Here is a 72,089-nt window from a genome sequence, read left to right on the forward strand (position 1 = left end):
AGGGGTGGAGTTTAGCCTGCCAATCAGTTAATCAGGCTTTCTCATGAAGATTCTGGGAACTTCCTCTCTTCCTTCCTGGAGGTGAGGCATAGCCTCTCATTGCTTCACATTCCTGTTGACAAGTCACATGGAGCCACACTGATGGCAGCCAGAGCTCTGGAGATGTGTCCGCTGCCATTGAATCCAGACTGTGCACCCACCAGCCTGTGATCTTCCTACATTTTACATCTTTGCATGTGCTGCGTGAGTCTGAAGAGGAATTTATAGCCTAGTATTGGACATATGGGAAACTGTCAGACGTACGGACTTGGTGTGGACTGGGCTGGGAGGTTTTCTCAATACACCATTGTCCTCTGGTATAAAGCTCTCTCCTACACATATTTGAGTGTCACTGGATTTGCTTCTCTAGTGAATCCTGCCTAACATAGTCCTTGCCTTTGTCTTCAGCTTTCTTAATCTTTCTTTCAACTCACTGAAAAGTGTAATGATTTATAGGAATAGACAGCGTTATCCTTTTCCCATTGAGCAGCTCCTGAATTTGAATCCCTGATCATTTAGAAACAGATGGACACAACCTTTTATGCATGATGGCTACTTAAATAGATGCTCGATCCATAAATACTGAATAATAATGTTCTTGTATGTGGTTACTATATATTTTACTAAATACAGACAAGAAAACGACTAATTTCAAACATTAAGTTTGGTCATTTTTGCTTTTAGTCTTGCTGAAGAAAGAGGACTTTGAATATATTTTTATACATCACAGTACTGTAGAGATGGTGAAATATAAATGAGCTGACACTGTAAAACAAGATCATATTTAATTGTTTTTAAGCACATGCATATCTATAGAGACTACTGACTAGGAAGTTTTATGTGCATATAGCATGGACATGCAATTGAAACTTGTGGTTTTATTAGATAGAATGTAAAGAAGCAACCTTTTTGACATGAACACAGTGTTGTGTCAATAATAGTAACAATTGCTACTGTTTAATCTTTGATCCCTATGTGTCATGCTAGTTATTTTCACATACATTATCTTGTTTAATTCCCACAATGATCATTAAATGAAGCTAGGAAGATATTGCCGTTTGTTTTAAAGTTGACATGACTGTGATTCAGAAATGTCACAAAATGACCAGATTAAGACTGTAGAAAGCTGTGCCCCGCCTTCCCCCCAAAAGAAGCAACCTTTGATGATCATAGCTCTTATTCAATCTTTTTCTTATCTCTGTATCTCTCACTTTAGCAGTTTTTGCTTTTAGTTTAATTCTTTTCCCTTAAACAATGCTTAAGTATTTTTGTATTTTTTAAAGTTATAAATTCTAGGAATTTTTTTTAACTTTTTCTTTCAGGAACCCTAAAATGTTTACCCTTGATCTATGAGTCATATTAATTTTTACTAGAGGCAGATGCAATAACCAAAGAAGGTGTTAGAAAAAATAATTCAGCTTAATCTCTATTTTTAGTCTGAACTGCAGCTGTAATGAAAAATGAAGCAGAAAATAATATGTAACTTTGGAAACATTCATAACTAAGCTGCTGAATCTATTTTATATGTGAAGTGCTTTGAGTTAATGGAGCTCATTTTTTATGGTAACATAATAAATGCTCAAATGAGTGAAGAGATCATTGAAATTATATAATTCAAAACATTCTTTTATTTTTATACTGAATTGCTGTTTCTACTTATGTAAAAAAAATTGAAATGCTACCTACTCTTCCCATGGTTGGTGTTGTGGTTAGATGGCATTCCAATTCACTGGGATTCTGTGTACTTAGTCCAACACAAACATTGTCCAGCCCCGTGTCTGCTTTACAACCTTTGCTATAATTAGCCCATAGTTGTGATCATTGTGTCAAATCAGCTCTTTTCCGGTCTTCCTCTTCTTCTCTTCTGACTTTCTGATTTATAAAGTATGACATTCTTCTCCAGGGTCAGGAATCTCTTAATAACATGTCTAAAGTACATGTTTAAAGTGATAAGAGGTCTACAGCTTCACTTCTAAAAAGCATCCGGGCTGTACTTATGTGGAGACAGATTTGATAACTCTTCTGGCAGTCCATGGTGTATTTAATGTTCTCAGCAAGCACAAAAATACAAATACATTAATTCTTCTTCAGTCTGCCTTATTCATTGTCCAACTTTCACAAGCTTATGAGGTCCTTAAAAACACGTGGCTCTGAGCAGGCCATGGATTAGTTCTCAAATAAATACCCTTGGGAAAATATTACAAACACTGAGGTCAGTGTGCTTTTTCTTTGTGGACTTAGCTGACACCTCATTTAGTTCGCAGCTTGTTTTAAGAGAAGCCTCCAATACCTCAGACATTCTTTTTGATAGCTGAGTAGTATCTGATTTTGTTATAACATTTTGCTAAAGCATTCCTAGCTTCATGATGGAAAGTATTGAGTAGGGCCATGTCTTTTTTTCCCCCCACTCAGACTGCATTCTCCCCCTCTCACTCTGCACAAAGGCAGAGAAGAACGAAGGGCCATGTCTTAAGAACTAATTATTCATAGATTAGGGATTACAAATAAATGCAAGCTCAACATTCATTCATATATCAATAGTTTGTCTATACATGTCCTTGTCACACTTTTGATATGTCATTATCATTTTATTGGGAGATATTATAAATCATACCCAGGAGGCAGATGGTAAATCTATTGGTAGTATAATTCATTTAGCTAATGGTATTGAATTTTAAAATACTGCTTAGAAAACTAAAGTATATATGTTTAGGGCAGGAAGCTTTTTAGACTTAACTACATGTATTGTTGACATGTACAGATTAAGACTCAAGTGAATGGACACTATTTATTCAAGCAACAAAGGTTGGGCTAGGACAAAACTTTCACTAACACTCATTTACTAATGAAGAACTGTGCCTTCTGGACTAGTACATGTCCTAAGAAAGCAAACCGAAGCCACACTCAATAGTCTCGAGTAGATGCAGACTCATAGCCATGCTTAATGACAAGGTCGAACTGTCTTTGTGATTGCCAAGACAGATTCTGTAAGGAGTAGAACCCCCATCTTCTTTCCCCTGTGTAGCACCGAGTGCTTTTGGTCTGCTGACCTTGCAGTTAACAGCCCAAATGTGTAACCATCATGTTACCAGGCTTCCATTAATAAGGTAAAAAGATTACCAAAACAGCAAATATATGGTGGTCTTGAGTTGACAATTATTGGGCACCCTCAAAGAAAGAGATATGAATGAAAGCCAAATAACTTCCAACTTCATAATTTCATCCACCCTAATCTTATTCCATTAGGGAGGATTGGTGGAAATTACATTGAGTTATGTCAAATCATGGGATTTACTAAACCTTAACTGCCATTCTACTGAGAATTCTGGCTCTGGCTGACCCCAAAACATTAACTATCATGATATATATTGGTGAGACCACTCATGTAGAAAGTTAAAAATATATCTACATATATTCACACTAAAAGAACCATTCTTGGATGGTGACTAGCAGTAGCACTGAAATGGAAAGTAAATTACTGGCTAGATCTTAGACACAGGTTAACTGGAGTGAAGGGAAAGGTAATACACAATAAGAGACATGCCAGCCGAACAGTGATGGGGCCAGGAAAAGACAGTAGGAGAAGTGCAAGAGTGAAAACTAACAGAGGGAAATATTGTAGACACAGCCTATGTAAAACAGTGAAATAAGCATGATCTGTAAGTGGATGCATTGGTAGATATTTTGGCTACATGGACATGAAATGTGGAATAGGAGCATAAGCATGAAATATAATATATATATGTATATGTACTTATGTGTGCGTGTGGGTGTGTGTATACTTTGGTATAAGCTGACCCAAATATAAGCCGAGGCACCTAATTTTACCACAAAAACTGGGAAAGCTTATTGACTAGAGTATAAGGTTAGGGTGGGATATGCAGCAGTTACTGGTAAATTTCAAAATAAAAATAGATACCAATAAAAGTACAATAATTGATGCATCAGTAGGTTAAATGTTTTTCCATATTTCAAAGAAAAGCAGCAGTTAACTAAGTGTAAGTGGAAAAGAGTGTCAACAAAAACAATATGGTGTCAGCAATAACTTTAAAAGTACAAAAACAGAACCATAAGCAACCAAGCTAAAACATGAGTTAAAATCCTTCAAAACTGGGTTCCTCCTCATCTGTCTGTCCAAGCAGAGCTTCCGCTTTAGCTGGTGTGAGGTTATCAGACAGACATTGTCGTCCTCACTGAGTCCGCAGTCACCACCATCACTGCTGTCGTTCTCACACACAGCGCCGTCTCACTGCCATCCACGGCATTACTAAGGACACATGTCCTGAAGGCGCGTTGCACCATGGCCTCTGGAATCTCTTCCCAGGCATCACGAACCCACTTTGCTATCAAGTCTATGTTGGGCTTCATCAGAGTTCCAACTTGTGTCAGTCGGGCTCGACCAGATGACATCTCTTCATGCCATGTCTTTCACACACGGTCTTCATCTATTTGATATCAAAAAGGCAATATTTACTCAAAGGAGTAATAATGCAGGGACAGTGAATTATTTAATGTGGCTTTCTAGCCAAAGTCTCTATAACTCCCACTAAGTGACCTTTTCTTGCAAGAGTTTTAATAAGACAGTAGGGGAAGACACAGCTAGGATTGCCTGTAAATAATTGTTAGCAAGATACATTTGGTTACATTTTAGTAGGTATAGAATGAAACCTCTGCAAAGCAGGAGCTGGGCTCTCACTACCAGCAAGAGCCAGAGTGGAGCAAGTCTTCTGACCCTGAAATCTCTACAATGACCTCCTTAATCCAGAAGACAACTGTGGCATAAAGGGGGAAGCCAGCTGAACAAGGAGTCAAAGCAGAAGACAGGCTCACAGACTTGTTCACAGAACAAGTGTAAGTGTACTTTTCACCCTTCATAGAAACGTTGAGTATGATAGGCAGGAGGCTGGATTGTGAGATGAGGTGCCTCTGGGACCATAATTGGGGGAGTTTGGGGAGCTGGATTTTCTGATCCCTAGAGACAGAGCTGAGTGACTTCGGCTCTTAGTTTACTGGAGTGGGGTGCATCTGGGCACTAAATTCAGAGAGCTTGGTACACTGACCTAAGAAGCTAAATGCCTTTTGACACTTATTGTTGTTGCTGTTAGGTGCCATGGAGTCAGTTCAGCCTTACAGTAACGCTATGTGAAACAGAGTGGAACACTGCCCAGTCCTGCACCACCCTCACAATTGTTATGTTTGAGCCCATTGCTGCAGCCGCTGTGTCAGACTGTCTCATCCAATGCCTTCTTCTTAGCTGCCCCTCGACTTTACCAAGCAGCATGTATTTCTCCAGGAAATGGTTTCTCCTGACAGTATGTCCAAGGAAATGAAATCTCACCATCCTTGCCTCTGAGGAGCATTCTAATGTGCTTTTTCCAAGATAGATTTCTTTGTTCTTTCAATATTCTTGCCAGCACCAAAATTGAAGCCCATTAATTCTTCTTTGGTCTTCTTTATTCAATATACAACTTTCACATGCATATGAGGTGATTGAAGTACCATGAGCTGGGTCTGGCTCACCTTAGTCCTCAAACTTTTCAACATTTTAAAGAGGTCTTGTGCAACAAATTTACTAAATGCAATGGGACATTTATTAGCAGTCATGTCCTTATTGAACTGTTCAATAATGCTATATAAAATATTAAAGAAATTTTGTAACATGTCCTGACTGAACATCTGGGTCCTGAGCATTTCTCACCTGCATTGCAACCTGTTAACTTACTTAATAAACTATTTACTAATAATGAACCTTGTCTGTGAGTTTTCTGCAATGAATTATTGAATTCAATCGCTGGAAAAATTGAGAGTCTTGTGAATGGCAACTCAAATAGAAACAAAGAAATGTCAGAAGTGGGATCAGCAGCATTGTCTTGTGAGGATTGTAATCAATGAAATGAAACAAAGTACATATTAATTGTTGAATGAAAAACTGATTTGATCTGTAAACTGTTACCCAGTTCATAACACAAAGTTTTAAAAAATTATGTTTGTAAACACTGTTTAACTATATCTCCCAATGTTTTCCATCTGACTCATATTACACATAGTTTGGAACTGGCCTGACACTGACCCACAAATTTACTCTCTTTTCTTTAGATTTAACAATTATATTGATCAGTATTCATATTTACTTATCATTTCTTCTACCATTTCAAGTCTTTGCTGAAGTAATCTACAGAGTTCATCATTTGTTATTATACGTTTCAATTTTTGATTTTCCATTTGGTCTTTGTAAGGGTTATTTTCTGTGCCAGACCGGGTTCTCTAGAGGAAACAAAATCAGGAACTTATGACTTTATATATATGGATAGATGTATATAACAAAATAAAATAACAGTTAATTAGTCCACAGAGCAGTACAGAGGGCTCGGTTCAACTCACTTCTGTGAAATAGTTAATATACTGGCAGTCCTTCAATTCACGAGGGCTGTTGGATGCAAGTCAATGAAGCCAGACAATGAGTCTTCTGTAGAGCAATACAGGCAGTATGGTCACAGGTAGCAAACAGTAGAGCAGGTCACAAACAGCCAGATGACAGGGTCCGGAAGTCCCCAGATTAAGTGATGTATACACCAGTAGGGTAGTGAAGCAGGTCTCAAAGGAACCTCAACTGTACTGACACAATACACGGGTTGGGTGTCCCACAAGTAGCATAGCTCACAGGTTGAGGCAGAGAATTAGCACACTGGTCCAATCATCAAAGAGCAAAAGGCCAAAAGGCAAGGCTTGCTGAGCTATTTATCTCTTTGCTCTTCAATTAAACTGCAAATTTATTAATCCCACATGTGTTCATTGGCCAGGTTGGCACAATAAACCTACTTATAACAGTTTCTTTGATGAGATTCACTACTTTTGCACTACTGCATATTTTCCAACAAATATGATTATTATTAAAATAGCTTTCTGGAAAAAAAAACTTTCTGATATCTTTGCCAAATCCAACATCTATGGTTACTTAGAAGAAATTTATATTTAGCATGAGGTTGTTTTGGAATTCTTTTCTAACCATTTTCACACTTTTTTTTTTCTTCTTAGCATGGTTAATAATTTTTGAATTATCGTGAACTCTTAATAATATGTTGAGCATTTTGGACTTATGTCTTGTTTTTCTGAAGGTAGCTAGTTTCCTTGATTTGATTTAAACTGCAAAATCTCACTCCCTCAGAACATGTTGCCACTGATGTTTCTGCTCAGCTGTTTACATTTTTATTTTTAAGTCTAATTCCCAAAGGTTAACACTAAATCTGTTTATTTAGAGTCAAACCAATGAGTTATGATTTTTATGACTTCTCATATTTGTCATTTATTAGCATTTCATCTATGTGAAGGTGAAGTAATTTGTTCCAATTGTAATCAGTTCTTAAGTCATTATTGGATCTCAATTTTACCAGAACCTCTTGATAACCCTATGACAATGTGTGGATCGCTTGATTCTGCATTTCTATTGCTTCTAGATCTCAGCTGCTTATTCTACTGCTTGGCCAATCCTCAGACCCAAATATTTGCTTTCTGAGTTGATCCATCTCTCTTTAACAAACACAATTATAAACTACTCATCAATATCAAATCTAGCCCTCAACCTTAGTGTCAAAACTGGTGTTTTATTTTGTTTTCATCAGACATATACTAGTAAAACTACAGTATTCACAGAAAGAACTGAGAATAGTTTTTTGTTCAATGATGCAGCAGTTTTTAAGAGAAGTAATTTGTTGCCAAACTTTCTTGAGTTTCCAGTTCCTTGAAATTGTCATTTAAAAGAATAAACTACAGTCCTGTGCTTATTGAACTGTTCAGTAATGTTATATGAAACCATCAAGTTCACTATGAAGTAATGTGTTGAAATATAAGAGAAGTGACACTAGGGATATTATAGAAGCATTGAAAGAAGTTTTGTATTTTGACTTCTTTTTTATCTTTTTTTTAATCGCTTTATTAGGGGCTCATACAATTCTTATCAAAATCCATACATACATCAATTGTGTAAAGCACATTTGTACATTCATTGCCCTCATCATTCTCAAAACATTTCCTCTCCACTTAAGCTCCTGGCATCAGGTCCTCATTTTTCCCCTCCCTTCCCCCTCCCCCTCCCTCATGAGCCCTTGATAATTTATAAATTATTATTTTGTCATATCTTGCCCTATCCGACGTCTCCCTTCACCCACTTTTCTGTTGTCTGTCCCCCAGAGGTTTTTGACTTCCATGGAAGTTTCCTGAGAACTCTTGATCTTTTGAGAATCTTCTGCTGCAAAAACAATTCTGTTGATAGGTTCTAAGACTTTGGAGTGACATCAAGAATTGCCAATGAAAAAAGAAAAAAAAAAAGAATTGCCAGTGATTTCAGCCAATGAGTAACTTCAGGTAATGTGTGCCAACAAAAAGATGATAATCTAATAACAGTAGAGACTGGATTCAGGTTACTGTAGTACTTATATAGCTTGATTCTGTTATCACCACATAGTTCAATGAAAACCCCCAGGGTTTCTGTTTTCAAATTAGTTCAAAAATGAATAAAAATTCTTCACCTTCTGTCATATAAAGAAAATGAGATGTATATATTCATAATTAAAAAAAATAAAACATATTGTCTTGTGTACAAATATGGGGAAAATATAGAGTTTCAGAATGGATATAGCTAAAGGAAACATTTTAAGATAATTTTGAAATTAAGAAAATGAAAGTGTTTTGTTATTTGTATTAACTTTGCTCTGAGTTACTACAAAGCTGGAAAAAAAAGAGCTAGGAAGGAATGTATGTCTGATGATTGAAAATGTGAAAGTAGATCAGAGGAATGCAAGTTCTTAGATAAATAATGCAAAAGTGAACCAACTAAAAATATTCAACTTGTCCAATGATCAAAACTTAACTGGAATGAACAGTCGGAGTCAGCTTTTTCCATTCTAATGAGAGAGGACTCCCTGGAGTAGTTTGTCTGATCCTTTATCACACTTGTGGAGCTATAAAATAATTATGTAGCCAATTAAAATATAATCAACATAGAAATTAAATTATTATAATTCAGATAAATACAACTTGTTATTATAATTACTTTTTAAACTTTTTATTGTGAATTAGGTGTGAATGTACCTTCCCTTTTCAGCCAAATTAACACCGGTCTAAGCTCTAAACTTTTGCTTCCCCCTCCCTCCATTCCCCTCTCAACTTTTGTAACCATCAAAGTATGTTTCCTTTAGCATAAACATGTTTATCTTTAATTATTTTTAAATAATTGTGGCCACTTATAATATTTGTCCTTTTGTGATGGACTAACTTCTCAACACATCATTCTTGTCATGAGATATTCTCAATGTCATCATTATTCTTTCACCATTTGTGTAGGTAAAAAAGCTTATTTATTCATTCTTCCACTGGTGGCTGTTAGACTGTTTCCATCCTTTTGAAATTGTGAATAGTGCTGCAGTGAACATGGGTGTAGGTATATTACTCATGCTATGTTTTTTTGTTTTGTTTTGTTTTAATACTTTTAGGATATATACCAAGTAGAAGAATTCCTGAGTCATATTTTTTCTCAATAATTTAAGCTACACCATGGTTGTACTGTTTTAAAAACTCACCAGCAGTTCATAAAGATTCCAATCTTTCCACCGATTTATTTTCTATTATTTTTTGTTTTTGTTATTTTCTATTATTTTAGCTTTATTATCAGTGAAATGTTATGTCATTGTTATTTTGGTTTGCATCCTTTAGATGACTATTGAACACCAGCATTTCTTCCTACGTTTGTTGGTTGCATATATGTCTGTCTTCTTTGGTGAACTCTATGTTCATGTCCTCTGCCTAGATTTTAATGAAATTATGAATAGATTTTTTTGTAGCTCTCTTTTGTTTTTTTTTATAGTGGTGTTTTGTACTTTGATTTGTACATCTTTAGTTTATTTGCTTAGATGTATTTATAAATATTGTTTAATCTTTTGCATGATTGTTGTAAATGGTATGTTTCTTTTTATCTTAATTTTTATTATGAATGATGTGAGGTTTTCTTTTCTTGATTTCTTTTTCAGGGTTCTCTTTGTTAGTATACAGGAATCTAATTAATTTTTATATATTGATATTATACCATGCCATGTTGCCAAATCTTCAAATTATTTCCAAAAAAAATCTTTTGTGTCTCTGGGGTCTTCTATGAATAGAATTATATAGTCTGAAAATTTTACAAAGTTTACTTCTTTACCAATTCAGATGCCTTTAATTTATTTCTGTTGTCAGATAACTACTCCAGCCCCCAGATGAATAAGAAATATGATAAAGGGCATCTTTGTCTGATTCCTGTTTACTATGGGAATACTTTCCATTTGTTCACATTGAGTTGGCATTGATTTTAAATATTTACCCTTCACTATGTTGTGGAATTTCTCTTCTATTTCTATTTTGTTGAATGTCTTTCCCCCCCCTCTAGAATGGGTGTTGGATTTGTCTAATGTCTTTTCTGTATCCGTTGATATGATCATATAGGTTTTCCCCGGTTGCTTTATTTATATGTCAAATGACATTGATTGTTTTCCTAATGTTGAATCATCATTGCATACATGTTGCATTAAAAAAATGGGGGGGTGATTTTTTATTAGTTGCGATTTAATCCATATATCTTATCATTCCGTATTTCAATCATGTCAAGTAGAACTTGTAGAACAAGTAGTACAATTGTTACTACAATCAATTTCCATACAATCTTTTTCTACACGGACTCCTTGACATTGTCTCCCTTTTACCCCGCCCTCCCCACCCACCACCACTATTACCCACCACCACCATCAAACCCCTTATTCTACTTGCTGTTCCTGTAGGTTCAGCAATCCTGGGTTTCATATGCTGAACAGTGGAAAAGCATAGAACAGCTTCACGACGGTGAAACTCCATTTAATAACAACTCTGAGATACACTCAATATGAACAACCAAAAACAAAACAAAGCAATACAGATCAAAATACAGAAAATGTTGGAAACCCAGTCAGGTCCAGGCTGCATCATAGGTGGGATCTGCTGACAAAGTCACCACTGTTCAGGTCAGATTTATGCCTTTGGTCTTCTATATTCCTTCCTCCCAAGCACTCTGTGGAGTGACCGCTTTATTCCCACCTTCAGTTTTAGATAGGGGGAGTTCTACAAAGGCATTTCCAAGGTAGTTCCACCAATGAATTTTGGGCTCCCACTGCCATCCTTCACCTTCTGCACACTGGATTCTAGCAGTTTAGGCTCGTACTGATCCCTCCTTCGATTTCAGGTTTTATGGGTTCTAATCCTTCGATGACTGATGATGGAGTGCTTCTTCCATGTGGACTTTGATCTTACCCTGTATATAAAATTCTCTCTTATACATATATGAGTGTCTGTGGATTTGTTTCTCTAGTTTACCAAAGACTAACACATTATGAGCCCACTCCTGGTACCATGAGGGAGAGGTCAAACAAACATCTACTCTCCATCTTATGATTTGTTTCTCCAGTACCACAACTCCTGGTACCATAATGTGTTAGTCTTTGGTAAACAAGAGAAACAAATCCACAAAAACTCATATATGTATAAGAGAGAGTTTTATATAAAGGGTAAGTGTACATTCAGAAAGTATCCCAACCCAGCCCAGTCTAAACCCATAAGTCTGACTTAGTCCATATGTCCGACACCAATCTACAAAGTCCTCCTCAAATTCATGCTGGTCTGTGAGGCAGGAAACACAGGGGATAGCAGCACGTGTGTGAGGGTGTTGTCTCAGGGAAACAAGGTGCACAGGGGTCTCTGCGGCCAGGGAGAGCTGAGGATCCCTGGGTGTGTATCGTGAGCACTGGGAAACTCTCAAACAATGGGAACCCAGGGGACCCGTGTCAGGGTGAACACAGGTGAGCCGTCTGTGACAAAACCACCAAAAGGCCCCGGGGTGCTGTGAGACTAGGGATACGTCTGAAGCCCCTCATTGGCCCTTTCACTCACTGATCTGGTGACCTCACAGGGAACTGCAGGTGGGTGTCTCTGTGTCATTTTCCTGGACCTGCTTCTTTAAAAGATTTTTTTACTATTATTTGGATTCTATTGGATAATATTTTTGGGGTTTTTTTGAGACTTTATGCATCTATGTTCATAGGGAACATTGGTCTAAATTTTCTATTCAGTTAATGTCTTTGCTTATTTTTGGTACAAATGTTATATTTGCTTCTTAAAGTGAGTAAGGGCATTTGACACCCATTTCTAATTCTAGAACAGTTTGAGCAGAATTGATGTCAACTCTCCTATAAATGTTTGATAGAATCCCCTGTGAAATTGTATGACCCTGGGCTTTTTTTTTTTTTTTTTGCGGGCTAAGTTTTTTAATTACCTTTTCTATTTTTCTTTTATTATGGCTTTGTGGAATTTTTCTCCATCAAACTGTGTTAGTTAAGTATGTAGTGTGTTTTTACAAATATATTTTTATTTTCAGGTTTATTGGAGTACATTCTTTCACAGCATTGTTATTATCTTTTATTATTTTGGTTGGTTATTTTATGATGTTGCCCATTTCATTTCTTATTCATGATCTTTGCATCTTGTTCTTTTCCTTTGTTATATTTTCCAGCATTTTGGCAATTTTACTAATCCTTTCAAAAAACAACTTCTTCTGTTAAATTTCTATCACCTTTGTGTTGTTTGTTTTTTCAAACAGGGGAGAGCACAAATGCAGTCCCCCACTACCACAAATTATGCAGTGGAGTTTCCCGCATTTGGGGAAATCGCAGGGGTCAGCACATCCGGAGTGCAATGGATAAGCCCCACCCTGGGAAACCACCTTCATGATCATGGTATCTCCCCTGCCAGGTAAGTATCACCTTTGTGTTTTTTGATTCATGTAATATTGCTCTAATCTGTCATTTCTTATCTTCTGGCGGCTGAAGGTTTATTTTGCTGCTCTTTTTCTACTTGTTGAAAATTTTGGGTTAAAGTGTTAATTAGCATTCTTCTTGGTTTCTTTATTAAAATGTATGTTTATTGTTATAAATTTCCCTCTGAGTGCTATTCTTGCTGTGCCCTAGAGGTTTGGGTATGTTGTCTTTATCTTCTGATATGTTTTGAGAAACTTTTAAATTCAACCTTTTTTATTTATTTTTTGAAAAACTCAGTAGCTTTTAAACAAACTTTTGTTCAATTACCACATATTTGATTCTTTTACCTTGAACTTCCTATTGCTGATTGCTGTTTTTATAATACCGTTATCTGTGGAAACATTTTCAATATTTTAGTGTTTTAAATTTATTAAGGCTTGCTGTGGGGCATAATAGACACATAGTCTATTCTGAAGAATGTTTCACGTTCCCAGAAGAAGAATGCATACTGAGTAGTTGGGGGGTGTAGTGTTCTATCTATCTATGTCTAAGAGGTAAGGTTGATTCATTCTATTTTTAGTTCTTCTGAATGTTTACTTTGTTTTGTTTTAGTTGTTCAGTCCTCCTTTCGGCGTGATGATTTGAAGTCTCATGCTATAATTGTAGTGCTGTCTCGTTCTCTCTTCAGCTCCACAAGGGTTCGATAATGCATTTTGAAGACCTGCATTGGTCATAGTTATTTCTTACGGCTTGCCTCCCTGTTCTATTGTCCCTTTAATTATCATGTAATGCTCTTTGTCTCTCAAAATACATTTCTTTGTTAGGTTTATTTTATCAGAGATTAATATTGCCACCCCAGTTTTATTTTATTGCTATTGTCTTGATATAATTATCCATTATTTGACTCTTATTTGTTGTTTCTAATGTGAATGTCTTGTAAGCAGCATATTTATGTGGTATATTTTTCTTTTCTCTTTTGTTTCTCTCTATATATATACTGTTGCATTTATTTCATTTATATTGAGTATCACTATTTTTTAAAGGTTTAAACAGAAAGAGTAAATTTATTAAAGTGGAATATTTGGAATAGAAATCCAGTGGGCCCTTAACTAGTCTAAAAGGGCCAGAAACACATAAAGCCAAATCTTTTACTCTAGCAATAGTGACCTCACATCATAGGTTGGCTTTCTGTTGGGTCAGTGTTATTATTGAGAAGTATGAGTTTATTGCAGTTAATTTGCTGTGTGCTTTTAAATTTTGTTGTTTGTTTCTTCTGTGAAATATTCTATGCTTAGTTCATTTTGTTTGAGGATTTGGGGGGGGTTAGTTATGAGTCATTACTGACAGGGTTAATTGTGATTGCAAAAATGTGGAACTCTACCATGGGTAATGGTCAGTTTTACCATGCTGCTGGTTTTATTGAATGAACCATATCAGAAACTAGAAGATTTTCTAAAAATTAAGAAAAAAGAGTATGCTGATCTGTTTTCAAAAATTTCTTTAATGTTTTTGTTTTCTTTTATTTGTCCATGTTAGGGTTTATCTCAGATGTTATGTCATTGGGCATCCAAAAATGTGATTATATATATATGTATATATAACATTACATATATCTCTATCTATCTATCTATCATCTATCTATCTATCTATTTATATATATATCCCAGGTTTGCAAACCTAAGGATTTTTTTTTTTAGGGGGGTGATGCAGTCACAGGAGGGTGGTAAAAGGGAGAGGATGCCAAAGAGTCCATGTGGAAAAGAATGTTTGGAAACTGATTTTGGTAAGAAATGTACAATACTGCTTGATGTGATTGAACTATTGAATGACATGATTTATGTATTAACTCACAATTTAACAAAGAAAGAATGAAGAGCTAAGGTGGGAGCGTGTCCATTGACTCCCATGACCTCTATATACGGAATCTCCTATGTCCAGGAAAAAGAAAGTGTAATACCAAAAAATGGCATAGATGTGGCAGTAGTAAAACCAGAGCATGAAGCAATGTTATAGGTCTCCAGTTCATGGAGTGCGTAAAGTTGAGAAAGTAGGTTAATTTGTAGAGTTAATAAGGAAAGCTGGGTTTGCTGACTCATGGACTTAGCGCAAAACACATTTAAGCTGAAGCTTATGGTTAAGTGGAGAGCTTTGGAGGTATTTATTGACAATGCTAAAAGAACTTTAAAGTGTTGTCAGAGCAGCAGCCAAGCAGAGGGGCTGACGGCAAGAGAGATGCCTGCTTGTGGACAATGGAAAGAAAAGGGTGTCTTGACCAAATAATTGTATCCTGGATATGTCTGATACTGAGTTGTAACCCTTTGACTTTCCTAATAAACCCATAATGGTGAGTATAGTTTATGAGTTGTGTGTGGTCATCACAAAGCACTTTTTAGCTTAGCAGAGAAGTTGAGAGTACCATAGGAGGTACAGCTTGTTTCAAAATTGCTAAGAAGATTGAAGGGTGGTGACATGCCTGAACCGTGGCTCATAGGAATCAGTCTTGTAGAGTTCAATTGTTCTTTCCTTTTTGAAGTCAAATTAATTCAGATGGCTTCCCCACACTATTTTTACATGATCTTAATGATATAGGCATGAATATCTAAGGCTTGTTTAAAGGGAATATATTTTTTGTAAGTAAGAAAATTGCATAGAACAAAAGTAATTCAAATTCAATGCACTTCAGTAATTTTAGATTCTTTAGGGAACTATACAAAATGCCTAGACCATTCTTTTCTCATGAAAATGTGAAGTGTGCTAGGAAACAGCTTAATTTCCCCAAAATAACACGCAGAAACTTCAATTACAAATTTACTCTAATATAATCTCTGTCTTCTCATAGTCTCAATATAAAATGTACTTGATGTCTCACTGTAAGTGTAAAAAATTACACATAGACACAACGTGCACATGCAAACATACACATGTAACAGGTAGCATTTTATGGTATAATTTTTTTCTGAAAAAATGTTTAGACATATGTAGATCAGATTAAGTTTGTCTACAAAATGAAATAGAGAGTTGTTAATTTTACTGTTAACCTGATAAACACTGTAAACAAAGCTTAATAACCTAACAATGTAGGAAGATAAAATATTTGAGCTGTGGAGTTGAAATATCTATATTTCTAAATGGCAGGATGAAATAGTGTCATACAGGATTCTCTACACAGAATGAGAAATAGTCACTGAATGCAATTTTCTCATAACAGTGTTTGATTATTCATCAGTATATATGAATATTCAAAGATTTTGGAAATGAGTTGCTAAGTGTAATTTTCTAAAATGGACAATTTTTCTACAGGCATAAATGTTATAGCCTTAAGAATGTTTAATGCAATATTAAATAATCAGACACATAGTTTAGACCTGATGGATAAATTATGCTATTCTGCAGTTACAGAAGATACTGTACTTTGACTCAAACTGAGAATATTCTATTTTAGAACATTATAGTAGGTAAAAGCATTGGGTAAAGTTTGAGTAGTCATATATTACATGAAACAAAATCTTTATCTTTTATTCTTTCATACACAATTTGCTTAGGGACTGAAAGTAGTATTTATTCAAATCATGAGAGATTTAATTAACATAGGGCTATGGTTCTTTGTAAAGAAAATTAATCTTAATAAAAGGTTTAAAGAATAAACACCAATATTTGATTCAATATTGTGGTTTAGTGGGGTTTGTTCTTATTAATTGCTTTTCATTTGGCATTTAGGTAATCTTTCATTATGTGTTCTGTGTATTGTCCATTTATTTATTTTTATTTCTTATTCAATCATATTACCTATAGAACCCATTCCCCTAAATACGTCTCATTACCACTTTAGTCACCTTGGACAAAGATCATAGTCCAGAGGCACTCTTTATTAGCATAACAGAGATAAAGCTGGTGAAGCAATAGAGCCAAGTGAATAGTTGCTCCCATTTATCCCCCAGAAACTATACCCCACTAACAAATAAATAAATAAATAAAGACTGAGATCTTAGCTCTCGGGATGGCAGTCAAGGTGAGTCCAAAAGTAGAAGAAAGGGGCATCCTGGGCATTACTGGAGCCAGTACAACCTACACATTAGCATCTGCAGAACTTTTTCACTGCAGCCATTTTGGAATGTTGTTGGGCACCACCCTAAACAGGAAGAGAGAATGCAAATTAAACTGAAGGATCTGTAGACCAGGTCCTAAGTCTGAACTAATTGCATATTAGAGCTTGCAAACTATGCACCTGGGAGATGGAATAGGGAGACTGGTTCTGTGAGAGAGGGAGATGGTGTGTCTTGTCAAGATGAATGGACACTCAGACTGGGAGAAGATGAAAAGGTGTCAGAATGAGAGGGATAGTGCCCAACTTCTGACTCCTTGCGCAGAGTGTAGCATGATGGGAAAACATGTACAGGAGTGTGCATGAGACATAGAAATCACTGCCCGACTTTGCCATGGGAAAGATGAATGCTGACCCTTGTATCAATATCTGTTACCTGCTGAAATTCACCACATATGTGTATTGAACTCCAGAACCCAAATACTCAGAATTCCTAAATTATTGCTAACTAAAAAAGATTTAGAGATCTTTCTAGTGGTTCTTAGGAGAACACAACTCAATGAGATTGAGTAGAAGGAACATGGGTGGTTTATGCTTTGAGCTGATAACTTCATATCAGCAGTTCAAAACCACTAGCCTTTCTGAGGGCAGAGGATGGGGCTTGCTGTGCCATTAAAATGCAGTCTTGGAAACCTAAGGGGACAGGTCTACTCTGGCCTACAGGGTTGTTCATAGTCAGAATCTACTTCATGGTAATGAATTTTTGTTTGCTTACCATTGAGGAAATACATGAAAAATAGATAATGTACCATATGTCACAGGGAGTGACATATGTAATTATTAAATCAAAATAATTACCAAAATAATAAAAAAATTTTAAACCAAATCTTTTTACCCAGTAAAGTTATAATTCAAAAGTGAGGAAAAAGTAGACATTTCCAAAATAAGCAGAACCTCTGGAGTTGGGTCACCACCAGACCAGCTCTGCAAGTATTACTCAAAGACTTTACCAAATAGAAAGGCAAGAATTCTAAAGCAACATATGAATCTATATGTGGGGTGAAGGTGATGGGATAATAAGAGAAAAGTACCTAAATGAAAGAAAACAGCACAACAACTTTAGCATAAGAAGCAAATGTATGATCTTTTCAGTTAATACCTGCAATAATATACTTCTACAAACAATGCAGCATCAAGATTTTAAGAAGAGGTCAGAAGCAAATCCATTGGACGTAGGATGGACAATGATGCTGTCAATTCACCACCAGAAATTGAGGACAGGATTTATCAGACATAGATTTAATAATTAAGGTGGTATGTTATTGCTTGTTTGTATGGTAAACATTGTTGCAGTTGTAATTATTTAATGTACATAGTAAACAGTAAGAACTTACCAAGAACATAAGTACACAGTTGAAATGAGTGAAGAAAGTAAGAAGATGTGCCACCGGAAAGCAAATATAAACAAGGATGAGAACATGAAACATTCTTAAAATACATGAAACACTCAAAAAACAGTTTGAAAATTAATGATTTTAACATTTTACTTAATTACCTTAAATGTAAATTATCTTTTTTTAAATCATTTTATTAGGGGCTCATACAACTCTTATCACAATCCATACACACATCAATTGTGTAAAGTGCATTTGTACATTCAGTGCCCTCATCATTCTCAAAACATTTCCTCTCCACTTAAGCCCCCGGCATCAGCTCCTCATTTTTTCCCTCCCTCCCTGCTCCCCCCTCCCTCTTGAGCCCTTGATAATTTATAAATTATTATTTTGTCATATCTTGCCCTGTCCGACGTCTCCCTTCACCCACTTTTCGGTTGTCCGTCCCCTAGGGAGGAGGTCACATATAGTTCCTTGTAATCAGTTCCCTCTTTCCAACCTACTCTCCCTCCATCCTCCCAGTATCGCCACTCACACCACTGGTCCTGTAGGGATCACCCGTCCTAGATTCCCTGTATTTTCAGTTCCTATCTGTACCACTGTACATCCTCTGGTCTAGCCAGACTTGCAAGGTAGAATTCAGATCATGATAATGGGAGCGGAAATGTAAGTTATCTTAATTTCTCATGCAATCACCAGAAAATGACAATATGAATTTTTTAATTTGTCAACAAGAAATACACCTTAGACATAAAGGCTTAAAGAAAAATAAAATGATGGAAATAAATATTTCATGCAACTAACAGTAGGATCATGGATGGAAATAATTATCTCAAATAAAATATATTACAAGTGATAAAGAGAAGGACACTAGAAAATAATAAAATGATCAATACATCAATAAGACATAACAATTATAAATATTTGTAACTAAGCAATGCTCCAAACACATGAAATAAATATTGACTAATATCAAAGGAGAAATAGATAACTCCACAATAATAGCAGGAGATTTCAATACACCAATTTTAATATAGACAGAATATCTAATATGAAGAACACTCAAAGCACTGAGAACTTATAAGCAGAAGCCTATAGGATCTAACAGACATATGTAGAGCAGTCTGCCAAGCATCAGTGCGATAAACATTCTCCTCTTGTGTACATAAATTATTCTCCAGAAAATAATATATGCTAGAATACAAAGTAAATGCCCTCACATTTAGAAAAAGAGAAAAGTGTACAGACCATCTTCTCATCTGTCTTGATGGCACCAAGCAGGAAACACACAATGGGAGAAAAAGTAGAATTTGGAAGTGGAATGATACAGTGATGAAAAACTATTTGGTTCTTAAAAAGAAGAAATCAAACATGAAATTAAAACAAAATTATAAATAAAGTTAGAAAAGTTAGCTTAGTAAAGTATTTAAGGCACAACAAAATAGTACTCAGAAACTCATAGTAAAAAATGACTACATTAAAAAATAAGAATGATCCAATATTGTTAATATATAACTTAAACAAGTAAAAAATCAAAAGCAAAAGAGATCAAAAACTAGCAAACAAAAGAAAATAATACAGCTCAGGCCAGAAATCAATGAAATAGAAAATTTGGAAACATATTTAAAAACCAGCTAAAGCAGACCAAGAAAATAAATAAGCCACTTGCTAGACTAATAAAAAAAATAACAGGAAAGACAAGTAAAACAATTAAATAAGAGAAATTTTCTGAGTAACTACTGAGCATTGGCAGTTATAGTGCTGGAAGTTGAGCAACTCAGGTTAGAAGTAACCAAAAATATAAGTGGGGAAGGGCTGCTTTCTCAAAATGGAGTCCAACTTAATGATGTGGAGAGAGCGAGGATTCTATGCCCTTTTAAATTTTATTCTTGTGCCGATGGGGCACAACACAAAACGAGGAGAATAGCTGCCAACATCTGCTAACATTTGGAACACGAGATGGATCAGGCATGAATCTAGGACACTTGGAAGTCATCAAAATGAAATGAAACACAAAAGGTCAATATTCTGGTTATTAGGGAACTGAAATGAGCTTCTATTGGTCATTATGAATCAACAATGGTTTACTTGCAGGGAAAGGTAAAATCGAATGCTATGCATTCATTCTTGATCTCTCTTGAAACACAATGCTTTCTGTGATAGGACAATATTTGGACTTTTAAAAGGGCCTTCCAGAACCAAGGGCACAAAAGGAAGCATCCCAAGCTCCACTGAAACCATTAGCTATAAACAAGGGTCTAGGAACTGATGGAATGCAAAGGGAATTGTTTCAAAAAGCTGATGCAGCGCAGGAAGTGTGCATTCCTCTATGCCAGGAAATGTGGAAGCTAGCCACTTGGTCAACTGACTGGAAGACATAAATAGTTGTGTCCATTCCGAACAAAGGGGACATAACAAAATTTTCAAATTATAAAACAATATCATTGAAATCGCATGTAAGTAAAATGTGATGAAGATCATCTGAAAATGATTGAAGCAGTACATTTACAGGGAGCTGCCAGGGGTTCAGGCTGGATACAGAAGAAGTTATGATGGAACTAGATGGAACTAGGCTCAAAGCAGAGAATACCAGGGAGATGCTTGCTTGTTTGTTTATTTGTTTTATACTGACTATGAGAGGCATTCGATGGTCTTGCTCATAATACATTATAGGTAGCCTTGGGAAGAATGGGAATTTCAGAGCACTTTATTGTGCTCATGTAGAACCTGCACACAGCTCAACATTTTTAATATAATAAATAAAAAATAAACAGTTGTGACCAGAATAAGGGTTAATACAAAGCTACATGATCTGAGCTGCATGATTTAAGATCAGGAAAGGTATGCATCAGAGTTGCATCCTATCACCAAGTATATTCAATCTGTATGGGGAGAAAATAATCAGAGAAGCTGAATTATATGAAGAAAAATGCACCATCAGGATTGGAGAGAGGCTTATTAACAATCTGTGATATGCAGGTGACATACCCCTGCTTGTTGAAAGTGAGGAAGACTTGAAGCACTTGCTGATAAAGATCAAGGATAACAGCTCTCAGAATGGATTACAACTCAAAATGAAGACAATAAAAATCCTCACTATTTCACCTTTAAGTAATATCACAATAAATGGAGAAAAGATTGAAGTTTTCAGGGATTTCATTGTGCTTGGTTCTACAATCAATGCTCTTGGAAGCAGCAGCCAAGAAATCAAATAATGCATTTCATAAGGTATATCCGCTGCACAAGATCTCTCTAAAATGTTGAAAATCAAGGATGTTACTTTTGAGGACTAACATGATCCTGAACCAAGTTTTGGTATTTTCAGTTGCCTCATATATATCCTCATATATGTGTGAAAGTTGGACATTGAATTAGAAAGACTGGAGAAACAGTTTTGAATTTGAATTGCAGTGCTGACAAAGCTTATTCAAAATACCACAGACTACCGAAAGAAGAAACAAATTTGACTTAGAAGCAATGCAGCCAGAATGCTCCTATGATGCCAGGATGGCAAAACTTTGTCTCATGTACTTTGGACCAATCCCTAGGGAAGAACATCATGCTTGATAAAGCAGAGGGGCAGGAAAAAAGAGGAGACTCTCAACAACTTGGATTGACACAGGGGCTGCAACAACTGGCTCAAACTTATGAATAATGAATAATTGTGAGGATGGCACAGGACTGGTGTTGTTCATTCTGATTTACCTAGTGTTAGGAGTCAGAGCACACTCAGTGGCACCTACCAACAACAACAACAGCAACAACAAGAAAGACTGATGAATTCTAATATTATTCAAATTTATGCACATATCATTAAAGCCAGTAATTAAAAAGTTGAATTTTTTATGCCTTTCAATCTAAAATTAATTTGAAAAAAATTGAAGATGCATAGAAAATTTCTAATGTTTAAAATGTGAACATTTGAATCAAAGAGGAAGGTTCAGTAACTGGGAAATATGACTTTGGAGATAAACATGAAGCTGAGTATCTCATGAAAGAATTTTTTAAGTTGAAAACTTCATTACAAATACTTTTTTCCAACAACATAAATGCTGATTATACATGTGGACAAGGTCAGATGGGATAAACAGTGTTCAAACTGAATACGTATGTGGGAAGAGATAATGGAGACACGTAATATCATCACCCAAAACAAGAGGGGGCAATTGTGGAAGAGGCCATCAGTTTTTCATGTGCAAGTTCAGGTTGAAGCCAAAGCAATTAAAACAAGCACACTAGAGCCAGAAGGTGAGAGGACACATCTGAATTTAGAGACCATTTCTAGAATAGATTTGATGCTTTAAACACTAATTACCAAAAATAGATGCGTTGTGAGATGACATCTAGAACATCATACATGAAAAAAGTTCATTATACATCAAAAGCTCATTAAAAAGACAGTTAAAGAAATACCAAAGTAGATGTCAGAAGGTACTCTGAAACTTGCTATTGACTGTACAGCAGCTAAAGTAAATGGGAAAAAAATTAAGTGAAAAATGTTTTAAGGAATAAAGTGAAAGAACTGAACAGAAAATTTATAAAGCTGCTGGAGAAGAAAAGTGAAGCATTGTATTAAAGCGTGCAACGATCTGGACCTAGGAAACCAAAAGAGAAAGACACTGAGTTTCTCAAACTGATATAACTGAAGGAAAAATTCAAGATTCCAGTTGCAAGATTGGAGAATTCTATGGGCAAAATATTGAATGATGCAGGAAACCTGAAAAGGCAATAGAAAAAATAAACAAAATCACTATATCAAAAAGATTTGTCAATATTGAACCAACTTATGGTTTTGAAAGTTACCTTCAAAGCTAACTGAAGGTATTAGGGAAAAACAAGGCTTTAGGAACTGATGAAAGACCAGTAGAAATGTTTCAACAAACTGATAAAGCACTGGAGACACTCATTAATCTATACAACTCTTTGTAAGACAGCTATTTTGTCAACATACTGGAAGAGATCAATTATTTATGATCTTTCCAAAGAAAAGTAACTTAACAGAAGGTAGAAATTATCAAGCATTATTAATAATGTTGCATGCAGATAAAATTTTGCTGAAGACAATTCAAAATGGTTGCAGGAGCATATTAATAAGGGGTTGCTAGAAATTCCTGCCAGCTTTAGAAGAGAAAGTGGAATAAGGGTTATTGTTGCTGACTTCAAATGAATGTTGGATGAAAACAGAGAATATGAGAATAAAAAGTTTACTTTTGTTTCATTGACTATGTAAACAGAGGTATTTGCCTGGGAGGCTCATAACAAACTATGGATAACATTGCAAAGAATGCAAATCCCGGAACACGTAATTGTACTCCTGCAGAACATAGAACAAGAGTCAGTAATTGACAAAACAAAGGAAAAAGCATGTTTTAAACTAGGGATGGTATGCATCAGGGTTGTATCTTTCCCCATTCTTATTCAATATGTATACTGAGCAAATAATTGGATAAGCTGGGTTATACGAAGAAGAATGGGGAATCAGGACTGGAGGAAGGCTCTTTAACAACAGGAGATGCAGAGATTATGCAAGCTTGTTTTCTGATTTAAAGCACTTTTTTTTTTCTTTTTTAACATTTTATTAGGGGCTCATACAACTGTTATCCCAATCCATACACACATCAATTGTGTAAAGCGCATTTGTACATCGTTTCTCAAAACATTTTCTCTCCATTTAAACCCCCGACATTAGGTCCTCATTTTTCCCCTCCCTCCCCGCTCCCCCCTCCCGCATGAGCCCTTGATAGTTTATAAATGGGTATTTTGTCATATCTTGCCCTGTCCGACGTCTCCCTTCATCCACTTTTCGGTTGTCTGTCCCCCAGGGAGGAGGTCACACACAGTTCCATGTAATCGGTTCCCTCTTTCCTACCCATTCTCCCTTTACCCTCCCTGTTTTGCCACTCACACACTGGTCCTATAGGGCTCATCCGTCCTGGATTCCCTGTATTTTCAGTTCTTATCTGTACCAGTGTACCTCCTCTGGTCTAACCAGTCTTGCAAGATAGAATTCGAGTCATGGTAGTGGGAGCGGGGAGGAAACCTTTAGGAACTAGAAGAAGATTGTATTTCTCATCATTGTTACATCGCACCCTGACTGGCTCATCTCCTCCCCAAGACCCCTCTGCAAGGGGATCTCCAGTGGCCTACTAATGGGCTTTGGATCTCCACTCCGCACTCCCCCAATCATTCACTATGGTAAGATTTTTTGTTCTGATGATGCCTTACACCTGATCCCTTCAACACCTCATGGTTGCATAGGCTGGTGTGCTTCTTCCATGTGGGCTTTGTTGCTTCTGAGCTTGATGGCCGCTTGATTACCTTCAAGCCTTTAAGACCCCAGACGCTATACTTTTTGATAGCCGGGCACCATTTCTTATGAGGATCAAAGAGAATAAAAATTACAGCCTTCAATATGGATTACAGCTCAATGTAAAGAAAAGAGAAATCCTCCCTACTGTGTCAATGACAGCATCATTAACACACACACAGAAAGAAAAGAGAAATTGTGAAAGATTAAATTTAACTTGGAACCACAATCAATGTTCCTAGAAGGAAACAGCAGCCTAGAAATCAAATGACATTTGACAAAACTAATGTATGAGATCTGTTTACTATCCAAATATCTCTTTGAGGAATAAGAAGTTCCTAACCCAAATTGTAGAGTTTTCAATGGCCTCATATGCATGGGCAAGCTGGACAGTGAACTAGGAAGGCAGGCGATGCCTCTTAATGATGGTGTTGGCCAAGAAGATTGAAAGTCCTATGGACTGTCCGAAGAACATACACATTTGTCTTGGAGAAAATACACCTAGACTACTGTTTAGAAGCAAGGGTGTCAAGATCATCTCTTACACTTTGGACATGTTATCAGGAAATGCCAGCTAATCAAAGAGGACATCGTGCTAAATAAAGTAGAGGGTCGGTGAAAAAAGAGAAGCGCTCAATGAGATGAATTGTCACAGTCGCTGCAAAGATGATCTCAAACAACAATAGACTGAGAATGGCACAGGACCAGAGTTTTGCCTTCTGCGGTACACAGCAAGTCACTATTGGTAATCACGTAATCAATGGCGCCCAACAACAACACCATATTCACTGCAGTGGATGAAGAGATAAGCAAAATGTGATGCGTGTAGACAAAGGAAATCACATAATCATCAGGAGCCCCATCATGTTCTGCTCCCCAGAAGGCTGTCACCTCGAGATCACGAGGTGACACCCAAACCAAACCCATTGCCATTGAGTCAAGGCTGACTTACAGTGACTGCCCTGTGGGTTTTTGAGACTGTGTCTGTGTGTGAGAGAGAAAGCCCAGGCTTTCTCCCAAGGAGCTGCTACCGGTTTCTAACTGCCGGCCATGCAGATCAAAGCATAGCACGTAACGACCATGCCACCAGACAGCATGACCTAAGCACGACTGACTGTAAGGATGAAAGAATCTGAGTCCCTCGTGGCTGAGGCCCTGTCATGCCAGTTTTGGATTATGTTCTTCTGAAGTTCTAATTTTGTGAGAAAAACAAATCTCCAAATTTGCTTTAAGACACTTTCTTGGATGACTGCAACTCAATTCCAAATCGATAGGCATTCTTTTATAGAATAACACAGTGTAAGCTCTAGTGCTTCAGAATAAAATCATGAAAAGGAAGATACAAGACAATGGTGACTGAAGAGATAGAAGATTCTCAGTGCCATCTACTCGATGGCCGCCTCCTAATGAGCCCACAGAACAGAGCACAACCACCCGAGAGTCTCTGAGACTGGATCTCTTTCTGGGAGTACAAAGGCTCAGCTTCTCCTGCAGAGTGACTGATGTTTTTGAATTGTTGACCTTACAGTTATCAGCCCCACTCATAACCCATAATGCCACAAATAGTCATCACTAAATGAGAAATGGCTATTGTTAGTTCTGTACTGTTTCTAATATCATATTTGGATATATGATGCTTCAAAGAACAATTTTTAAAAAAATCAATATATCCCTAAATAAGACAAAATACTACCCTTATTCTGGTGCTTACTTGTGATCTTTACATATTGCTTTCTTTCACAATCCACAAATAATATTGATACCTCTAAAATGTGACATAGGAACCAATAGAAGATAATTTTGTCTTAAATGAAATGTAATGTACATATTAATCTGTTCAGATTTTTAGCACTTATTTCCAATTGTCTTCCAAAATAGTGTGTTCAGAACACATTTTTCTAAGTATTTTATTGGGGGCTCTTACATCTCATCACAATCCATACCTTCATCCATTGTGTCAAGTACATTTGTACATATGTTGCCATCATCGTTTTCAAAGCATTTTCTTTCTACTTGAGCTCCTGATATCAACTCCTCATTTTCCCCCTCCCTTCCCTGTCCACCCTCCCTCATGAACCCTTGATATGTTATAGATTATTATTTTCATATCTTACATCATTCTGTCACCCTTCACCCACTTTTCTATTGTTCATCTCCCTGGGCGGGGGTTATATGTTGATTCTTGTGATCCACTCCCCCTTTCTGCCCCCACCTTCCTCTTATCCTCTTGGTATCTCTATTCTCATTGTTGGCCTTGAGGGGTTTATCTATCCTGGATTCCCTGTATTGTGGGCTCTTATCTGTGGCAGTGTGCATGCTCTGGTCTAATCCAATTTGTAAGGTAGAATTGAGGTCATGATAGTGGGGGGAAGGAAGCATTAAAGAACTAGAGGAAAGTTGTGTGTTTCATCGGTGCTATACTTCACCCTGAGTTGCTCATCTCTTCCCTGTGACCCTTCTGTGAGTGGTTGCTCAATTATCTACAAATGGGCTTTGGGTCTCCACTCCACATCCCACCCCCACCCCCATTCACTTTGGGAATGCTTTTGTTCTGGGTCTTTGATGCCTGAAACCTGAACCCATCGGCACCTCATGATCACACAGGCTGGTGTGCTGCTTCCATGGTTTGTGCACTTATTAATATCTCTTCATGTCTGAGATGACATGAAGAGATATTAATAAGTGCAAAAACCAGGGAAAGCCAAACAAAACACAAAGGAAGTCAAAACCAATAAAACAAAACAACAACAACAACAACAAATAAAACAAAAACAAAATAACAACAAAAAGAAAGCCACTGACAAAATGGAAACGCCTATAAATAGTTCAAGATCTGTTTGTTGGCTTTTACATATGTTTTCCAGTCGAATCTGATGGGGTGCCACGCTCTGTCTCCAAAATCTATTTTTAGTATTCCGTGTGGATTTCATCACTTTGCTCCCCTTGCTGCTCTGTTGCATACCCTTAGTGCTTCGTCCCAGTGTGATGGGGCAAGATTGGGCACAATTCCCTCACTGTTTCTCCAGTGTTGTCCCCCATAGTGATATGGGTCAGTGAGCAATGTCATTCATGTCTCATGGTGGGGCCGGCCCTATGGTCCTCTCTGTGCGTTGTCTGCTCTGAGCAGGAATATCGTCCTCAGGGCTTGGTGGCCAGGATGTGCTCCACTCTCTCTCCATCCCTCTTCCTTTCTCCCGTGTGCTCTGATCAGATGTGCTCCTCTTGCCAAGCTGTAGCTTCAGTGCTGTCCTCTGAGGTGCATTCTTCTCGGGAGAAGGGGAGTGTCCACATAGTTGAGATTGGGGCCGACTCAGCAGACATCTCTATTGCTTCCCTGGTACATGCCAGTATGTTGTATTCACGCCTTGGTGCATTGGGTTAAAGCATGGTCTCTCTTTCCCTCTCCTGTGGAGATATAAACTATATCCACCCTTTGGGTGGGTTAGTGCCCTGCTCCCGACTCCACCTATATCTTTTTTTTTTTCTCTCTTTCTTTCTGCTCCTATTTAGTTGGATGCCATATGTATCCCTCAATTGTGTTTGGCCCCTGTCATAGTACCTGGACCTCACCCCAGAAAAATACATATATAGTAGCTTTTCCCTTATGCCCCATTTTTAAGCTTACCTAAGGGGACTCATATTGCACTTGTCCTTTTGTGCTTGGCTAACTTCACTTAGCATTATTTCCTCAAGTTCGTTCCATGTGGCAATGTACTTCATGCATTCATCGGTTCTTTTTAGGGATGCGTAGTACTCCATTGTATGTATGTACCACAGTTTCTTTAATCCATTCATCTGTTGATGGAAATTTGGGTTGTTTCCAACTCCTTGCAATTGTGAACTGTGCGCAATGAACATTGGAGCACAGATGTCTGGCCGTGGTTTCTTTCTTGCCTCTTCTGGGTAGATGCCCAGTAGGGGGATTGCTGGGTCATATGGTAACTCAATTTCCATCCATTTTAGATATTGCTAAATCAATTTCCATAGTGGCTGTATATACCTACAGGTCCACCAGGAGTGGATGAGAGTTCCTATCTCATCACAGCCCCTCCAAAACTTGTTGCTTTCTGATTTTTTTAAATCATTTTATTAGGGGTGGATACAACTCTTATCACCATCCATACATACATCAATTGTGTAAAGCACATTTGTATATTCATTGCCCTCATAATTCTCAAAACATTTGCTCTCCACTTAAGCCCCTGGCATCAGCTCCTAATTTTCCCCTCCCTCCCCGGTCTGCCCTCACTCATGAATCTTTGGTAATTTATAAATTATTATTTTATCATATCTTGCCCTGTCCGACATCTCCCTTCACCCACTTTTCTGTTGTCCATCCCCCAGGGAGGAGGTTACATGTAGATCCCTGTAATCGGTTCCCCCTTTCCAACCTACCCTCCCTCCACCCTCCCAGCATCACCACTCACACCACTGGTACTGAAGAGATCATCCACCCTGGATTCTCTGTGTTTCTGTTTCCTATCTGTACCAGTGTACATCCTCTGGTCTAGCCAGACTTGCAAGGTAAAATTGGAATCATGCTAGTGGGGGGTGGGAGTGGTGGTGGGAGAAAGCATTTAGGAACCAGGGGGAGTTGTATTTTTCATTGTTGCTACATCACACCCTGACTGGCTCATCTCCTCCTCGATACCCTTCTGTAAGGGTATGTCCAGTGGCCTAAAAATGGGCTTTGGGTCTCCACCCCACACTCCCCTCACCCTCATTCACTCTGATAAGATTTTTTGTTCTGATGATGCCTTATACCTGATCCCTTCAACACCTTGTGATCGCACAGGCTGGTGTGCTTCTTCCATGTGGGCTCCATTGCTTCTGAGCTAGATGACTGCCCGTTTACTCCCAAACCTTTAAGACCCCAGATGCTGTATCTTTTGATAGCCAGGCAGCATTAGCTTTCTTCACCACATTTGCGTATTCACCCACTTTGTCTTCAGCGGTTGCATCAGGAAGGTGAGCATCATGGAATGCCAATTTGATAGAAGAAAGTATTCTTGCATTGAGGGAGTACTTGAGTGAAGGCCCAATGTCCTTCTGCTTCCTTAATACTAAACCTATAAATATATGCACATAGATCTATTTCCCCATCCTCATATATAAATATATTTGCATATGTACATGCCTTTATCTAGACTTCTTGAATCGGGCTATCTTTGAGGGTGTTAGGTGGTATTTCATTGTTGTTTTAACTTACATTTCTCTTATGGCTAATGATCGCGAACATTTTTTGATATGTTTATTGGCTATTCGGATTTTTGCCCTTGTGAAACTTTCATTCAGGTCCTTTCCCCACCTCTACAGTGGACAATTAGATTTTTTCTTTTTTGGAAGCTAGCAGAGTATTGTAGATATTAGTAATAAGGCCTTGGTCTGATGTGTCATTGCTAAAGACGTTTTCCTAGTCCGTGGGTTCTCTTATTACTGTCTTGGTGAATTCTTTCAATGTACACAGGTGTTTTATTTTCAGTATATCCCACTTGTCATTTTTGTATTCCTCTGTATTGGTATCCTTCCCTATTTCCAATAGCCTATGTAATCCCTGTGCCAAGGTTCTCAGGTTTGTTCCAATTTCCTCATTAATGGCCCTAATAGTTTGGGGTTTTACTTCAAGGTCTGTGACTACCTTGAGTTTATTCTTGTGCGTGGAGTGAGGTAAGAGTCTTGCTTCATTTTTCTGCAGGTAGATATCCATTTTTTCCATCACCACTTATTGAAGAGGGCATCCGCTTACCATTTGATATTTTGGGGGCCCTTATCAAAAGTCAGTTGCCTGTATGCCGATGTTTTTATTTCTGGGTTTTCAGCTCTTTTCCATTGGTCTGAATATTTATCATTATACCAGTACCACACTGTTTTGACCACTGTGGCTGTATAATAGGTGCTAAAGTCAGCTGGAGCTAGCCCTCCCACTTTGTCCTTCTTCTTAAGGAGTTTTCTGCTAATTCTGGGCTTCTTCCTTCTCCATATGAAGTTGGTAATCAGTTTTTTCAGTTCTTTGAAGAAGGATCATGGTATTCATAGCGTGATAGCATTAAACTTATATAGTGCCTTGGGCAGAACTGACATTTTTACTGTATTGAATCTTTCAATCCATGAGCATGGGATGTTCTCCCATTTGTTGAGGTCACTCTTGGTTTCTTGTAATAGTGTCCTGTCGTTTTCCTTGTACAAATCTTTTGTTTTTTTAGTCTGGTATATCCCTAGAAATTTCAGTTTGTACATGGCTTTTGCAAAGGGTACTACCTTTTTAATCACCTCTTCTGTGATCTTGTCTGATGTGTATAGCAGTCCAATAGGCTTCTGTTTGTTGACCTTGTGCCCTGCCACTCTGCCATATTCCTCTACCGCTTCCAACACTCCACTTGTTGAGTTTTGGGGATTTTCAATATATAAAATCATAACATCTGCAAACAATAATAGTGTTGCCTCTTCCTTCCCCAGATAAATACATTTGATGTCTTTTCTTTGCCTTATGTTAACTAAAACCTCCAGTATGATGTTAAATAGGAGTGGGGACAAGGGCCATCCTGGGCTGGTCCCTTTTTTCAGTGGAATTATTTTCATCTTTTCTCTATTGATTACCACATTGGCTATTGGTTTTTCATACCTACATATAGCTTGTGTATATAGCTTTCTTATATTTTTCATATTTACCATATATACTCGTGTTTAAGCCGAGTTTTTCAGCACATTTTTAATGCAGTTGTGTGGTAAAATTAGGTGCCTCGACTGATATTTGGGTCAGCTTATACTCGAGTATATATGGTATATAGCTTGTATAATATTGAAGAATTTTCCTTCTATTCCTATCTTCTTGAGTGTCTTAAACAGGAATGGGTGTTGGATGTTGTCGAATGCTTTTTCCACATCTATTAATATTATCAGGTGGTTCCTTTAATTGTTCATTTCAATGTGGTGACTGATACTAATGGTTTTTCCTTTGTTGAACCAGCCCTGCATCCTTGGTATGAATCCCACTTGGTAATGATGAATTATTTGTTTTATATGCTTTTGTATTCTATTGGCCAGTATGTTGTTAAGGATTTTTGCATCGATGTTCATTAGGGATATTGGTCTGTAATTCTCAATTCTTGTGAGATCCTTGCCCGCTTTAGGTATCAGAGTTATACTAGCTTCATAGAAAAAGTTGGGGAGTTTTCTGTCTTTTTCTATGTTCTGGAAGAGTTTGTCTAGGATTTGGTGTCAGTTCTTCCCTGAAAGCTTGGTAGAATTCTCCAGTGAAGCCATCTGGCCCTGGAGATTTTTTTTGGTGGTAATCCCTTGATAACCTTGTCTATGTCTTCAATTGCTATGGGTCTGGTGAGATTCTTGACGTCCATCTGGGATAATCTAGGGAGGGATTGTTTTTCCAAATGTTTGTCCATGTCTTCCAACTTGTTGAATTCATTAGAGTACAGGCCTTCATAGTACTGTGTAATTATCCTTTTGATTTCATTAGGGTTCACTGTAATATACTCTGTTTCGACATTCATCTTTGCTATTGACATTTGTTCCATTTTTCTTTGATTAGGGTTACCAGTGGTCTACCAAGTCAGTTAATCCTTTCAAAGAATCAACTTAGCTGCATTATTTTTTTCCCATAGTTTTTTTTGTTTTTGCTCTCCTGTATCTCAGCCCTGATTTTTATTATTTCTTTCCTTTTGCTATTAGTAGGATTGCCCTATTGACTTCTGCTCTAATTGGTATAAGTTTTGTGCCAGCATATCAATCATAAGTCTCTCTTCCTTTTTTCATGTGTGCATGTATTGCTATCAAACTTCTTTTGATGGCTGCTTTTGCTATGCCCCAAAGGTTTTGGTACATCATATTTTCATTCTCCTTGGTTTCTAGTACTTCCTGATTTCATCTCTGAAATCAGGGCCAATACCCACTCCTTTTGCAATAGAGAGTTATTCATCCTCCAATTGTTTGCCCTTGCTTTCTTAATCATCCTTTTGTTGATTTCTAGCCTTATGGCATAGTGGTCAGAGAGAGAAATCTGTATAATCTCTATGTGCTTGAATTTACACGAGCAGAACATGTTTTATAAAGATTTATAACCCTTTTGGACTAATGAATACCTCTGTCAAGTCATGTCACAATGAATTATATTAGAATGAGTAAGAAGCATAAAGATTGAGTTGTCTTGTGAAATTAAAGGGTTTAACACTATTAGAAAAGTTGTATGGTAATAAAAATACACTTGAAAAATAGTTAGTGACATTTTGCCACATTTAAGCTGTTAGCTTTTCCCTTTCCTGGGGAGAATTGTCATTAAGAACTTAGTACTCTCTATTATTAATGGAGGATTGATTGACTGTGCTTGGCAGAAATGGATTGCTTAAAAAATGGATTATTTGCATATATATACATTTGCTAGTATGTATATAATATATCCATATGCATATACACATACATATTTATACATGCATATAGATTAGATTAAATTATTTAAATCCAGTGAAAACTAACTACAGTCTACTTGCTTGTTTCCTGCTTTGTTTTATTATTAAATTGCAAATATCTATTTGTATTTATTTTATACTAGATGGAAACCTTTTACTGAAGCTCATACAGCAGTGATTGCAACAATATATTGACAGGGAACTGTTAGACATTTAGGCCAGACTCAGAAGAAGACTTGGTACAAGAAAATAATTGCTGATGTCAGATGGTTCTTAAAGCAGAGAATACCAGAAATATGCTTACTGGTGTTTTATTGACTCTGCTGAGGCATTAGACTGTGTGTATCATAAAAAAATTATGAATATCCATGAGAAGATTAGAAATTCTAGGATACTTTTTTGTGCTCATGTAGAACTTGTGCATGGATCAAAAGGCAGGAAACAGAATAAGGGTATACTGCATGACTAAGAATCAGGAAGGTTTGTGTGTCAGGGGTATAACTCTTAACATATTTACTCAATCTCTATGTTGAACAAATCTTCAGAGACACTGGATTATATGAAGAATAAGGCATCAGTATTTGTTTATTAACAAGCTATGATATGCACTTGTCGAAAGTGAGGACTATTGAAGCACTTGCTGATGAAGATCAAGGATCACAGCTTTCAGTACTGGAATAAATCTCAATATAAAGAAGGCCAAAATCATTACAACTGGACCAGTATGTAACTTCATGATAAATGGAGAAACATTTGAAGTTGTCAAGGATTTCATCTTGCTGTTGTGGATTTAGCACAATCAATTCTCATGGAAACAGATGTCAAGAGATCACATTTGCACTGGGTAAATGTAGTACTGCTGAATATCTCCTTAAATGTTGAAACCCAACGATTACTTTAAGGACTAAGGTGCACCTGACCCAAGCCATGGTGTTTTTAGGTGCCTCCAATAAATGTGAAAATTGGATATTACTTGTGAAAGATTGAGGAAGAATCAATGCATTTGAATTATGTTGCTGGAAAAGGATATTGAAGTACCATTGACTGCCAAAAGAATAAACAAATTTGTCTTGGAAGATGTGTGCCCAAAAGGTTCCTTAGAGGCAAGGCTGGCAAAACTTTATGCCACATAATTTAGACATGTTGTCAGAGGAGACCAATTCCTGGAGAAACACGTCCTGCTTGGTAAAGTAGAGGGGCAGAGAAAAAGAGGAAGGCTCTCTATGAGATGGACTGACACAGTGGCTGCATCAATGGGCTGACACACGAGTAATTTTGAGGTTGGCCAAGCCTGATTAGTACTTCTGCTGTGCATAGGGTTGCTATGGGTCAGAACTGACCCCTGGCACCTAACCCTAACAACAAAAAGAAAAATAAGGCATGTATTGGCATTTTGTTCTTAAACTGATTAGGAGCTAAGAATTTTAGACAGGTAGGACTTTGAAAACTTATGCTTTATTCTTGTAATAGAAGTGGATTGTCATTATTGAATTATTCCCACATAAATATGAGTAGAGATATTGACTCTACTTGTAACTATGCCCTATTTTGAAATAGAGACTTTGTTTTGTTATGTTAGCCAGGTTAGAGCAGATAATTTTTGCTTTGTGAAAAAAGCAAACTAGACACAGAGACACAACATGGGATAGATAGACCCTAAGAAATATTAAGGAACATTAAGAAACACCTGGGCTCCTGACAAAACCATGTCATGAATTCAAACTTCTAGTCTCTTGAACAGTGAAAACATACATATAAACTAAGCACTTGTAATAGTGTTTTGTCATAGCATTGCCAGGTAACTAAGACAATACATCACAAATTTTCTATTTCAAAAATGAGAGGATTTCCTGCATGTCCTCGCAGCCACAGTGTACATTCTTCCAATCTTCCAAGGCAGCTTGATTATTTTAATTATTTCAGAGTATCATAACCAAAGTCTGTATCTATGCTATTCTAATCTTGTATATTTGAATTATCTTGAAAGCTTCTCTCAAATTGAGTGACGTGAATTCAAGATATATGGTTACACACACACACACACACTAAATTCACCCCCATTGAGTCGGTTCTTACTTACAGCAACCCTGTAGGATAGGAATTGTTCCAGTGGGCATCCTAAACTGTAACTTGTGAGCCAAGCTGAGGCCACAGAGGCTAAGGCAAGGAGATTATGCAGCAGGACAGATGAGCAGTGCTCAGACTATGAGACTGTGAGACAGAGCAACAGGGTGCTTCTGGCCCAATGAGAAGCAGAGGCCGCGAGACCAAGTTACTGAGAGGCTAAGGATAAGGGGTTTGACTGCTGTCTGAGGAAAAGTGTTGTTGTAGACCAATGACTGCATCCTGACTGTTTACTAATATTGGCTTGTGGCTACCTGTTAACCCTCCTCAATACTGATAATAAACCCCTTAGCCTTGAGGATTATCTGTGAGTTGTGCATGACCACTGCAACAAATGATCAAACCTAGCCATGAGAGGTATGGTTGGTCAGAACGGAGTCGAGAAGGCTGCAGAGTGAAGGCACACTGAACCCTGGCTTGTGGCAATAGCGAAGCTGAGTAGAGCAGATTCATAACTCTCTCTGTTAGGAAAAGAAAATTCAGTGGCAATTAACTTACTAAAATAAAAGTAACATTTATTCCTTATTAATTTGGATCTGCCCTTATTATTTGTATCTGTCTGATACAAACCTTATTTTATTTTCTCAAACTAGAGATTTCTTTTGAAATAAATTTTTGACTCCTTTAAGGTTGGGTTGGTAAATAATTTGTATTTTACATGGAAATGTTAATTAGTACCAGGCATGTTACGTTGAGAAAGAGCCTGAGGCCACAGCCATAATCATTGGGGAACAATACTGTGTTTATTAATGAGGTCTGTTGTGAGCTCAGAATCAATAGTAGTGAATAAATACAGTATTGATCACTCCTGTTCAATAACTTATAATCATTTCCATTTATGATAACCTAAAACATTCTCAAAAATTTACATTTTATATAAATGTTGCTGCATTAGGAAATAGGCTCCATCAAGGTAGGTATGTTTGTTTTCTTTCCTTACATACCAAACATCTAGACTACTGCTTAACAGATATCAGGCACCCGGTAACTATTATAACCCAAACCAAACTCACTGTCGTCGTGTTGACCCAAACTCACAACAACCTCACAAGACAGTGTAGAACAGCCTCAGTGGGTTTTCTCTTTCTCCTTGGAGCAGCTGGTGGTCCCCAACTGCTGACCTTGTGGATCACAGCCCAAAAGATAACCACTATGCCACCAGGGATCCAATAACTATTACAGAATACATTAATTACTACTCAAATAGATCATAGTAAATATAGAAATTATTCCTTTGTTGTTATTTAGAATTTGAAGAGTTTTAAAGGAAAAGTAGTTATGAATGATATTAGTTGCATTTTAGAAAGTGGACCGTGACAATAACTCCTTTCCCACAAACTCTTACTAAAATGTTATGTTGACACTTTTCCCATCAAATAGGAAGCTATATATATAATCCTACATAATTTTAAACTCCTGCTTCTGGATTCCTGACTAATATGTAGGAAGTAAGTCCAAGATGAACCATGCTTTTAGGGAGCTCAGTCTGCATACATTGAGAGACAATGTGTAGCTATCCCATATACTATTCCAATCAGCAGTAATGGTGTTAAATTCAAATGGAACATCTATTTCAGTTAATATAGTAGGTTTCAATAGATTACAATTGTACTTCATTTTGAAAAATGAAAATAGCAGAGAGTATAACAGGACTATATATAAATAGCATAACAGTTGCCAGGTACAAATATTGATCATCCAAATGCCTCTGTGTTCAGGACATTTGAAGAGACTGGGTGAGCAGAGTCCATCACAATTAGGAAATCAAAGGATCTCTGAATCATCTCTGTTATACATTTTTTACAGTCCTCACGGAGATCTTTCTCATTCTCGTATGTAGTTCTATTTCAACAATGGCAGTAACCTGATACTATGAGTTTGACAGGAAAGTATGGATATCTGGTCTGGTCTGGTACATTATATTATAGATATAATTCTCATGTATCTTGGATCTAACATAGGGATACTAGAATGAATTATTTGAGTTAATACCATAAGGTTCAACTAAAGATCAATACAGGAACCATGTGTTAATATTCTTTTTTGCAGATAACAATTTTCCAAGTGGTCTACAGTGTCTATTTTTCAAATAATGATTCCTCTGTCTGGTGTGTTTTGGGATTTAATGATTACAGTTTTATACTCTATCTCTTTTTCTATATATATCACAGTAAACAATAATATTAGTAGCTATTTCGCAGCAAGTTCAATGCATTGCATAATTTAAGAAACATTAATATTTCAAGACTATGTGTACTTTGTGAATGAGTGAAAGTTTTCATATTTTCTATAGAAATATCTGTTTATCACATGTACTTTATAATAGTTTAAAAACACTTTGTAACATTTGAATAATGCCAAAAATCTTAAGAGAAAGCATATTAAAACAATCTTTTATTACTTTTTCCTTATCTTGATACTTACTCTTAATAGAATCTTAAAATGTTTTCAGATAAGGTCAACACCTGTACTTTCTAACCAAAATATGCACAGTTTGTAACTTATTACTTCTTGGTGACACTTTATAGCAATTTTTATTTTATTATGCATTTTCCCACATGCCTCATTTATATCAAAACAAAAATCCACTGCTATTGAGTCCATGATGACTTAGAGTGACCCTAAAGAGTAGACTAAAGCTTGGCCAAGGTTCCTGAGGCTGTTCATCTTTCCCAAAGCAGACAGCTCTGTGACCCTGAAGCTAGCAGCTCAATACATAGCCCACTACATCACCACGGCTCCCTGGTGTTTGCAAGTAAAACTTACAAAAAATACTTTAAAAAATGTTTAGTATACAAATTAAACATTTTGATATATCAATTTTGCAAATAATTTTCTTTCTGTTTATTTTAAATTAAAAGTGGTATAGGGAGATGCTAGACCCATGTATTATACAATCAAAGATTTTTTTTTCATTTTTATTAAATACTTTTATTGGGGGTTCTTACATCCCTTATCACAATCCATACATTCAACCCATGTGTCGAGCACATTTGCATATATGCTGCCATCATCATTTTCAAAGAATTCTTTTCGCACTTGAGCCCCTAATATCAGCTCCCCATATTTTCTCCCCTTCCCCCACCCACCCTCCCTCACGGACGCTTGATAAGTTATAGATTATTATTTTCATACATCGTCCTCCATCACCCCTCACCCACTTTTCCGTTGTTTGTCATCCTGAGAGGGCTGTATAGGTTGATCCTTGTGACCACATCCCCATTCCTTCCCCCACCCTCCCCTAATCCTCCTGGTATTCCTACTCTCATTGTTGGGCCTGGGGATTTATCTATCCTGGATTCCCTGTGTTGTGGGCTCTTGTCTGTTAACAGTGTGCATATTCTGGTCTAATCCAATCTGTAAGGTAGAATTGAGGTCATGGTAATGGAGGGAAGGAAGCACCAAAGAACTAAAAGAAAGTTGTGTTTAATCGATGCTATACTGTACCCTGACTAGCTCATTTCTTCCCTGTAACCCCTCTGGTGGGGTGTCTAATTGTCTACAGATGGGCTTTGGGTCTTCACTCCATGAACCTCCATTCTGCCCCCCCCCCCTCGATTCATGTAGGGTATGATTTTGTTCTGGGTCTTAGATCCCTGATACCTGATCCCATCGACACCTCATGATCACACAGGCTGGTGTGCTTCTTCCATGTGGGCTTTCTTGCTTCTCAGCTAGATGGCTACTTGTTTACTCTGAAGCCATTAAGACCCACTTTATCTTTCAATAGCTGGGCACCATCAGCTTTCTTCACATTTGCTTATGCACTCATTTTGTCTTCAGTGATTGTGTCAGGTAGTTTAGCATCACAGAACGCCAGATTGTTAGAACAAAGTGTTCTTGTGTTGAGGGCGTACTTGAGTTGAGGCCCAATGTCCTTCTGCAACCTTAATTCTTAACATATAGATATGAATACATAGTTCTATTCCCCTCTCATTATATATATTTACATATGTACATGCTTGTATTTAGATCTCTATAAATGTCCTTTGCCTCCTGGTTCTTTCCTCTATTTCTTTTTACTTTCCTCTTGTCTCACCATCATGTTCGGCCTTCATTTGGGTTTAGTAATTCCTCGCTGCTACATTGCCTTTGATTAAGCCCCACAGGGATCCTACGCCCTTCTCTCCATTGATTTCAGTTCACTTGTTGTTCCCTTGGCCCTGGGTTGATCACCCCGCCCCCCTTTCCTTTCTCCCAACTCCCCTTCTCCTGTATCCCCCCGGAATTATTGGTCCTGTTCTTTTCTTCTCCGAATTATTTATCCTGCCTATTTTATCTAGATAGACATGTAGATACATTAATAAGTGCAAAACATGGCAAAGCCAAATAAAACAACAAAGGAAGTTGAGATTAACAAAACAATAACAACAACAAAAAGAAAGCAACTGACAAAAATGGAAAGACCTATAAATCATTCAAGGTCTGTTTCTTGGCCTTTACGAGCGTTTTCCAGTTGAGTCTGATGGGGTGCCATACTCTGTCTCCAAAGTCTACTTTTGGTATTCCCCATGGAGTTCATCACTTTGCTCATCCTTGCTGCTCTGTTGCATGCCCTTAGTGTTTCGCCTCAGTGTGATGGGGTCAGATTGCGCACCATTCCCACACTGTCTACAGTATTGTCCCCTGCAGTGCTATGGTTTAGTGAGGGACATCGTGCCTAATGGTGGGGCCGGACCTATTGTCCTCTCTGTGCATTGTCTGCTTCAAACAGAAATATCATCCTCAGCGCTTGGTGGGCCAGGATGTCCTCCCGTCCCTCTCCTTCCCTTTTCATTTCTCGTGTGTGCTCTAATCAGACTCACCTTCCTCCCCACACTGTAGCCCCAGTGTTGTCCTCTGAAGTGCATTCTTCTGAAGCAGTGGTGGGGGTGGTCTGCATAGTTGGGTTTGGGGTCAGCCCCACAATCAAAGCATTTTAAGTGTTTTCCCATCACATAGTGAACTGAATAGTGTGCTGTTGCCAGCCTGAATATACATATAGAAAATAAAACAAATTATTATGTCCAGCACAAGAGGAAGAGAGCCTAATGTTCTAATTAATCCAAAAGTTAATATTTATTTTACAGACAAGATAGCCTAGTATTTAACTATATGCATATTTTCATATGTGAAGATATCAAGACTACCTTTAGAATGTGTGTAAATAGTACATTAGTTTCTATAACTTTCTTTTTCTGATTTATTTAGTGTTTCATTAATTCACAAATTGTTCATTTGTTAGACACTTCAAGGAGTACAAGTATGTGTATGTGTGCATGTTTGTGATTTTTAAAATAAGATTGTGTTAGTCTGGATACATTAGAGAAACAAACCCACAGAAATTCATATGTATAAGAGAGTTTTGTATAAAGGTTAAGTGCACATCAAGAAAACATCCCAACCCAGTGCTGCCCAAGCCCACAAGTCCATTAGCCCATATGTCCAACACCAATCCACAAAGTCCTTCTCCATCTCACAAAACACACGCAATGATGCCGACTGCAGGAGGAAAGCCGAATCAGTGGTGTAAACTTCTCAGTGCTGGCAGGGGTCTCCACACAGCTGCTCCAGCACTCAGTGCTGCATCAGGGTAGGTCCATGTGGCTTCTCCTCAGGGATGTCTCGCAGGAAGTGAGCCATGCCAGCTGAAGCAGGGAACTGGCTAAGGCAGCTGTACCCTGATCCGACCATCACCAAGCAAAAGACCCGAGAACTAGAAAGGCGAGGCTCACTGAGCCATTTATCCCTCCACCCTTCAATTAACCCCACATGTGTTTATCAGCCAGGTTGGCAAAATTAACTTTAACTATCTCAAAGATCAATCTTAACTGTAGTTAAGTTCACATTAGACAGAATCAAATTTAAATTCATGTCAATAAAAATTAAATGTGAAACAGCATCTAAAACTCTAGACACTACTAAAGCTAAGAAAAGCAAGGGATTTTACTCAAGCCTAAAGCCTTGCACCAGGTCCTGTGCAGATTTGGAAAAGCATTGGGATGCTTTCAATTTCCAGATCTGTATTATCAACTGAAATGTAATGGTATTGGACTAAATAATAACTGAGTTTTTGTTTAAATTTAAGGTCCTGTTTTTATGTAGTTCCTTTTGTACTGCCCACATTGAACTTTTATTAATCATAACATTCACTCATTCTTGGATTGTTTTATTTTTAACCAGATTTGAAGTCTGAAAATTAACTTAGAATCACTTCAAAATTTTAGAATACATCTGTTTAACAACCCACGATGGTTGTTTATTCATTATTTCTCCATCATTATTAACTCTATTACAAGTGATATATTGATACTACTAAATATTTACTATTCTTTGCAGAAAACACAACAATTTTCACAAACAACAGAGCGGCTCCCAGATGGAGTTTCACGTGGATGTCCACATAAAGAGTCTGAGACTCTGATGTTACATGAATATTAGCGAGATGAGGCAGTGAATATAAAGTTTTGGGTTTTGCTGCTAATAGTTGGGCAGATTTCCACTGGTTTTTGTACTAACCCAGACATTATACTTTTATGTTCTATATTGAATTTTCTACCAAGACATCTCTCAATCTTAGTAATCATGATTATGAACAGTTACTAATTTTTATCCTGATTTTTATTTTCTTGAAATAATATTGTTGCAATGATTTGCATGTTAAACAAAAGAAATCATCTTTAAAACCACCCAATAGGCCTAGTGCACTAAGAAAAATGATAAAATTATAAAGGTATGAATATTGTAATTTTTGGAGAATTTGAAAATATTAAAACTATAGCAGCAAGTTGTGTATTTACATGAATGTGTACATATACAAGTATCTTTGCATGCACAGTAATTTTTCCCCTATAGTAAATAACTGAGCAGAATTTGTGCAAAAGGATAATAACCTTTTATAGACTTCGGAAAGAAACTGTTAAATGAACATGTGAAATTTATAAGCTTTGTCTTGTACATAAATAGGTATTTACAAAGGTGATAATGTAACTTTTCTCAGATTCCCGTGATCTCGAGTAGGAATTAGTATTTTCAAGTAACTAAGTTTCATTGCTTTGACTTTCACTGACTCAACAGCCCCAACAGCAGCAAGCCTCCTTGGAATGACTTAGATGATTCTAATTTCTTTTAGCTATTTCTCTTTATAAAATCTCCACCTCAAAGTTCAGAGATGCTCCATCCTAGAAGTGCTGGAAGCACTTTGTTTCTGGATGAATTTCAATGAATAGCAGCGAGCTTGCAGCCGTTGCTGTTGTTCGTTGTTAGGTGCCCTCGAGTCAGTTCTGCCTCAGTGGCCCTGTGTGCCGCAGAACCAAATAAAACCATCCAGTCCAGCACCGGCCTCCCAATTGTTGCTGCAGCTCAGCCCCTCGTTGCAGCTACTATACTGATTCATCTTGGCCAAGGTTTCCTCTTCCTTGCTGCCCTTCTACTTTACCAAGTATCAGGGACTAGTTTCTCCTGTGAACATGTCCAAAGTACATGAGACTCATCAGCCTTGCTGCTGCTAAGGAGCATTCTGGCTTTACTTCTTGCAAGACAGGTTTGTTTGTTCTCTTGGCAGTCTGCACTACTTTCCATATTTTTCTCTAGCACCATAATTCAGTTGCTAGGATTCTTCTTCTGCTTTCCTTACTCAATGTCCAACTTTCACCATTCATGTGAAGTGATGTAAAATACCATAGCTTGGCTCATCTTAGTCCTCAAAATAACATCATTGCTTTTCAACCCTTTCAGGAGGCCTTGTGTAGCAGATTTACCCAATGCAATGCATCATTTGTTCTCTTGACTGCTGCTTCCGTGAGCATTTGGACCCAAGCAAGACAAAATCCTTAACAACTTCAACTTTTTCTCCATTATCATGATGGTACCTTTTGGTACCATTGTGAGGATTTGGGTTTTCTTGGCATTGAGTTGTAATCCGCACTGAAAGCTGACATCGTTGATCTTCACCAGCAAGTGCTTCAAGTCCTTCCCTTTTCAGAGAGCAAGGTTTTGTCATATGCACATCCAAGTTGTTAATGAAGTGGTTGCTGAGGATCCTGGGTGGCTTAAGGTTACCAGTTGGGATGTTAACTGCAAGGTTAGCCGATTAAAACTACCAGCCCCTGCAAAGGAGGAAAATAAAGGTTTCCACTCCCCCAAAGGTGGATAGTCTCATAAACTCACAAGGGCAAATCTCCCTTGTTCTCTCAGGTCCTTAGGCACTGGAAATGACTTGAAAGCAATAGGACAAGTCAGAATCGATTTCATGGCAGTCAGTTCACTTTGAACTTGTGGTTAAATCTTTAATACTATTTTTGACATTTTCACCATTTCATAGTCATATGATTTTATTACCACTTATGTATGTTTTGCTCAAATAATGAGTGCAAGTCCTCTTTGCTTTTAGCAATAAACTATGTCACCTTCATATCACAAGTTGTTACTAAACCATCTTCAAGTCCTGATACCACCTTTTCATGTAATCCAGTTTCTCAAATTATCATATATACTCGTGTATAAGCCAAGTTTTTCAGCACATTTATTATGCTGAAAAATCCCCCCTCAACTTATACTAGAGGGAGGGTCCCACACTCCTGTTCTCCGGTGCGGTGCAGGTGTTCTCCGGTCTCTCCCGCTCATCTGCAGGTGCCTGCAGCCTCTGTGGGTGGTCCGATGACTGCTGATATCACCGCTCTTCTTTTCTCTGGCACGTCGTCGGCATCTGTGTTGTCCGTGCCATACTGGGCAAGAACCTGCCTGCTTCTGTGTGCTGGTACCTGGGGCGCACCGCATCCTTGTCAGATGAACATCAGATCGGTCGCTCTTCTCCAGGGCTGTGACCAATGACATAGCCTTTACAGCAGCAGTTCTCAACCTGTGGGTCATGGTCCCTTTGGAGATCAAACGACCCTTCACAGGGGTCACCCGATTCATACCAGTAGCAAAATTACAGATATGAAGTAGCAACAAAAATAATTTTATTGTTGGGGGGGGTCACCACAACATGAGGAACTGTATTCAAGGGTTGCAGGGTTGCAGCATTAGGAAGCTTGAGAACCATTGCTTTATAGTCTGACCCATGCTTAGTCACACCCCTTGCTCCGCCCAAGCATCACTGAATACAAGTACCGGTAGATCTCTGGTCTTGGATATACAGTACGCTTATTTACAGTACTTAGTCTGCTTTGTTTCATTTTCTATTTTCTTATTAACTCCTATCTGGGCCCAGTGTTGACTATGCTTATGACTTTGGCCATTATTCCAGGTGGGCTTACATCTGTATCGCAGCCCCTAAAATAGATGTGTGTTTAAATAAACCTTTCGAAGACCATGTGTGAAGATGTGGCATGAATGGATGTCATCTGGTCGAGACCAACTGACAAAAGTTGGAAATCTGATGAAGCCCAACATAGACTTGATAGCAAAGTGGGTTCGTGATGCCTGGGAAGAGATTCCAGAGGACGGGGTGCAGCTCGCCTTCAGGACATGTGTCCTTAGTAATGCTGTGGATGGCAGTGAGACGGCGCTGTGTGTGAGAACGACAGCAGTGATGGTGGTGACTGCGGACTCAGTGAGGACGACAATGTCTGTCTGATAACCTCACACCAGCTAAAGTGGAAGCTCTGTTTGGACAGACAGAAGATGAGGAGGAACCCAGTTTTGAAGGATTTTAAATCTTGTGTTTTAGCTTACTTGCTGACTGAGCTAAGTTTTTGTGCTTTTTAAAAGTCATTTAATTATTATTTTTAATCGTTTTATTGGGTGCTCATACAACTCTTATCACAATCCATACATGCATCAGTTGTGTAAAGCACATTTGTACATTCGTTGCCCTCATCATTCTCAAAACATTTGCTCTCCACTTAAACCCTTAGCATCAGGTCCTCATTTCTCCTCCTCCCTTTCTGCTCTCTCGTCCCTCATGAACCCTTGATAATTTATAAATTATTATTTTTTCATATCTTGTTCTGTCCGACGTTTCCCTTCACCCATTTTTCTGTTGTCCGCCCCCCAGGGAGGAGGTTAAATGTAGATCCTGTTTTTGTTGACCCTCTTTTCCACTTACAGAGCTAGTTTATACTGTTTTTCTTTGAAATAAATATTCAAAAACATTTAACCTACTGATGCCTCAATTAATGTAATTTTATTGGTATCTATTTTATTTTGAAATTTACCGGTAGCTGCTGCACTTCTCATCCTAAACTTATACTCTAGTCAATACGTTTTCCCAGTTTTTGTGGTAAAATTAGGTGCCTCGGCTGATATTTGGGTCAGCTTATATGTGAGTATATGCTATGCGCTCAGTATTCAGAGTGAATTACAACGGTAAAAGGATACAACTCTGATGTACATCTTTCCTGGTTTTAAAACATACCGTAACCTTTGTTCTGTGTGTATGACTGTCTCTTGGTCTATGTACAGGTTCTGCAGAAGCACAATGAAGTGTTTTGGAATTCTCGTTATTCTCAAAGTTATCAATAGCTTGTTATGATCCACATAATTGAATGTATTTTCAGATTCAGTGACATACAGGTAAATATCTTTCTGCTATTCCCTGTTTTCAACTGAGATCCATGTGAAGTCAGTGATGATATCCCTTATTCCACGTCCTCTTCTGAATTTGTCTTGAGTATTTGGCAGGCAGCTCTCTACTAATGAACTGCTACATCAGTTCTGAAAAACTTACTTCAAAAAAATTGTACTTGGTATTGAGTTTCACCAAGGTCTCTTCCCAAAATAGATTTTGAAATGCTGTATTTGATCATGCATGCAATACAATTCCTCTTGAATTTGTTATTCCTGGGATAAAAAACTCAAGTGTCAGACTCAAATGGCTAATACCGACTTATCTCCGCTCACTAGTGGCTACATGAGCTGTTGTCAATTTGAGAGGATTGAGAGTGAAGGGGTGGAGTTTAGCCTGTCAATCAGATGGCAGCTTGATGACCTCATTTGGAGGTGCTAAGGAGTTACTTAAAATAGCTTGCTTGAAGTGGGACACATGCTCACTCCCTGTGAGACATTGCTGTTGACAAACCACATGGAGACAGGCTGATGGCAGCCAGAGCCTCAGAGCTGTAGAATCTACATAGAGACTCCTGCCAGCACTGAGATGCTTACAGTGCTACTGGATACACAAGACTTCCTACCCACTCACCTGTGATCTCCCTGCCTTCGACATCATTACATCTGTTTTGTGAGTCTGAAGAGGACTTTATAGATTGGTATCAGACATCTGGGCTAATATTGGTCTTATGGACTTGATCTGGACTGGGCTGGGAGGTTTTCTTAATATACAATTACTCTTGGATATAAAGCTCTGTCTTACACACATATGAGTGTCTATGAACTTGTTTCTCTGAGCTACTCCAACTAACACAGTGTGTATTTTGAATATTCCACGTTGTGATTTTTAATAGATGTTTCCAATTCTTTATTCTCTTTTTGAGTCATGTTCCATCAGTAAGTGAAAGTGCCCAAAGCATCATTCAAACACGCTAGTTAGGCAGCTCCGCCATGAGGAGGCTGCTCTTCTCCAGTGGCATTTTGACTGTCCTCTAATCTGAAGGGCCTACCTTCTGGCACGACATCTGACAATGTTTCACTGATAGTAATATGGTTTTCAGACAGTCTATTCCTTCTTCCAAGTCTTTTGTTAGTTTGAAGCAGTGCTTTGAAGCTCCGCTGAACTCTGTCCGCCCTGCATCCATCTACTAGGAATTGACAGAACCGTGGCATTGCTTCAGCATTACAGCAATAGGAAAACCATCACAATATGGAAAACCATAAGTCTTAGTGAAAAGCGCAAATGGGAAGAAATTAAATAACTTAAGGAATAAAACAGATCATCCAAAATAAGTTGATATGATTTTATGGAATGTTTCAATTTTAATAAGAAAACACTTGTAATGGATTACATATGTGTGTGTGTTATCCAACGAAACAAACTATGAAGCAATTTATTCTGTGTATACTGATTAAAAATTATTCGGTGTCATTTTTCCAACAGTATCAAATTTATCACTTTATTATCTAAAAGGTTCTCTTCTAAGAAAGGAACTATAAATCATGACTTTATTGAACTTGGGTACAAAAGTACTTCCCATGGTATCTTACATTAATTACTGAATCCATAAAAATAAATTAGTTAGAGACTAACAACATTTTTGGCATTTACTTTCTGAGAGCACATAAAATAGTAAAATTGATCAGTTTATCTTGAGGCAGAATGCTAATGGATATTTGGGGAAAATACATATAAAAAGAGAAAGGTATAACCGTATATAACTATATTAGTACATGGAGCATTTAAAGTTTATGATGAATGTAAAAAGAAATCTATAGGTGAAGTCCATAAGGATTGGTCTTAGGTAGCTATGCAGAAAGGAATAAACTTCATGAAGCTGTGAATCTCTAATGGATGTTATTTTTCTATTATACCAGGACATCTTTGCAAAATTCTTCCTGGTTTTCCCTCTTCTTGACGCTTTGTTACTTGGCTATGAGGATCCTCAGCCTGCAAAACAATTTATTTAAGTTCTTCCAAGTAGGTATAAAAATTGGACAAAAGCTCGATGCAGAAAATAAGTATTTATTACTTAGTATTAAATTAATGATAATATTTTCTCATAATTTATTCCCTTAATGCTCAATTAATACATGAAATTAATTAATCCAATCTTTATTTTAAAATGTGTCACCACTACTCTTTGGAATGAATCCCATCAACAACAGGTCCCCCAATATTTACTATAACTTTTATATAGTTTCAACACTTTTATGCACTTATAACTTATTTTAAAAAGAACTTTATACTTCATAGTTGGACAAAATACATTTTGAGAATGATTTAAAATACTGTGTAAAAGTCAGGATGATAGATACTAGATTATATAGTTGTATATAATGACATGTTCAATAAATGTATGACTTCTAAAGATATCTAGTTCCCAGCAAAAAATAAGCAATGCACTTATAAGTTTTAGAACTGGATTGTTTTCCTGTGATTCATTCCTGTATACTAAATTGGTCATGCAAGTATCAGCGGCATTGGCACCTAAAACTCTGAATTATGTCTCTCCAGCTAGAAAACGCTGAGGCGCCTCTTTGTAATTGACTTGCCTCCCAAAACATTTCATTGAAAATGTCCACGAAGTCTTGAAGTACTCCTTCAACACAAGAACACTTTATTCTAAAAATCCGGCATTCTGTGACGCTTACCTTCCTTACACAATTGCTGAACACAAAATGGGTGCATAAGCAAAGGTGGTGAAGAAAGCTGATAGTACCCAGATATCAAAACATATAGCATCTGGAATCTTGAAGGCTTGAAGATAAACAAGCAGCCATCTAGCTGAGAAGCAACAAAGCCCACATGGAAGAAACACACCACAGTGAGTGATCCTGAGGTGTCAATGGGATCAGTTATCAGGCATCTAAGATTCAGAATAAAACTATACCCAAGGTGAATGTGGGGGAGGGCAGGGCATGGAGTGGAGACCCAATGCCCATCTATAGACAGTTGGACATCCCTTCACAGAGGAGTCACAGGGGAGAGATGAGCCAGTCAGGGGGCAGTATAGCACTGATGAAAGACACAACTTTCCTCTAGTTCTTTGATGCTTCCTTTCCCCCATTATCATGACATCAATTCTACCTTACAGGTTGGATTAGACCAGAACATGCACACTGCTACAGATAAGAGCCCGAAACACAGGGAATCCAGGTTAGGTAAACCCCTCAGGGCCAACAAGGAGAGTAGAGATACCAGGAGGAATAGGGAAGGGTGCGGGGAGAAAGGAGGAATTGATCACAAGGATCAATCTATAACCCCCTCCCAGGGAGACAAATAATGGAAAAGTGGGGAAGGAGTGATGGAGGACGATGTAAGAGATGAAAATAATAATCTATGACTTATCAAGGGCTCGTGCAGGAGGGCAGTTGGGGGAGGGAGGGTGAAGAAATGGGGCACTGTTATCGGGCTCAAGTGGGAAGAGAATGCATTGGAAATGATGATGGCGGCATATGTGGAAATGTGCTTGACACACTGGATGAATGTATGAACTGTGATGAGATGGAACAGCCCCCAATAAAAGTATTTTAAAAAAACAAGCAAAAAGGAAATGTCCAATGAGACAAAATCAGAGATAAAATTGGGTCACCTTCAGGTGCTTCCCATTCCTTTAGGAGATTGGTGAGTCCATTCCTGACCATTGTTTTCCCTAGCACTTTCAAACAGATGTTTTGTTTATTTGCTTGGCTGTTTAACTACAATTTGCCGTTATTTATTAAGATTTTCTATAAAGTAGAACCCCGGTACTTGACTGCCGCGGTACTTGACCTAATCAGATTTCGATGCTAAATATCATGAAAATTTTGCATTGGCGCTTGAACAAAGCATCAGAATCTGACCTGACACACGTGATTTTTGTAAACAAAAACAGTTCATGTTTGGTCACTCGGCGTTAGTGGGTGTTGTTAGTACGAGTTGTTTAAACCTTTTGCAGCTGTGTGCCAAGTGTTTTGCTGTAATTTTCTTAGTTTTTGTGGCTTTTTGTCCTGCTTTCAGATAAAATATATGGGCCCTAAGAAAGAGGTTTTTGAAAAGACTCATCATGATAAGAAACTGGTTAACCATGTTATCCATGTTGTTGATGATAATTTGGTCAAGCCTTTTAGAAAACAGTTAAGGAAACGCAAACAGCAGACCACATTTGACAGATTTTTTTTTTTTAAAGAGAAAGCCAGCCAGTCTCCAGGTATCGGCCATACTATAGTTGTTAAAAACATTTTTAATATTGTGTTTCCTATTTAAATTATATTATTGAACTCTTAACTGAATTGCTTTGAAATTTCTGTGTAATGTTTTGTATAAAAAGGCAAGATAGGGTAATATCTTGGTGGTCGAGAACAGATTCATCCATTTTCAGCTATTTCTTATGGGAAAAATTTGATCCAGAACTCGATTGCATCGCATCTTGACGCTCCTTCTGGAACAGATTAGCGTCGAGGTCATGGGTTCTACTGTATTTTATTTATTGTGTATATTTAATGGAGACTGTTGTTACTTCTAGGAAGATTGGTCTGATACAAGATAACTCTATTGTTTTTCTTTAAAAAAAATCATTTTATTGGGAGCTCATAAACTCTTATCACAATCCATAAATACATCCATTGTGTCAAGCACATCTGTACATTTTGTTGCCATCATCATTCTCAAAACATTTGCTTTCTACTTGAGCCCTTGGTATCAGCTCCTCATTTTTTCCCCCTCCGTCACTGTTCCCCCTCCCTCTTGAATCCTTGATAATTTATAAATTATTATTATTTTGTCATATCTTACATTGTCCTACGTCTCCTTTCACCCACTTTTCTATTGTCCATAGCCCATGGAGGAGGTTATATGTAGATTCTGTTCTTACAGAGCAAGATCTCTTATTTATAATTGTTTTCTAAATAGATAATTTAGAAATTTCCATTCCATTTTTTCCCCAGAGAAATACCCAATTGTGGTGTGATGCAATTTTGCTTAAAAAGATTCTTATATACCTAATCATAAATATTCTTTCAAATATTGACTCATATTTTTCTAAATAACACATAACATTAATTTATGTTGTTAAATTGATGATAACAGTATTTTTGTTAGAATACCAGGAAAATTAAGTTCACAGAATGACTGTCCTGAACAAAATTAAAATTTTCTTAACTTATTTTCATTAATATTTTGAGATTCTGTGGACCCACTCTTTCCCAAAGCACATTGCTTTCATGTAACTTTTTATATCCATAGCCATATCTATATGTTTCTCCTCATTTCAGTGATTCAATGTCTTCATAGAATTTATGGACAGAACTCTAAGGCTCATCAAGTTATTTCAACTATATACTTACCTTGATTAAGAAGGCCATCTCTTATTTTGGAATGAAGGCCAAGTTGAGGACTAACAGTAATATTTAGGATGGTTTTCTCTCGGCATGGTGACCAAGCTGCTGGCGAGGACAAAAGGAGATGGACGAAGCAGGTCCATGGCACTGGATAAGAAGAAAACCTCTCTCCACACTCCCTGGACAATCAGATGCCGTGTCTGGATTACCTTGATACCTGATAAAGGAGAAAATTATTGAAGTGAACTTTCCACATACAATTTTTTATCATCTGAGTTCACTTTTTCCTCTAAAAACAAAACGAAACAAAAAACTAGAACAGAATTTGCATTAGATTTCTTGAATCACTGAGAAAAAAATGAGTCAAAGAAAATAAATAAATATTAATTAGGAACAGTATTGATGATGAATAGCCGGCTTTCAGATCATATTGTGACTAAATCTAGATCCTCCAATTGTAACTTGCTAACTGTGATCAATTTAGTCAATTATTTTTCTAATTATTAGAATACTTTTTCTCTAAATAGCTATAATGATATCATATACACTTGTGATTTCCTGTACATTCCATATATGAAGTCCCAAACAAAATACCTGACACAGAGAATCTGAAACATAGAATCTCAGTAAATGTTTGATACCATTTTAATTATCTACCACTATCCTAAAGTTTCCCTGGTAATGTTTTCGGGAAACATGGGACTGCTAACCTCAAGGTCAGTAGTTCAAACTCACCAGCCAATCTGTGGAGGTTTAAACTAGCTGCTCTAGTAAAGATTTACAGACTCTAAAACCCCTATAGTGTCACTGTGAGTTAGAATAAACTCGATGGTAGTGTCTTTGATTTGATTTTTTAGTTTCCCTATATTAGGTATTGCAAGGCGTGCATGTGTATAATAAATTCCTTATTACCAAACATGTTACAGATGCTTCTTACAGCTTTTGTCCTTTTTTCCATTCTATTTTCCAATTAAGAGTTGAGTTAGAATTAATTTACATCTTCTCTCCTCATTTTAAGACAAATCAGTAGATGTAACATTTGATTTTGATGAAAGATGCTGTCTGTTAAAACCTTGTTTTCTCTTTGGTGATGCATTGATCATAATTATCTTGTCAGATGTCACTAAAAGCAATGACAAGGTGGTAAGAAAGCTTTGCAAATTTAAAATAAACTCAGTTTTTTAATTTTCAAAAATTTTAGAACAGTGAACTCCAGAGCTTTTTGTTGAGCACAAATACTACTTTATAAAGTAGCTGAAATACATAAAATCTTGTGTTAACAATATGAAAGCCAAACCACTTTGCTTTGCAGCTTATGAAGCTTGTGTGTGTGTGTGTGTTTACATAAGCGTGAATTATACCTCCTCACGTAAACGTAAAGTGCAGCATTTAAACTCAAACTCACAGCCATCAAGTTCATCCCTGTTCATAGCAACCCTCTACAGGCTTTCCGTAAATCAATTGGAAGCAGGTAGCCTCATCTTTCTCCCATGGTGTGACTACTGAATTTGAACTTCTGACCTGGTGGTTAGCAGACTAATGTATCCAACAGTGCTATCAAGAAGCAAAAGGCCAACCTTTTCTCCCTTGTAACCAATGGATGGGTTCAAACCACTAACCGTTTTTTATGAGCGGCTGCCACTCAATAGCACACATCACCAGGGCTCCTTTTTAGGTCAAAATGCATGTTCCTTAACAATGTAGGCAACTAGAGCAAAGGGGAGCAGAACAGATATAGTCTGCACAGGTAAGGAAATTTAAGAAGTAGTCATCGTAGCAGTCATTTGAGCAGTTATTTATTCTGCTCTTATTTTGTATTGCTAATGAATAGGCAAAGGGCTACATTTATAATGATTGAACTTATACAAACATAAAAAGTGTCTAAAGATTAATGTTGACTTTGAGGTAGTACAAATAGGCTATACTTTACAAATTGAAGCTTGTCTATTAAGTATTTTCAATTAATTTTCATACAAACCTGGAATCTTATTGTATCAATTATTATCCAAACACATGTAATTAAGAACTTTCTGATATTTATTTGTTCAATATTACTTTAACATAGAATAAGGACATTGATAAACGTAGTCAAACTCTAAAATATTTTTTACAGAATTTAATTTAGAAAAAAAAATCAGTTTCAGGAAATATATAACAGTATATTAAGAATTATGCTAAAAAACTCAAATTTCTTAATTTCTTTAATAGCATTGATTATATAACTATACTTCTCCTAGAAAATAACCCGCCATGATATGTACTTTATATATTCCTCTTTTTGTTTTTTCTGAAGTAAAACAGTTTATTGGAAATCTCTTTGCATACATTTTAAATGGGAGCTCAGTATTTCCAAACAGGGTGGGCTGGGGAAGGAGTGCTACCACCTGGGACAGGTGTCTGGCCCAGCTGCTGCAGGAGCTGGTCTGTGCCCGTTCCAGACTCAGCTGGGGTCAGGACGCTGCTTCCCTGGGCTCCTGTCAGAGGGCTGTTGCCTGCACAGGCCTTTCCATGCAAGAGCTCTGAGAGCGGGGGCCATCAGTAACTTGTCGGGTGAATGTGGGCTGGTCTAGCAGGAAGCCCTGGCCCTAGGACAGTCGGACAGCGTAGCTGGGGTGTTTCTTTGCGGCAGCAGAGCGCCTGTGCTGGGCCTGGCTCCGCCCTACTGACCTGGAGGTCAGCCCCACAGGTGGGAGCAGCATCACATGTCACGTGCAGGTTCCTAACAAGCAGTTGAGAGAGAGCCACCTGTGCCATGGAAGGGCAGTTGCTGCCCAAGAACAGGGGCAGGCCGGAGGGAGGAGACAGGCCCAGGGCTCCAGTTAGGCTGTGAGGGGGACAGATGGCAGGTGGCCAAGGCTAGGCCCTTGTTGACATTATCAAGTAACAACAGCTGAAGTATTCCTCAGGGGCCCAGCTTTGGTTTCTCAACAGGAACCAATCCAACCAATGGGCCCAGGGCAGTGTGAGGAGCCTGGGGCTAGAGGGCGGCCGGCCAGGCCCTGCAGGACAGGAAGGTCCACAGCGGAGGCCCCGGGCTCGGCTAGCGCCCCAAGCAGCAGAGCCATCTCCACACGGAGTCCCTGAGACGACGGAGCTGCCAGAAGCGGTGAAGAAGAGAGGCGCCACAGGAAAACGAGGCGTCCAAGGTACAGCTGGCTCACTGTCAGTTCAGGTGCAGCGGCCCCTGGAGCTGCTCTCCCCTGGGGGCAGCGAGAGGAAGTCCAGCTCCAGGGAGAGACCCTCTGCCTTCCCCAAGGGACAACTGCTAACCTCAAACAGGTTTCTCTAGAAAAAGAGCTGACTTCTTGAAAAGTAACAAATATTTAGTTTCTACAACCAAAGAGCAGCAAGGGGGAGGGGGAGGGGGTAAAGGGCCTCTGTGGTGGCCCACAGGGTCAGCATTCTAGGGCAGTGGGCTTTCACTGTGGGGGTCGGGAGCTGGGCCCAGGCAGGCGCCAGGACGACGAGGAGGCTGGGCGGCATTCCCTGCGACAGGGGCGGGCTGGCTGAGCATGCCGGGGTGGGCGGGCAGGCCTGGGGGTGGAGAGGACTGGAAGAGGGGTCAATGCCCAGGGACTACAAGGCCCCTCCCTCCTTCCCCTTCGCTATCTCCTTCCTCCTTCTGCCTCCTCGCCAGGCTCTGGGTCACCCGCAGGAAAGTCCAGTGGTTGGTGCTCTCGGCAGGGGAGAGACAGGAGGCTGGCTGCTGGTGCCCTTTGCTACAGGGTTTTTTCCACCTTAAGGCCAGCGGGGGTGATGACTGGCCTTGGCTGCTGCCAGGGAGTCTCTCTAGGACTGGCAGGAGCAGGACTCTGTCCCTATGCACCAGCTGGGAGCGGCAGCAGCTGAAGAGGCAGCCACTCTGTTCCCTGGGGCCACAAAACGGGGGATGCTGAGGGTGTTCAGGGCACCAACGCTAACTGCAGGGTTTCTAAGAAGGCATCAAACTGTCTCGGACGCTCCTCTCATGCACTGCCAGCTTCTCTGGTGTCGAGTCCAAATCCTCAGCCATGGACTGAGCCCCAGTGTCTATGGAAAGGCTGCTCAGCTGAGGGGGGTTCTGAAATTCACCATAGAAGGTCCCCAGGTCCGTAGGGAGAATGTCGTCTTTTGAAAAAGCGGGTTTGAAGTCGATCATCACGAAGTCGTCTGGGTGTTAGCGCTGCTGCTGGAACCCTCGGAGTGCAGGCTGCCTTGGAGAGGAGACCCCTTCTCGGGGATATATTCCTCTTATGTAGCTACAATTTCCTATATTTCTTACTGAAACCTTTATTGTTCAACTAAATTATAGTTCTCAAAGTCCATGATGTGAATAAATGTATAAGCTTATTCAACATAAAATTTATTACGGTATACACATATTATATGTAAATGAGTTAATGTACTTGGTAACCTGGACCCTCAGTGTCCCTGGGGCAGCAGTTTACCTCCATGTAATGCAGAGGCTTGGCTCACACTCATCCTGGTTCTGATGTAAATTGTGTGGGAAAATATATGATTTTCTTAAAATTTCAAGTTGATCCAAATGTCCTTTACTAGAGACTGATAAGAATTAATAGGCCTTGGAAAAATGGAAGAGGAAAAAGTACACTAAGTATTAACAGAAACTTAATTTTATAAGCCTTAAAGGGCAAAATGAATAACAGAGTTACAGATGACTAGAGTTATAGATTCTCTCAGCAGCAAGAAAATGTCTCTTCCATTGAGTAGAGAGGGGATTGCTCCTAATAGAAAAAATGTTTGCCATATTATTTCTGGTTTGTTTTTTTTTTAGAAAGTGAGTTAATAATGCCTTCGTATATGGGAAGACAACTGTCTAAAACACATATGAACACAAATCTTTAGAGGGTTGAAGCATGTGTCTTCAAATAATTTTATATAAATCTCCTAATGACAAGAACAAGATTTATGGACTCATGATACAAGGAAATGTTCAGTTAATTGTGAAATGGAAATTGAATTATGGTCAGTGAATATGACCCTTATGGCCATGGTTCTTTATACAATAGATTATAGTTCTGGGCTCTTTATACCTGTGGCCAAGGTCCCATTTTTGAGGCCGTTCTCTCCTATGCTGATGGACGGACAGGAGTGGAGTGGTGTACACTGGTACAGATAGGAACTGAAAATACAGGGAATCCAGGGCGGATGAGCCCTGCAGGACCAGTGGTGTGAGTGGTGAAACAGGGAGGGTAAAGGGAGAGTGGGTAGGAAAGAGGGAACCGATTACAAGGAACTATATGTGACCTCCTCCCTGGGGGACAGACAACCAAAAAGTGGGTGAAGGGAGCCGTCGGATAGGGCAAGATATGACAAAATACCAATTTATAAGCTATCAAGGGCTCATGAGGGAAGGGGGAGCGGGGAGGGAGGGGAAAAATGAGGACCTAATGTCGGGGGTTTAAGTGGAGAGAAAATGTTTTGAGAATGATGTACAAATGCGCTTTACACAGTTGATGTGTGTATGGATTGCGATAACCAGTTGTATGAGCCCCTAATAAAAGGTTTAAAAAAACAAAACAAAAACCTGACATTGGTGGCGGGTGTGGGCTGAGTCACATCTTTTGTTCCCTGGGAGCATCTTTAAGATCCTTCTTTAGTGCAGGGTGTGAACCAAGCAATACCTTCTCTTTCTTTGGGGCATCTCTGATTTTACCTTAGTGGAGGGTGTGTGACTTAAGACACCTTCTTTTGGGGTCTATAAATGCTCGTTCATGTACACATTGCCTTGCCTGGAAAGCTAAATCTGTATGCTTTGACTGAGCTTTGGTAGAAGCAAGAAGACCTGCTGTGGTTTTTGGACAATTTTGTTTTCTGTCTCTGGACTTTGCTTTTGGCTTGCCTCTTCATGACCTTTGGATTTTGGACTGAATGGCTATTTATCAGCATGTGTTTCGTGAGTCTCTGGAGGACACTGCAGAGAGTTGTAGAGCCCAGGGGTATGAGGGAATAAATGCAAGGGAAACGTGAGGGGGAAATGGAGCAGGGTAACTAACATCTCAGAAGAACTGTGCGTGGGAACATCTTCAATCTCCAACCTTTAAGACTTGTCTGGTATTAATTCTTACAAAAGAAATATTTACAACATAAACAATTAACAAAATATAGTATTTGTAATATTAAAATGATAACCAGTAAGATAAGATAGAGGAACAAATTCAAATTGCCTTTTTCTTAAGACTGTGTTAGTGAAAATTCATTTAATAAAATGTAAAGTCTATGTATTTGTTTAGAAAATTAAAATAAAGAAGACTATATAGTCAATGACAAATTCTGAATCTACAGTACAAATTGATTTTCACTTCCAAAGGTGGTTTTATCATGTTGAAGCAAATTACTCTAATCAAGAGAAAATTAAGTTGAAAAGCAGCTGTAATATAATATAAAGACCATTTTTTGCAAACCATTAGACTTTAGAATAAAACGTCATTTGTTGCTTGATTTCTCATTTGTCATACATCCTTTGAAAGAAGCAAAATTATTATTTCAGTGGATGAGATAAGTAATTCCAAATTCAAAATCAAAGAATTCCAAATCCAAAGTCAAACATTTATAAATAGTTTTGTGCCGTGTCTTCATTTTGATTTAATTACTTTGAAAATACTAATTAAAAATATTTCAAAATACTTTTATTTGCAATATGCTATAAAGTCTGAAAATGATGTTAGGAGGAAAAGGCAACTCAGCAGCAAATCTGAATCTTGAGAGAATCCAGCATTTTTAAGACTACTAAGTAGTTTTATCATTTAATATTTCTACAGAATGCAGCACACAAGCAAGGCAACAATTGGAGATAAATGACTTTCAATGATAAGATAACTGGTATGCTTTTTCAAGTATGATTTCCTAAAAGTGGTAAAGATATATACATAAGTAATGTCTACTAGACCACTGTGGGGGAAAAATAATTTGTCTACCTTAAAAAGACTTATAGGGTCGCTTTGACAATAATCTACTCAATGACAGGGGGGCTTGGGTATTTTATCTCAACATAAACCAAACTTCTCACAACTAGACCAGTAAACAACATAAGGATAAACAGAGAAGATTGAAATTGTCAATGATTTCAGTTTACTTGAATCAATGCCCATAGAAGCAGCTGCTGGAAAATTCAAACAACATGTTGCATTGGGCAGATTTTCTGTGAAAGATCTATTTATATCACTTTGATGATTTACATGTTCCTGGCCCAAATGATGGTATTTTCAAATGCCTCTTACGTATGTGAAAACCGGACAATTAATAAGGAAGACTGATGAAGAATTGGTGCATTTGAATTATCATACTGATCAAGAATGTTGAATATATTTTGAACTTCCAAAAGAATGAACCAATCTCTGTTGGCAGGACTACAACCCCAAAATGCTCCTTAGAAATAAGGTTGACAATTTTGACTCAAACATTTTGAACATGTGTTCAGCAGGACATAACACTTGCTAAAGTAGTGAGTCAGTGTAGAAGAGGATACTATCAACCGGATGGGGTGATCCAGTAGCTGCAGCAGTGGGTTCAAATACAGCAACGATTGTGAGGATTGCTTAGGTCTGAATGGAGTTTCATGTGTCATACAGAGGACAGCTATGAGTTGGAACCAACTCAAGAGTACAAAGCAACAACACGATGTGCAAATTAGATATACTGATTAAAGTAAAATAAAATGCCTTACCTGTTCTTCTGCTAAGGACACACAGCTGTAAACATATCATCCCCAAGTTTTGTAAGGCAATTTTAATTTTTCTCAGTTTAAATATAAAAAGAACTGAAGTGATCTGCCGAAGCTTACACCCCAGGGAGATGGATGGACCTAAGTCTGACTTCTTTTTTAGTAACCAGAAAGTCGTTTTCCCCTTATTCCCTTGCAGCAGGTTCTTGACAAAAACAAAGAAATAAGCAAATAGCTCTCCAATGACGGAGCATTATCTGCAGATTGTGATTGCCTTGAAACTGGTACTTATTGAATTGCTTTATTAGTTTACTGTTGCTGCTTGAAAATTACCAAAAAAAATAAAAAAGAGAGAGAGAGCGAGAGAGATAAAAGCCTACCAAATTATTCCCTTCCCTTTCAGGAGGGCAACAATATTAATTGAACTCTCTGGAATCCAGGTGCCATTAGGACTTCTTCCTTCTGGAGGCTGGGAGAAGTAATTTCTTTTCTTCCCTTTTTCAGCTTCTAGAAGCCTGTGGGAACTCTGGTGGCCGGCTGGTTACTCGCTGGCCTGCTAACCATAAGGTCAGCAATTTGAAACCACCAGCCACTACACAGGAGAAAGACAGGGCTCTCCACTCTGGTAAAGAGTTGCCGTTTCAGAAATGCACAGGAGCAGTCTTACCTTGTTTTATAGGGTCATGCTAGGTTGGCATAGACTAGGTTGGCATAGACTTGATGGCAGTGAGCTTGGTTGGGCTTCTGAGAGGACACCTGTCTTTGTTGGTTCTTGGTCTATTCTTCCCATTACTCCAACTGTTTGCCTCTATCACCATATCTCTTACGACTAACTCTGTTCACTTTACTACTTCTTTAATGACACGTGATTACTGTAGACCCACCAGAAATGCCATGGTAATATCATCTCGATAATGTCATCATCATAACTTGAAAAATTGCTGTTGGCATTTAAAGGTGACATTCATAAGTTCAAGGGAGTAGGATGTGATCATCTTTGGGGAGCTATCATTAAATACATTTATTAATGACAAATAATAAAATTGTCCCTCAATAAATTAGGGGGGTAGAGATTTAAAAATATAAGAAAATAATCATACAGGCATAAAAGAATATAGCTGTAAGCTAATGAAAATGCAGGAATCATAGTTTAACTTCAAGATAATGGAAATGGAACTTCTTTTGGAATTTAACAATTTCTGAAGATATCAATACCCAGAGTTTGTGGATCTTCGCTTTAGAGTTCTGTATCACTGACACTTTCAGTCAATATGGCTTCTGCTCATAGCTATAACCTTTCACCCTGCCTAGAAACTTTTTCACACAAATCTGTTTCCATGGCTTATTTACCTTTTTTTTTTCTTTTTTCATTTTAGCCAGTGCCTAATGATGGATTCTCTGCCCCAAAGACCTTTCCTTCTCCTTGACTCTTGACTTTGGCTCACATTGCCAGATTCATGTTTATCCGGGGCATTGTTGCCGAGGTCTGGTTCTTGTGAATTGTATATTATAATCACTAAAAATGAATAATAAAGATGCATGTTCCTAGATCCACCCACTTAGAAGATTAGGGGTTGAGCTTAGCCTCTCCTTTTCTTTCTTTCTTTTTAAAAAAAATCATTTTATTGGGGCTCATACAATTCATCACAATACATACATCAATTGTGTAACGCACACTTATACATTTGTTGCCCTCATCATTCTCAAAATTCACTTTCCTCTTGGGTTCCTGGAATTAGCTCATTTTCTTTTTTTCCCATCTCCCTCCCTCCCCACTCCCTACTCCCTCATGAACCCTTAATAATTTATAAATTATTATTATATCTTATCTTACACTGCCCGGCGTCTCCCTTCACACACCCTTCTGTTGTCCAGCCTCCAGAGAGGAGGTTATAGGTAGATCCTTGTGATAGATTCCTTCTTTCTACCCCCCCTTTCCTCCCAGTATCGCCACTGTCACCACTGGTCCTGAGAGGTTCATCTGTCCTAGATTCCCCGTGTTTCCAGTTCCCATCTGTACTGCTGTACATCCTCTGGTCTAACCAGGTTTGCAAGGTAGAATTGGGATCATGATAGTTGGGGGGAGGAAGTTTTAAGAACTGGAGGAAGGTTGTGGGTTTCACAAGCTCCCCAGGAGAGAGGATATAAACCTATGCTTAGGACATATTTTGTTTCCTTCGGCTATGTCAGTATCCTTATTTATACAGAATTTGTTTTTTAACAATTGGTCAAAAATTGTGTATCAGCCTAACTTCTGAATGGACAGACCTCAGATCATTTCGCTGGTTCAAAGGAGCACAGCTCCTAGGGAAAACAGTGCTTTCATGCTCTTACCTGAGACACACTACAAAGAGTTTGAAATGGTCTCTTAGAATAAATAGTAGATAAATGTGTGGTTTTTTCCCTTTGTCTCCCCAGAACATTATATCTGTATAATTTTGTTAAATATACCTTGATTTCTCTCTGCTAAATTATTCATTCTTTTCCCAAGTACTTGGGGGTAGAGTTGACTTCCTATTCCAATTGCACAGGCAAATGGTAAAATCATGGCTTGTTAGAGCAGTACATTTTCTTATCTACAGTAAGTGGTTCAGAAATGATTCTGGATTTCATTTTGAAGAGACCAATGTGCTGAAATCATTAAGGTTTAGGAAAGATAAAAGTGTTTTCCCTCACATAGCAAGTTCTCTCTACATAGGCAGGTCAAGCAGGATATGTAGAAAGATATGCCCTTCACAAGATCATCGAAAGTCCTAGGTTTTGTCCTTATTACTATGAGATGAGCTGGAATGACAAGTGATTTCTATTTATAGGGTCTGACCTGGATCTCAAATATAATACCTTTGTCTAAATCCTGTTGGTATAAATTTAGTTGCATGGATAGATTTGGCTATTGCAGAGATTGGAAAAATATAATTGCTAACTAAAATAAAGTGTCAAAAGGAGGGGGAGCATCTATCACTAAAGTAAATATAGGAGAACAGAAAACTGGGTAAAATGAACATTATCTATCATAGTCATATTCTCTAGTCATTCACTTCTTCATGTTCACAATTAGAACTGAATTACTATTTCATTGCAGAAATGAAATCAAAGTAAAATCCAGATATAGTGAATTAGAAAGGAAAGTGCATTGATTCTTGTTCCTTCATTCTCGCTTAAAGCAATAGTTCAATGCAAAACTTTCACAGTCAAGTTGTGCCCTGTTCAACAATCACATTCTCCTAGTAGATGTCAGATGTATTTTATTTCAGTTGGCTTTCATGTAATCATAGGTATCATATCATTGTAATCATCTGGTCATAATTCTTGAGGCCAAAGTGGCTCCGGATTCAGACTATGCCTTTTGCTACCATCCAATAGCAGCTCTCTTGAGAGTATAAAGGAGTGCCCCACTAATGCTTGGATTGCTGTTAGGAGCCATAAAGTCTGCTTTAACCCACAGTGACCCCATTACAGCAGAACAAAACATTATCCAGTCCCGAGCCCTCATCACAATTGTTCTACTTATGTCTCTTGTTGTAGCCACTGGGTCAGTCTATTGGTTGAGGCTCTTCCTGTTTTTCAGGGACCCTCCACTTTAGCAAGACTGCTCTGGATTGATAGCATGTCCAAAGTATGTGAGACAAAGTCTGGCCATCTTTCCTTCTAAGGAATATTATAGCTATACTTTCTCCTAAACGTTTGTTTAGTCTTCTGTTAGTCCACAGTACTTTTGATACTCTTCCCAACACCATAATTCAAATGCATCAATTCTACTTACTATTGTCCAACTTTTGCATGTACATGAGTGGATTGAATATACCCTGGCTTTGGCCAAATCTACCTTAGTTCTCAGTATTCAGTCTTAATTTTTTTTAAATCAATTTATTTGGGCTCATACAATTCATCACAATACATAGATCAATTGTGTAAAGCACATCTATACATTTGTTGCCCTCATCATTCCCAAAATTCGCTTGCCTCTTGGGTTCCCGGAATCTGCTCATTTTCCTTCCCCCCCCCCTCCCCTTCCCTTTCTCCTCCCCTTTCCCCCATGCACCCTTAATAATTTATAAATTATTATTGTATCCTATATTACACTGTCCAGCATCTCCCTTCACCCACCCCGCTGCTGCCCGTCCCCCAGAGATGAGGCCATACGTGGCTCCCTGTGATCCATCCCCCCTTACTACATCCCCCTTCCCTCCTGGTACTGCCACTGTCACCCCTGGTCCTGAGAGGTTCTTCTGTCCTAGATTCCCTGCGTTTCCAATTCCCATCTGTACCGCTGTGCATCATCTGGTCTAACCAGGTCTGCAAGGCAAAATTGGGGTCCTGGTAGTTGGGGGGAGGAAGCGTTTAAGAACTAGAGGAAGGTTGTGGGTTTCATTATTGCTATACTTCTACCCTAAGTGACTCATCTCCCCACTACCCCTCTGCAAGGTATATCCGGTTGTCTAGAGATGGGCATTGGGTCTCCATCACGCGCCACCCTCATTGACAAGGATATGACTTTTCTCCCCGCCTTTGGTGTTTGAAGCCTGGTCCCTTTTTTAACACCTTAAAGAGGTCTTTTGAAGCAGGTTTTCTCAATGTAATATGTCATTGGATTTCTTGACTGCTGCCTCCATCCCTCCCTAAGCCTTGGTTGTAGATCCAAGTAAAATGAAATCTTGGACAAATCCGTCTTTTCGCCATCTATCATAATGCTTTCTGTTGGTTCAGTTGTGAAGGTTTTTGTTTTCTTAACATTGAGTTGTAATAGATACTGAAAACTGTAATATTTCATCTTCATCCATCCTCTGCAATTTAAACAAGCGAGGATGAGTCATCTAGATATCACAGGTTAATGAGCATTCCTTCAATCCTGATGCCTATTTTTTCTTTACACTGTGATCCTTCTCACGTTTATTCAACATGCAGATTGAATAAACATGCTAAAAGATATAATGCTGATGCACACCTTTCTTGATATTAAATTATACATCCTCCCTTGTTCTGTTAGCCACTTGAGGAACCAGCAGTGAGGTTACATTTGACCTCCCTGCTTCAGGAGGGAGAAGAAGGATTCATCTTCGCACCAGTCCAAGGCTGATTTCCAGAAGACGTCGGCCAGACGTCTCCTTCCCACATTCTTCTTTTACCTTTTACCCTTTCCTGACACCCACCACTCTTCTCAGAGCTCTACTTCTCTGGAGGCTCATCCGTTTTGCCTGAAACCAAAAGCCTTTGTTCAGCCAGTATCGACAGCTGCAGTGCGATTTTAAACCTTGAGAAAGTCTGAAGCCATCTTGAGTATTTTACAGCAATTCTTCTGACCATGAATGGCCAGCGCAAAGTTCCATGGAGACAGGGAGGAGGAGGAGCCCTGGTCAGTCTCCCAGATAAATTTGGAAAGGCAGAGAGAGGTAGTTTGCTGACAGAATAGAGAGAGAGGTGGATTGAAGCGGACACAATAAGTATTCGGGAGCTTGGTCCATGAGTATCCTCCTCAGAACTAAGAGAAGCATCATCCTAAATTCCATGCAATTCTGATCCAAATCCCAGTGCATTTTTTTTAAAGAAATGGAAAATTTAATAACCAACTTTATATTGATAGGGAAGAACTCCAGGAAAAGAGAATGCTATTAAAAACTAAAACAAAGTAGGAAGTCTGTTACACCAGTTTTTAAGACTTTTTATATAGCCGTGGGAAACAAAGTAACTTGGTAGTGATGCAGTGATCGACATGAAGACCAATGGATTAGAACTGAGAACCCCAAAATAAGACCAATTACCTACAGACACTGGGTCTCTGATAAAGGACCAGCACCTCTTAAAAGTGGGAGAGAGCCTTTTCAATAAATGCTGCTAGAAGAAGTGCATCTCTACCTGCAAAAGGATGAGCAAGACCCATCTCTCACAATATGCACAAAAATGAAGTCAAGGTGCATTAAAGACCTGAGTACAAACCATAGAATCGGAAAGACCATCAATGAAAAAAGTAGTAGCAAATCTTAAACACGCTAATAGAAAGTATAAATGTGCTACTGAACATAATGAGAAGTACCCAGACTATAGAAGAAAAAGTAGAAGACTGTGACTCTAGAAATAGGACATGTATCCACATCAAATGGTTTCATGAAAAGAGTTAAAAGATAAACCTCAGATTGGGAAAAATATTAAGCAATGGTATGTCAGGTAAAGGGCTAATCTCAAAAGCCTATAGAATACTATAATACTTTAATAAGAAATATATAAATAACTAACTCAAAATATGGACACAAGACATGAGTATTCAGTTTACTAAAAATTACATCCAGGAGGCGAACAAGATGTGAAGGAATGTTCCTGTTCATTAAAATAAGAGAAATACAAATTAAAACAGCAGTAACATACATCACAGAGACACTTTCAGCAAAATTCAAAACAGAAAATATAAATGCTGAAAGAGATATGGAGAGATTGGAAGGTTCATATATTGCTTGTGAGATTGTAGAACTGTACAATCACTATGGAAATGATGGTGCTTCCACAGACAAATGCAAACATAAATACTACCTTATAATCCTTCAATCTCTATTTGGTATGTAAGCTAAAGAAATAAGAAAACAAAACAAATGTACCTTTATGTTTATTGCAGTGATATCTATTATAGCTAAAAGATGGAAACAATAAAAAAACTCTAGCTATAGAGGCATGAAAAAACAAACAGTGGTACATTCATATAATGGAATATTATGCATCCTTAAAAAATAATGATAACTTTGTCAAACACATTAAAACATAGATAAAAATATAGAACATTATGTTTAACAAAGCTAAATGAATCTTGTAATGGTATTTTATGACACCGTTATTATAAAGGAAATTTAAAAAGATGTTTACATTAAAAGATAAGACTTTATAAGCTACAATGAGGCCAGTGTACAGGCAGGATGAGGGCGGGTCTGGGAACCCCTGGACAGAGAAAGACAAAACACTCTGGCAGTAGGGGGATGAGGGAAGAAAGGAAAGAACCACATGGACGGAAGAGTCACTGTTGACTGATTTGATTTGATGAAATGGGCTGTGCAAGTCCATGGAATATGATTTTTTGTGTTATATTCCAGAACCAAAGGGAGATTGATATAAATAAAATCATTAAAACATAATTAAATAAAGTTCAAAGTTCTAAGAGCTAGAGAAGTGCCACAGTCTTAAAAAGCCTCGGGTTGCCTCGCCCATCAGATCTAACCCTTGGTCCGAGCGGCTGTAAAAGAAAGGAAAGGAGAGCCCTCCTGGATTTGGACTCTTTTGTGACATACAGCTTTGTCTCAAGCAAACAAGCAAAACTCTCAAACTATTTTAGAGAATCTAAATTTGTTAAGATTGGATATTGCACTTTAAGATTGGATATTCCCAATGGGTCCAGATACATACACCTTCTAAAAGCATTTTAGCGTATTCTAATACTCAGAGTTGAAAGCCAGTATCAGTGGTTTGTTTAGACTAAAACATATTTAAATTGTTGCAGTATACTTTATTATTAATTCAGAAGATATAGTGAAATTATCCTTTCCAAATAAAACCTTTTTTCTCCCCTGATAGATTATCAATGATACTAACAAAAGGGATTTATTACTCCTCTTTTGTAAATAATTTTGGCCAAGGAAAGATTTGAAGAGTTTCAAGGAAGACTTCCTACCATTTAGCAGATGCTTTTACCACCTATGCAAAATTCCACACTTCAATGTTTAATAATGTTGCTTAAACACATTGATGTCACTGAAAGACAGTCTTAGAGAACAATAGATCTTAAAACAAAAAGCAAAAACTTTTAACAAATACAGTGAACCCTCACCACTTCGCGCTTCAACTTCCGCGGCTTCACTCTATCGCGGTTTTTGCGTAACAGCACCCACTGCCTACACCCGCTCCTTCAGAGGAAGAAGACGGCGACCCACCTGTAGAGTACATCCCTTAGTCATTTCATAGGCTATTGATTACAGTATTTGTAAGAACTATGTATAATAATACTGTATGTGAAATATGTAATACTGTAAACTAGATGCCATAAATAATATAATAAATGATAATTGTAACGTCAAAATGTTTTACTATATTTTCCCTTTTTCGTTTAATAAATTGGGTAATACGAGTGTAATGGTGACTAAAGGGTGTTTTTTCATGTCCTCTATGCTCTAACTACGAAAATATTTGATTTACAAATAAGGAATCCTACTTCGCGGAATTTCATTTATCACGGTAGGGTCTACAACCGATTAACCGCGATAAACGAGGGTTCACTGTATTCTACTTTTTTTGAGTTGCTCAAGGAGTATCATTTTATGGGTGGAAAAAAATGAGTGTGTATGTGTGTGCATGTGCTATTATTGAAAATTAGTTCATTTAAATTTGTTGTAAGAAGAAAATTTTAACTAGAGTTTAAAATACCAGTGAAGGATTGAATCAATATTCATATAAAAATATTTTTTAGAGAGATATTATTGAGAACTTCATTAAATTACATATATGTATATATAATCTATCTAACTATCTAGCTAGCTAGCTATCTATAACATCCAGTTCATATATATCAAGGTCAATTCTAAATACTGAAGTATAATAGTGAATAAAACAATGTTGTGTAGCCCTAACCATGGTTCAAATGCACCTTATCTATAAGCTAAGATAGTTTATCAATATACTGTCTGTCAGTTCCTCATACTGTGGTGGTTTATGTGTTGCTGTGATGTGGAAGTTATGTCACTGGTATTTTAAATACCAACAGAGTCACCCAAACTGAACAGATTTCAGCCGAGTTTCCAGACTAACAATAACAAAGAAGAAGGAATTTGTTGCCCACTTCAGAAGAAGTAGTCATTGTTAACTATATGCATAGCCTTGAAACGTTGTCAGATATTCAAAACCTAATGAATGGAAGCCGAACATTGATGGGGATAGTACCAGAGGCTAGCACTATAAGAAGGCCCTTAAAATATTACTGAGAAAGAGATGCTTTCTTGGAGTTGAATCCACCATGGTGATGTGAGGGGGGTAAAGGCTATGGAAATGGAACTTTCAGAATCTATATTTGCTGATGGTGTACAATGTAAGTTAAAGAGAAACAGCTGTAAAAATTGTTCATGATTGGAACTGGATTATACAAAGTGTGGATCTAGGAAAATTGGAAGTGCTCAACAACGAAATGGAACACGTGAAGATAAATATTTCAATATCTATCTTGTACTTTCAATTACTGTGGTAGAATAATGTCTGTCCACATCCACGGAAACCCAATCAATACAACTACCATTCAAATTTATGCACCAACGAATAAAACTAGTCTTGCAGAAGATAAAGAATTCTACCAACTCCTTCAGTCTTCAATTGAACAAACATTAAATCAAAGTGCATGGATATTTTTGCATGAATCATTAATTGTTAATTACAAGTATATTTTTTCAACAACACAAAAGGTGACTGTATTTGTGGGCTTCTCCAGATGGACTAAAAAAATCAAATTGGCTATATTTGTGAGAAGAAACAAAGGGTAATCTCGATATATGAAGCGAACACGCACCGATGCTGCAGCTGTATATTGACAGAGAGCTGCCAGAATATCAGGCCGGATTTGGAAGAGAACATGCAACAAGAGATATTATTGTTGGCATCAGATGGATCTTGGCTGAAAGTACAGAATACCAGAATTATTTGTACATGTGTTCCATTGACTATCCAATGGTATTTGACTATACATATCATAATAAACTATAGGTAGCCCTGGGGAAAATTGGGAACACTTCATTGTACACAGACAGCACTTGTACATGGATCAAGAGGCAATTATGCTAACAGAACAAGGGAATGTTTCATTGTTTAAAATCAGGAAAGATGTGCATTAGGGTTCAATGCTCTTCTGTATGCTGAGAAATTCATCAGAGGACCTGGATTATGTGAAGAAGAATGTTGTTTTAAGATTGGAGGAAGGCTTATTAATAGCCTACAAGATGGTAAATGGCATAACCTTGCTTGCTGAACGTGAGGAGAATTTGAAACACTTGTTGATGAAGCTCAAGAATTGCAGCCTTCAATATAGATTACAGCTCCACGTAAAGAAGACAAAAATCCTCATAACTGGATCAACGAGTAACACAATGATAAATGCAGAAAAGTCTGAAGTTGTCAAGGATTTTGCCTTGCTTGGATCCACAATCAATGCTCATGGAAGCAAGTGAGATTAAATGACACATTGCATTTGGGTAAATTTGTGGCACAAACCTTTTTAAAGTGTTGAAAATCAAAGAAGTTACTTTGAAGAATACAGCCATAGTATTTTCAATTCCATTTTGTGCGTGTGAAACTTGGACATTGAATAATGAAGATCAGCGAAGAATCAATGTGCTTGATTATGGTGCTGGTAAAGAACCTTGAAAGTACCATGGACTCTCAAAGGAACACATAGCTTTGTCTGGGGAGAAGTACCCTTAAAGGCAGAATACTCCTTAAAGTCAAGGATGGTGACACTTCACAAGGGGAGACAGTGAAAAGAGGAAAACCCTCAACAAGATGGACTGACACAGCGGCTGCAGCAGTGACTCAAGCACAGAACATTGTGACGTGGGCACAGCATCAGGCAGTGTGTTTCATTGTGTTGTTGGACATACGATCCTGTTGGAACTGGCTTGATGGCATCTAACAACAACAAAAGAGAAGGAATATGTTTTACTGATCTTTAAAAAAAGAAAGAAAAAGTTTCGCTAAAAAGTATTTGCTACCACATTCAAACAAAATACATTGCCACTCAGCCTTTTCTGATGCATAGTCATGGCCATTGAGTCAATGTGGACTAAGAGTGACAGGACAGTTCTGCCCCTGTGTGTTTCTGACCCTGTAAATCTTTTTTGAGGCAGAAAGCCCCATGTTTTTCTGGAGACTTCATGGTAGGTTTCAACTACGGCCTTTGAAACTGAAGACCAGTGTTAAAGTGTTAAAAGCACATCTGTCAGTTAGAGAACTAAGGTGCATTTCACCCCAGCCATGGTCATTTCCCTGGCATCATGTGCTTGTGAAAGCTGAACCTTAAATCAGCGCGATCAAAGAAGAATGGAAGCCCTTCAATGGCAATGCTGATGAAGAGGATGGAAAGCACCCCTGACTGCCAAGTGAGTAAGCAAATCTGTCCTGGTCGCAGTACAACCAGAATGCGCCTGAGAGGCCAGATGGTGAGACTTATTTTCACGTATTTGGGGCATGTTGTCAGGAGGGACCAGTCCCCAGAGAAGGACGTCATGCTTGGTAAGGTCGAGGGTCAGTGAAAAAGAAGACTCCCACGGACGGGGATTGACACACTCCTGCAACAATGGGCTCCAACAACAACGGGTATGAGGTGTCTCCGGTCCTGGCAGTGTTTGGTTTTGCTATGCTGAGGGTCACTCTGAGTTAGTTCTGACTCCTTGGCATCTAACAACAGCATTGTTTCTCAAGTGTGTTACTAATGGGATGTTCTTAATTCTCTGTACCTACAAGCCTCAGGCCAGCCATTCTTGTAGATTAGCTGCTGAGCAGCAGGAAACGAATACATGTTCTCGGCTGACACACGCCTTTGTCTCACTTATCAAGGTCTCTCTCTGTTAATGGCAACACCTCGTTTTCCCATGCTGCTGTGCTGCACTCCTTTATTCCCGGCGGATCTGCAAGTTTCTGCTTGCCTGAACACGTGCCAGAAGAGTGTTCTCTTCTTTGCGGATTTTCATGCTCAACTTTCTTTTGAACGTGCCTGCTTTGTGATCTTCTGCTTAACCTGCCCCTTTCCCTTTGAGTACGTTCTTACCAGTTTGCCTGTTCTTTGTCTTTAATCTATTAAACTTTGTGTCTTTTTCTATTCTGGGTGTGCTACTGACCTCTTCCCGCCACTGCCTCAGCTGGCTCCTCAGTCAGCTTAGAAGGCAGGTGCTTTGGCGTGACGTAGTGAAAGATAAAACACACAGATAAACACAAATGCTTTAAAAAGAAAGAATAAACCAGTTTGAACAAGATAAAGAAATAGGAATTTTGCTAGTCTCAATAGATTTCTGTCTATTATGTTGCTTCTTTTGATATTTCGTGTTTTCAGGAGGATTAGGCTTGCTAATGGGATCTGCATATTCTCCCTTTTTGGTAGTTCTGGACTCCCAGAGGGTTCTAGTGTCGCATTTGCCACCTCAGTGGAAAGGCACTAATTAGGTAATTCCCAAGTCACTTTCATTAGAAACTCATCAGTTATTCTGTCTTGGGCTTTCTTGCCTCTGAAGAAATGTCTTCAAGTCCTCCTTTACCATGTGTGCAGTAGCTGATCTCGACATGACTGATTCCAAATGAACGCAGACATTAGGAAAGGAAACAGTATCCGTGCAGTGAGGAGATCGGGCCTTCTCACAGTCAGTAAAGATTCATCTGGGTATTATGCTCTTGCCTTGAATCTATTGCCCTTATTTTAAGGAAAATGTTTTAAATTCCTGTTTAATTTTTACACTTACCTTGATTTTTTTCCTAAAGAGGCTAACACTTTTGTTTTCTCCTTCTCAGCATTAATGGACTTTTGAACTTGGTGTAACAAGACCCTTCTTTGCGCCTTTTTGGCGTAGTAGTCTCTGTAGAGTTGCTCAGCTTATTCATGGCGGTTTACTTTCACTCGGATTTATTGACCTCATTAAGGGGCCTAAATAGATCAGACGCAATCTACAGCTTATAGATTTAACTGAAAAGGTGATTCCATTAGTACCCTCACTTAGTCCATGCTAAGCAACAGCAAATTCCCCTTTGAAACTTTATGAAAGGAATGGGCTGTGATCTCTAGCAGGAAATCTTTGAGACTACTCCTTACTGAATCAGTACCCAGTCCCCTCCCGGTGGAGGAAGATCAGTTTAACCCAGTCTTCTACCACAGCAGAGCACTGGGACTCTAGCCTCAAGCTGTCTTCATAGGAGTCTTGACTCTGTGATGCTGGACAAGTTACACAACTTCTCTTTTCAGATTCCCCTCTTCACAAGGAACTCCTAAGGTCACTGGGTAAAAACGTTATTGGAAGATTTGCTTACAACCGTAATTTTTCAGCGCATGTTAATTAACAGCAAATCTTCTTAAATCTGATCAAGTGATAAATAAAATACAGGCATGTGTGGAAATAGTTCTCTTCATCAAAACAGATTCTCAGTCACTTTTATTATCACAGATAGCTTTTTGCCTTCCTGCTGGTCTTTAACAGTGGTAATCATGGACTACTTTTCCTGGCCTCAACGATTCCCTTAGCACTTACTTTCTAGGCACTGTTCCAGCTGCCTTCTGATAGCAGCTTCCCAGTTGTAAATTTTTATGTTGTCAAGGGAAGAGAGCAAAACCTGGGTCTGAAAAATAGAGAGTTCAGCCAGAAGGGTAGCATGCAATGTCCCCCACATAGCACAAGATGTTATAGAGAGTAGTTGGATCCAGCTTGGGCATAATTGAAGCCTGAGAT

At 38.2% G+C, this 72,089-nt stretch overlaps 1 long non-coding RNA gene and 1 other non-coding gene across 2 annotated transcripts in view; one reads left to right on the top strand and one right to left on the bottom strand.

The window, feature by feature from the left end:
- Positions 1-12,688: 12,688 nt before the first annotated feature.
- Positions 12,689-12,851, bottom strand: LOC115872053. The gene has a single exon (XR_004047622.1). It is a non-coding gene; the product is annotated as a U1 spliceosomal RNA (small nuclear RNA).
- Positions 12,852-53,818: 40,967 nt separating this feature from the next.
- LOC123522486 overlaps positions 53,819-72,089 on the top strand; it is a 95,414-nt gene continuing 77,143 nt past the window's right edge. The window contains exon 1 of the long non-coding RNA XR_006680747.1: positions 53,819-54,133. This is a non-coding gene — a long non-coding RNA (uncharacterized LOC123522486). The remainder of the gene's footprint in view (positions 54,134-72,089) is intronic.

This window comes from Echinops telfairi, unplaced genomic scaffold (genome assembly GCF_000313985.2).
Source record: "Echinops telfairi isolate 266 unplaced genomic scaffold, ASM31398v2 ScPeMD7_3;HRSCAF=10, whole genome shotgun sequence".
NCBI lineage: Eukaryota > Metazoa > Chordata > Mammalia > Afrosoricida > Tenrecidae > Echinops > Echinops telfairi.